The 71,420-nt window shown below is 45.7% G+C and overlaps 4 protein-coding genes and 1 long non-coding RNA gene across 5 annotated transcripts in view; 4 read left to right on the top strand and 1 right to left on the bottom strand.

Moving 5' to 3' along the window:
* Nucleotides 1–609, top strand: part of LOC136473979 (uncharacterized) — an 808-nt gene extending 199 nt beyond the window's left edge. The window contains exon 1 of the mRNA XM_066471596.1: nucleotides 1–609. This exon is cut by the window's left edge and continues 199 nt beyond it. Within this exon, the coding sequence (XP_066327693.1) occupies nucleotides 1–276 (276 nt within the window). The 3' untranslated portion in view covers nucleotides 277–609.
* Nucleotides 610–49,000: 48,391 nt separating this feature from the next.
* On the top strand, nucleotides 49,001–50,001 carry LOC136470169 (uncharacterized). The gene is made up of 2 exons (XM_066468107.1): nucleotides 49,001–49,790; nucleotides 49,973–50,001. The coding sequence occupies exons 1-2, from the start codon at nucleotides 49,001–49,003 to the stop codon at nucleotides 49,999–50,001; spliced, it is 819 nt and encodes a 272-aa protein (XP_066324204.1).
* LOC136473978 (uncharacterized) lies at nucleotides 49,921–51,480 on the top strand. The gene is made up of 3 exons (XM_066471595.1): nucleotides 49,921–50,432; nucleotides 50,546–50,664; nucleotides 50,758–51,480. The coding sequence occupies exons 1-3, from the start codon at nucleotides 50,060–50,062 to the stop codon at nucleotides 50,908–50,910; spliced, it is 645 nt and encodes a 214-aa protein (XP_066327692.1). The 5' UTR covers nucleotides 49,921–50,059; the 3' UTR covers nucleotides 50,911–51,480.
* Nucleotides 51,481–52,550: 1,070 nt separating this feature from the next.
* On the bottom strand, nucleotides 52,551–55,843 carry LOC136473976 (probable nucleoside diphosphate kinase 5). Its single transcript, XM_066471594.1, has 5 exons — nucleotides 55,658–55,843; nucleotides 54,950–55,174; nucleotides 53,412–53,519; nucleotides 53,183–53,292; nucleotides 52,551–53,100 (listed from the first exon to the last, which is right to left on the bottom strand). The coding sequence occupies exons 1-5, from the start codon at nucleotides 55,735–55,737 to the stop codon at nucleotides 53,075–53,077; spliced, it is 549 nt and encodes a 182-aa protein (XP_066327691.1). The 5' UTR covers nucleotides 55,738–55,843; the 3' UTR covers nucleotides 52,551–53,074.
* On the top strand, nucleotides 55,713–56,868 carry LOC136473977 (uncharacterized). Its single transcript, XR_010762819.1, has 3 exons — nucleotides 55,713–55,783; nucleotides 55,983–56,307; nucleotides 56,538–56,868. It is a non-coding gene; the product is annotated as an uncharacterized lncRNA (long non-coding RNA).
* Nucleotides 56,869–71,420: the final 14,552 nt, after the last annotated feature.

Raw genomic sequence — 71,420 nt, 5'->3', positions numbered from 1 at the left:
GGCCGCCGTCGCCGCCGGAGGCTCCCGGTCGCCCGGCTCGGCGGCAACTTCAGGGCCGGGCGCGGGCGGGGAATCCTGCGCAGGCTCCGGCTGCACTGGCTCACGGCGCGTTGGCTGCGGCGCGCGGCCCGCAGGCTGGCAGCGATCTACCTGGCGGCGCTCGCGGGCCCGCCGGCTCCGACCGGCACGTCGTCGTCGTCGACCTGCCCGCCGTGGATCGGCCTGGAGCCATGCTTCGCCACGCCGTTCGTGGTCAGCACCAGGCCGTGCTGGTGACGTGCCGCGCCGCGCCGTCGCCGGCCGCCGTGGATGGTTTTCAGGCTGCGCCGCGGAGTGCAGGTGCAGCAGCTGACCATCGATCCACGGCAAGGTAACCGTCCTACAGAGGAGACACCAACGGACATGATGAAGCTTTGCTGCAACAACAACAACAACCAGTCATGACTGGAGACGTACTGGAGCACCTGGTCCAGAATCCAGATGCGCGCATAGATCGAATTGGACTCATCGTTTTCTTCTTCTTCTTTTTTCCCGTCTCCTGATCTTGTTCTTGTTCTTGTTCTTGCTTGTTTTGTTAAGCAAACAAGTAGTAGTAATCTCTTGATCATCTGGAATTTCGTTACTGACCTCACCCGGCGGCGATACAATCTGTGGGACGGATTGATTGAATTTGAATATATATAGCTTATATAACCAAATAAACTAAAATATCAATTCATCAGTCAAGAGGAGAGAAATCAACCGGTGATGAATAGTACTTACTACGTAGCATAACGTACGAAGCGTGCAAACAAGAAACAGGCAGCCAGAGCGAGCAAAACCGAATTATCCTGAAGTGACGTGCGTCAAATTGAAAGACATCGTGACGTCAAAAGTAGTACTACACACAAAGAAACCACTCATCGTTCACCTCACTACCTGACAGGGTGTTTAGTGGGGTGAATTTTAGATTTTGGGCTATCATAGTATTTTTGTTTTTATTTGACAATTAGTGTTCAATCATGATCTAATTAGGCTCAAAACATTCGTCTTGCGATTTCCAACCAAACTGTGCAATTAGTTTTTTTCGCCTACATTTAATGCTTCATACACGTATCGCAAAATTCGATGTGATGAGTACTGTAGCACTTTTTTGGAATTTGACCTAACAACTAAACACGAGCTGAGCTCAATACTCTCAATCAATCAGAAGGAAAAGATGGCGTACAATTAATAGGTTTTTTTATTGATACCATTATAATTCTTCGACTTTGGAGCAGTACTATTTGTCTATTTAAAGTCATACCATTACAACGGTGAGTCCTTCGGAGGAACGCCACGAAATACGCTCGTTGATGTCTTGGGCCCAGCTGCAGGCGTATGCGCTACCTCTGTATTTTCGTATGGACGCCCATGCCGTCGGGTCAAGTGGATAAGGCCCACTCATAGGCGCTCTTCCTCTCGTCCTCTTCTCACTCACACTTAGTCCCAAACCCTAACCCCGAGGCGGCGACCAGGCCGACTGCGGCGACTCCAATTTGGGCGGCATAGACGGCGGCGATCACAAGCACCCAAGCCAAAGGTGCGTTGCGATGCACCCCGCTGACCGCAATGGGTGATCTGCAGCCGCGCGTCCCGGTGGAGATGGCGGATGATGAGGGCGGGTATGGATCTTCTACCTCCTCTTGTTCCCTTTATCGCGTATGAGCTCGCCGGCATTACATTTGCTTGGGATGCATACTATATTGCTAGTGTTTGACTAGATTTGGGGATTTTTTGCTAGGGTTTCGTTGTTCTCACTAGAGATTAAATTGGAAGGATTCTGTACGAGAGACAGTACTGGTAGGAAAGCATACACAAAGGGACGTGTAATTAAGTAGGATGTTGAAGTAGGTTCATTTTCCTTCAATTTGTTGTTGACAAGCCTGCACAATGAATTTCAATAGTCCAGTAGTCAATCTCCTACTGTATGGTTCTTTGACAAAAGGATGGGTGAAGATATGAGGCTAGAAAATGATTTCCAGATGCATGATGTGTTTAAAATGTATAAGGATCGGATGCACTGCGAAGTTGTTGTAGGGGTTTTTGACAGTTGTCTTAGAGAGGCTAATGAGTTTGCTGCTTTTAGAACCAATTTGTGTGATTCCACCAGATTTGCCACCAGGGAATGGGGATTCCATTAGCCCTGATGACAACCATTAAGCCCAACCTAATGATAATCCTCCTGGAGATGCAGAATATCCATTAAAGCCTGAACTTGAGCCTGACAGGGAACCTGACATGTTTAACAATGATGAGGAGTACGTTGGTGTTGATGATGAGGGGATGTATATGCCTGTTCCTGATGCACAGGCAGCTTACAACGCATATCCATCTAACAACCATACTACTGCCTCTGCTAATGTTGATGATTTTGTTCATGATGCTGATGAATTTGATGGATCAAAGTGATTGTCAGTGATGATGACATTACCGAAGTTACCCCTTTTGGACCAATGGAACAACCAAAAATGCCATACAGTGGACCTACAAAATCACAAATGTTCTTGCAGGGAGTGGCAAGTCACTGGGAAGCCATGCAGACATTGAAAGCTCTAGTTTGATTTTGGTGAATTGATGAAACCCTAAGTGCTAACCTAGTTTATCAAGTGATCATGAGATAGGTAGCACATTCCAAGTGGTGAAGCAAATAAAGATCATGACATGATAATGGTGATGCCATGGTGATGATCAAGTGCTTGGACTTGAAAAGAAGAAAGAGAAAAACAAAAAGCTCAAGGCAAAGGTATAAGTGGTAGGAGCTATTTTGTTTTAGTGATCAAGACACTTAGTGAGTGTGATCATATTTAGGTTTGATAGCTATACTATTAAGAGGGGTGAAACTCGTATTGAAACGAGGCTATCAAAGTGCTACTAGATGCTCTAAATCTTTGCATATGCATTTAGGATCTAGTGGAGAAATAACACCCTTGAAAATGTTTGTAAAAAATATGCTAACATACATGCACAAAGGTGATACACATTGTGTTTAGCACTTGGGAGCAAGGGTAATTAACTTCATCGGTGAAGTGTCCGCTCGTAGAGTGCGGACAGTCCGACGTGCCACCAGCACACTATATAGAAAAGACAGGATTTCACACAGTGCACCAGATGCTGGCCTCAACTGGATCGGTGCGTCCGGTCAGTGGAAGCTATAAAGATGCTGGCGTCGGTCTTCGACTGGATGCTGGGTCACTTCATGACCGGATGCTGATAGGGTGCATCTAGTCTTGCTGATGTGACAGTGCACAGAGAAGACAGTGAGTGACCGGACGCTGGGCGAGTTTGGTCAGGCGTGACCAGACGTGTTCAGTCGCAAATTTCCACCTCTGGAAGCTTACTGGAAGTGATCGGACGCTAGGGTCATGTATCCGGTCGTAAGTGGAACATTATTGGAAATGACCGAACACTGGTGTTGTTCGTCCGATCACTTCGAGAAGCGCGTCCGATCATCACTTGATCGTTGGGATTGAACACTCAGTATTTGAAGAGAGGGATGACATGGTAGCCATCCATTGACCGGACACTGGCAGGGTGCGTCCGGTCGATCTGACCAGAGCATCTGGTCACCCCGTGTTGTGCCCAGTAAAGGGGTACAATGGCTCTATTTCATGGGGACTTCTATTTAAGCCCCATGGCTGGTTCTAGCTCACTCTCTTGGCCATTTGCATTGACATAGCAACCTTGTGAGCTTAGCCAAAGCCCTCCCACTCATCTCCATCATAGATTCAACATCTTTGTAAGATTGGAAGTGAATCCAAGTGCATTGCTTGAGTGTTTGCATCTAGAGGCACTTGGTGTTCGTGTTTCGCTGTGGGGTTCGCTTGTTACTCTTGGTGGTTGCCGCCACCTAGATGGCTTGGAGCAGCGAGGATCGTCGAGCGGAGGTTGGTGATTGTCTCCGGCTCCGATCGTAGTGATTGTGAGGGGTTCTTAACTTTTCCCCGGCGGAGAGCCAAAAGGTATTCTAGTGAATTGCTCGTGGCTTGTATGATCCTCATCTTATATTGGTTTTGCGGCACCCTATTGAGGGTTTGACGTGTGATGTCAATTAGCGCGTGAACCTCTAAGTGAGTGAATCGCCACAACGAGGACTAGCTTGCCGGCAAGCAAGTGAACCTCAGTAAAAAATCATTGTGTCATTATTTGATTCCGAGGTGATTGGTCTTCATTGATATTCATTCTTGTGATTGATTGGTTCACTCCTCGACTCGGCGGTATAACCATCTTGCTCACTCTCTCTATATTACCGCAAACTAGTTGTCAAGCTCTTTAGTGTAGCTAGTTGTGAGAGCTTATTAGTTTGGTTAGTGTGGCTCTTTAGTTAGCCTTTGAGAGCACACTAACTTAGTGTAGTGACATAGCTATTGTGTGGATAGAAACTATATAAACTAGAATTATGGTAGGTGACTTGCAATTTTAGTAGGCTAGCGCGACACTTGCTTTGCCTCATAATTATCTAACCGGTTTGCTAAGTGTTGTTGTAAAAATTTTTAATAGGCTATTCACCCTCCTCTAGCCATTAGGACCTTTCAGACATGCTTTGGCATGGATCCGTTCCAATAGGGGGATCAAAATAGAAGATTATGTCCATGAATACTACTCAGTGGACAAGTTCAAGAAAGCTTATGAGGCTAGAGTTGAACCTATATCTGATAGGTCATAGTGGCCTGAAGTGAATCTTGGGTTCAAAGTGCACCCACCATTATTGGGTAGAGGACCAGGGAGGCCAAAGGTGCAAAGGGTTAGAGGCTGCCTAGAAAAAAGGGCCACTAAGAAAAAGGTGAGATGCAAAAGATGTGGTGAACTTGGTCATTTTGCAAAGAGTTGCAAAGATGCAGTGGTTGGTGAAGAGGGTGAAAGAGGTGCAAGCAGGAACAAAAGGTGACAATTTTGGTTTTTTCACTAAATGCATTAAGTTGAACCATCAGCTAACTCAAACCCACTAACAAGAATTTCCATGCTTGTAGGAAGAAGAGCACAGAAGATGATGTTGGTCCCTCACAGGTGAAGAAGAAGAAGAAGAAGAAGAAGACTACCACAACTAAAAAGAAGACACATGTCAAGAAGAAACTGAAAAAGGCACAAGCAAACCCACCTCCCACTGTTGTGACCAACATCAGAAAGATTGTGTTTGAAGGACTGTCTACTTGATAGTTTTATGTTGTAATGGTCTGAGTTGCTTTTGGGCAAAAAACTTGTAATGTGGGGTGCTGCTTTTGGGCACAAAAACTTGTACGTGTCTTTGATCATTTTGGGCACAAGAACTTGTAATAGTCTGTGCTGCTGATGGCCTCAAAACACTCTATAGTGATTGCTAAGAGCCTGGGTAATATTTCTATTAAGAGATGCACTAGTCTGATGGCATCAAGACACTATGAACTAGGAGAATACCCCGCACGTTGCTACGACGATTTCAGATAATTTAAAAAGAAATTAGACTATTTATATTTGTAGTTATATGAATGAAACTATCTTAAATTAATTTTGGTGAATGGTTTGACACATCGATGTGGACAACTAAATGCATGTTAGTGGATGAAGAGATAACTATCATAATTACATGTGCTATAGTTGGCTATAATTGCAAGTTCTAGTGGATTGTTAATGTGGATAGCTTGCATGTTGAGAGAAATCTTTAGTGGGATTTAGCTTTATAAGAGTATATGATTGCTTTTGTGAAGTGGTCTATCATGACCTGGGAACTAGTATGTCAAGTTATTTAATATTTCTATGAAATATTCCGTGAAATGGTTTTGTGCATTTTCTGTGAATTGCTTCTATGCATTTTCTATGAATTGTTCTTGTGAAATGCTTCCTGTGCAGTTTATGTGAATTGCTTAGTTTGGACAAACATGCTGCTAAAACTTGTAATTTTCTGTGAAATGGTAAGTTTGGATAAAAATGTTGCTGAAACTTATTCATGTATTTGCATAGAAACATAGCTCCAATTACAGACCAAAAGCAACCATAACTCATCAACCCTTACATGAGAGTGCCCTAAAACTAACCAAACTCTAAGCTAACACTAGATGACACAGCTACATTACATGACTTCATTTGTTCCACACTAGAGACACCAGGACAGCAACAAGTATTGCCAAGATCACAAGAACAACAGCTGCATTGTCCACCATAATTGGATTCTTTCCCTTCCTAACCTCATCCTTCAGTTCTTTCATTTCCAGTCTTCATGTTGCCAATCTCCACTTTGATGTCTCCAAGCTATAGGTTCAAATCAAGTGCTACCATCTTCAACTCACCACTAGGCTGCTGGAGCCCTTGAACAGCATAGCAGCAGGCTGCTGGACGACTTAAACACCACCAAATGGATTTTGCCCAGAACCAAAAGTACTCTCCAAAAGATTTGGATGATTATCACGCAAGTACAACTCATATGCATCCTCAAACCAGAATTTACCACATCTGTTTGGGCACTTGTAGTAGAAGTTGTCGTGTTTGCTCTTGCACTTGACGACCGACACCAGGCACTGGGGGCAGTCGATGAGAGGGAGAGTCCTCCCCGGCTGTGAAGAGCTCGAAGCTGTGGTGGCCATGGGTAAGTGGAGGAGGTGGTTGCAGGGGGGCACCACGGCGGCGCCAGCAGCAACACCTAACCCTAGCGGATAGAAACAGAGGAGGAAGAAAGGGAGCGCGGCGAGAAGGATGAGAGGGAGAGCGCCTACGAGTGGGCCTTATCCACTTGACCCGAGGGCATGCGTGTCCATACAAAAATACGGAGCCATCATATACGTCTACAGCTTGGCCCAAGACATCCCCGAGCATATTCCGTGGCGTTCGTTCGAAGAACGCAGAGTTGTAATGGTATGGCTCCAAATAGACGAATAGTAATGGTACTTCTCCAAAGTCCGAGAATTATAATGATACCAATCCAAAAAAAACCCTTCTTTTTATTCTCCATCTGAGTTCATGTTCAAAAGCAAATAATAACACCGTACCTACTAAGGTCGTGTTTGGCACTGGCTCAGGCTCTCTGCATTGCAGCACTGCTTGTCCCTGTAGCAAGGAGCCAGCTGGCTCTTTCTCCCGCAAAAAGCAATGCCCAAGTAGGAGAAGCCGGAGGAGCCTGCAATTGGGTGCTCGGCGGCTTCGCCACAGTGCTGCTATAGTGGTTGGAGTCAAAGCCGCCGGAGCTCCACCAAAGAAGCCCTAACTCTATACTTGCTATACTTTATTATTGCTCGTACATTTATATAGCACACATTTTTAGGATATAAGCAAGAGTTTCATTCTTTTTAGAGCATCTCTAGTAGTTTAAAAAAAGGTAGATCAATGAGTTTTTTAAATTGCAAAAAAAATTGGGAGCATAATTGCTAGGTTTCTCCCACCATTTCTAAAATCTGCTCCTAAAAAACTCAAAAGTAGATCCCATGTGAACGTTTGTTGTTGGCAACTCAGTCTTCTTCGCGTGTAGATCACGCTCGCCGCCCGTAGCCTTGGTGCGACCACCCTAGCCATGCCGCCGCAGCCCGACCACACATAGGCACGCCCCAGCCATCCAGCCACAGCTGGTCGGTAGCCTTACCGAACCAGCCATAGCCAGCAACGGCCATAGCTCGCCAAACGACGGTGCCCAAGCGACCAATGGTAGCTAGGGCCTAGGGGTGGAAGAGGTTAGGACAAAGAAACATCGAGAGGAGGAAACATCGGGAGAAGTAGCCTCCCCCTCCCTCCACTCATATGCGTATCAATCGATTTTTTTCCAAACGTCGAAACATTAGGAGCTGGGATATGGAGTTGTTAGAGAGAGCTTTTGTTCAATATAAAAAACTACTAGAGATATTCTTAAGATGATATATGAGTGCTAGAATTTTATTCTTTTTTTCTGAACTGACGGAGTACTAGTAATAGTAAGTTAACAATGAGGCACTTCTTCAAAACATCGACTAGATTCAACTAAACAGTAAGTTAATGATGAGGCACTTCAAGCGTCGACCAGATTCAACTCCAGTGTCCAGTCTAGTCCACGGGACGACCTAACCGCAAATTACCTTGTGGACCAGTAGTAGCTAGGAACATCGATCATGAATGAGCATTTAAATATCTCAATGAAAGAATTCCTTTGTTCCTTGAAAGCAAAATGAATAATATCGCAAATCCCGAAGGTTGGAGCAGAGCTGCATCGATCGCCTCATTCACCCATCCATGGGATTGACTCCACTCCAAAGCATAGGCTAGCTCGATCCAGCACCCACAGACCACAGCGTGTGGCTGTCACCTTAGACTGTCTTCAATAAGTAATTCATATGGACATCCAAATCCAAAATGAGTAGCAATAGATCCAAAATCAGCCTCCAACAGAGTACCTATATGGAAGACCTATTTTGGATCGTCTAAGAGGCATAACCGTATCCTTTCTCCTGAAAACCCATTTGTAGAAATGATTCTCTTTTTGGTCATGTTATTGGAGAAGATGCCGAATATATATTAAACCATTTGCCTGTAGTACTACCCAAAGGATGAATGGGTCCTTATTATGATCTAGCTAGCCTAGATAGGTAACTAGAATCAGAATGATAGAATGGGAGTAGCAAGCACGGGATTGGGAGGGGAAGACACGGCCGGAGTCCGTAGAGCTGTCCGGATTAGTTGGGGAACGGTTACAGAATTCCAGTTCGATGATTGAGACGACGCGTGGCTTCCAGCTTATAAGCACGCTGTCCGGCACAACTAGGCCGACGGCCCAACACACCTACTATTCACGACCATAGCCCAATACAAAGAGAGGCCCAACGCTGTTAATATATGCTGTTGGGCAGTTGTGTTATTTCCAACCCACACCCTGCCCTGATATCTAATGACTCCATCTTGTAGAGAATACCCCTTCTGATTATCAGGACTGATTGCTAGTTTAGTTAGCAATTGCTTAGCAGTAGGGTCATCATCATAGCCTTCTTTTAATATCTGAATCCAAGTAGGGACACATTCTGAAATAGCATGAAGCTCTTGACACTAGTCATACCTAGACAGGGCATCTGTAGCTACATTAGATGTTCCAGTCTTGTACTGAATGGTGTACTGTAGGTCCATCAATTTGAGCAATGCTTTGAGTTGAAGCCTGGTAGACACCCTTTGATTTGTCAAGTATTGCAAGCTCTTGTGATCAGTCTTGATGATGAAGTGTTGGTGCTGCAGATATGATCTCCATTTCTCAATTGCAAGCAAAATGGCCAAGCATTCCTTCTCATATACAGATAAGGCTTGATTCCTAGGCCCCAATGGTTTGCTGAGGTATGCTATAGGGTGACTGTCCTGCATCAAAACAGCTCCTATGCCAATGTCACTAGCATCAGTCTCCACCAGAAATTGCTTCTCAAAATTGGGCACAGCTAATACTGGGGCTTCTATGAGGCATTTCTTGAGTAGTTGGAATGCGAATTCCACATTTGGTGTCCATAAGAATGGAGTATCCTTCCTCAATAAGGGGGTGTTTGGTTCCTCCTCCAAAACTTTAGTCGCTGTCTCATCGGATGTTTGGAGACATGCATGGAATATTAAATATAGACTAATTACGAAACTAATTGCATAGTTTGCGACTAATTCGCGAGGCGAATCTTTTAAGCCTAATTAGTCCATGATTTGACAACACGGTGCTACAGTAAACATGTGCTAATGACGGAAAAAATAGGCTTAATAAATTCGTCTCGTGGAGTACTGATAGATTCTGTAATTTGTTTTTTTATTAGTATCCGAACACCTCATACGACACCCTCATATGACACCTCCTAAATTTTAGTCATCGGATCCAAACACCTACTAAGTCAGTCAGTGGCTTAGTAATCATGGCATAATGTTGGATAAATTTCCTATAATACCTTGTCAAACCCAAAAATCCTCTGAGTTGCTTGATGTTTGTTGGTGATGGCCACTGCTGAACAGCTTGGATCTTAGAGGGGTCTGTAGCTACTCCTTTATCTAAGATGACATGCCCCAAATAATCCATTGCTTTGGAAGCAAATGAGCATTTAGACTTCTTGATCAATAAATGATGATGCTGAAGAATCTCAAAGACCTACTGAGAATAGCTACATGTTGTTCCAATGTTTCAGAGTATATCAATATATCATCCATGAATACTAATACACCCTTTCTCAGTAGAGCAGCAAAGATTGAATTCATGAAACTCTGAAATGTAGCTGGAGCATTGGTAAGCCCAAATGGCATTACCAAAAATTCAAAGAGGCCATTATGGGTTCTAATGGCAGTCTTGTACTCCTCTCCTACTGCCATGCAAATCTGGTGATACCTAGACCTAAAATCTAGTTTTGTGAACCATTTTGCACATGCCAATTCATCCAATAATTCATCCACCACTGGCATTGGGTGTTTATTCTTCACATTAATAGCATTGAGGTGTCTATAGTCCACATAGAAACGCCATTGACCATCCTTTTTTCTCACAAGGAGCACTGGAGAGGCAAAAGAGCTATCACTTGGTCTGATCACTCCTTGTTCCAACATTTGTTTCAATTGAGCTTCAATCTCAGTCTTTTGCACTGGAGAGTATCTGTATGGCCTTACTTTTACTGGTTGAGAACCAGGAACCAATGGAATTTTATGATCAGCACTTCTTCTTGGTGGCAAGGTCTTAGGCTCATCAAACAAATGCTCATACTGATGTAGCAGAGAAGTAATAGGTTTTGGAATCTGAGATGTACTATCATCTGAATCCACAGTGTAAATGGATGGGATATGCAGACTCAAGTCAGGAACAGACATCTAAATATAATGAGACATTGCTCCTCTTCTCAATAGTCCTGACAGCTTAGCTTGAGAGATAGGCAAGCAAGTAGCAGTGTCATCCACAACTCCTTGCAAGGGAATATTCTGGCCATTCACAGTCAAGCTCATCTTCTTTGATTCATAGTCCACCTAGATTGGGCTATGCTCTTCTAACCAATCTTCTCCCAGAATTAAGTCAGAACACCTTAATGGCAGCACCTTGGCATCAGAAATGAAAGTTTGCCCTTGAATGAACCATTTCAGATTGGGAATTCTCTTATTGCATATCATCTAGCTGCCATCTGCAGCTCTGAATGCAGTAGCTGCACACTGAACTGTGGTCAACTTGAGTTGGCTAACCAAGTTGTCACAAAGGTTCTAATACTGCCAGAATCCACAAGAATCAATACTGATTGTTTCCCAATTTTAGCCAATAATTCCAGTGTCTGCCTAGGGGCTTGATTGTGTGCTGGCTCAGTTTGCACAGTCAATACTTCTTGTTCATCATCAGGTATGTCAACTAGGTCGCCATGGACTTCAACGTCTCCTTCAACTCCTCCACGGAAGCCGCCATTTCCAACTGGAATTTGGGTGGATTGCGTTTCTTCGGTGCCAGGATTTGGGAAAAAAATTTCTCCCCAAATCAACCGAGCTCCGATTACCAATCGTTATGATCTGGCTAGCTTAGATAGGCAACTGGAATCAGAATCATAGAATGGGAATAGCAAGCAAAAGATTAGGAGGGGAAGAACACGATCGCAGTCCGTGGGAGCTGTCCGGATTAGTTGGGGAACGGTTACAGAATTCCAGTTCGATGATTGAGACGACGCGCGGCTTCCAACTTATAAGCACGCTGGTCTGGCACAACTGGGCCGACGGCCCAACACACCTACTACTCACGCCCATAGCCCAATATAAAGAGAGGCCCAACGACTAGTTCAAAACCGTCTTGTATTTTAGGCGTTGTTGTTGGGATAATCTAGAAAATCGTGGATCCCTCAACATGCTACCGGCACGGGTTTCAACCTCCAGAATCCAGGTATGGTAGCTAACTGCAATGACAAGGCACCACCTCTGCGTTTCGCGGCGTTCATCGGCGGACGGCAGCTCGAGAGCCGTGCATGCGCATGGGCTTTGTGAACTGTGACCATACTCGTATATGGCCATGCATGCCTGATCCTTATACGATTCCACGTGTCTATCATGCTCATCTGATCTAGCCTATCTGCATTATTGTGCCCACGACCAAGAGCATGCTGCATTCCAACTTATCAGCCTGGCTTAAGAGCCATGGTATAGTTTTTTTCTCTCACAGCAAAACAGTAGAAATCATCTGCAGAAATGCTCCGTCTACGTATCTAGGAGACTAGGACGCAGCAGGAGCTAGCGGCAACATGCATGCTGGGGCCTCGAAGTGCCGATTCCGGGCGCCGGCGTGGCGGCGTCCCAACTCAATCCTGCCCCCGGCCGCCAAAGACTTGGGTCTCGCTCTGTAGTGTTGCCTGTACGTAGGTGCTACCTGCTCTGACTCCAATCATGGACCAAAGCCGCGCTACCGAACCTTCCTTTTCAGTCTTGCAGGCTGCATGTGTGCCATTTTAATGCCTGAATGCCACACCTGACAGCGTCGTTTCACCAAAGCACGCATGCATGTGCTGCTTGCGTGATTTTGTGACAAGAATTTGCTAACTCCTAATTTAAATTGGGCCGCTTGCGTGATTCTGCGACAAGCATTTGCTAATTCCTCTCTGAAAGCACACAATTCATAGTCAGAACATGCGTGTTTACAGGCACAATAAATTCCCGACAACTCGTCTTCGCAACCTCTCCTCGGCAAATGGGGACATCGGCCATGTTTGGCAGCGTTATCTGCGGCTCCGGCGGCTCTGTGCTACAACACACGGTAATTAATTAAACTAGCAGGTAACCCCGCGCTTTGCGCGGGTAATAGTGGAGAAAAAAGGTTTGTATTGCGTCTTGGAAAAAAAACAGGGTCGTACTGTTTATTAATGGGTAAAGTACTGTTCATAGTAACCCGCCACAGTTCATTAAAACCCGGTACTGTTCACAAAAAAATCGTTGCTGCTCACCACAAAACCATCGTTGTTGCTGCTCATAAAACCCGGTACTGTTCACAGAAAATGTGTTACTGTTCACCGAAAAAAAACCATCGCTCGTTGGCTGTGCCGGTAACAGTGATATGTGAGAGCGACGGAAGTTGCCGGCTTGCACGCTTTTTATACTATAGTATAGATTAGTGCACAGGAATTTGTTAGATGAAGCTTGCTAGTCCGACGACAACAAAAACTTCCGGCTTCGGTGGGAAACAGCTACCTGTCAGTGCCACGAACGTAAGGTTGCTTTGCTCTGCATGAAAGCTGGAGTATACTAAATCTACAACTAAGACCTCATTTGACAGGGCTCTTAGAGCAGCTTTGGCTCCAATTCTTACTGAAGCCCAACCACACGGCGATAGCAAGAAAAATGGCTTCACATGTGAAGCACTCAGGAGCCGGAGTCCTTTTCAACTCTGTTTCCTAGGATGAGAGGTCCAACGAATGGTTTTGCTCGCATTGCAGGAAGATTAGAAGAAGCATGACGAACATTAGAAACAGAGTTGATACTCTCCCACGTTGTCCGATGAGCCGGACAATATTGCCACTGGCCACTGCGCACCAAAGTAAATGAAACTGCATGATGAATTAAACAGACCACAAGCAAATGTATCTCCTTGCCAAAATAATAAAAAAGAAGAAGCAAATTTGTCAGCTTGCACTCACTAAGCTTAATTTCTTGGAGATTGGAAGTGATAACTACAACGTTGGCGTCCACGACGCACAAACTTTGGATAACTATGTCGGAACAAATTCCTGATCCTAAGCATCCGGCTCTTGGACAAATTGGCAGTTCTCTTCTCCCCATTTCATGGATTCTACTGTTTCTCAACTTGCATTCTTGAAGGACTGCCAAGTGACAGTTTCTGGTAAACAAGACTGTCCAGCATCAATTGCAAAGAGCTACTTGTGTGCTGTGCCAGTGCAATCAAATAGAAGTTTCGTTACACAGAATTACTTGGAGAGTATCGCTTAAGTAAGTAGAAGCTTAGGAATGCTAGACCACTAGGCGGCTAGGCCTCAGCCATCCTTAGCAATCACAATCTGCAGATCAGTCTCTGAGAACTCTGTATATGAAGCCACACTAGCTAGGTTGTCATCATGTGGTGTCAAGCCCTCAACTGATGCACCCAAGGATTCATCAACTAAGAGTTCAAACACACATCAAAATTCAGTTTGCTGACTTGACTGATACCAGTCTAGCATCTAAAGCTCATCATGTTCCACAGTTACTGCATTATAAAAAATTAAGGTCAGAAAATTTTATGGCACGATCTTTACACTTCCGTTGAAACAAGTACTGAAGGAACCAACCAGAATCAGCTTCTCCAAAGAAAAATGAGATCTCTCTGGCTGCAGATTCTGGTGAATCCGAACCATGCATGCAATTTTTCTCTGAGTCCAGCCCACACATTGCTCTAATGCTGAAATGACAAAGAATACTGTTGGTGACCACAAAAAAGAAAAACGAATATAGTAATACAATAAAAAAAATGTATACAAGCCCATAACTGGTCAAAGGAAAAAATCTATAGTTTTTAACCTGTCTGGATGAGAGGTTTTGGCCTTTCTTGCATCAGTCGGTCCAATCAAAGCTCTCCATTGCGCAATGGCATCATGTCTTTCCAGAACCGTAGCGAGAACTGGACCACTAAAGATGAACACAAACATAAAAAGTCATGTTACAAACTGTTAATGTCAATGTTAGCCTCGAAGTGCCTAATGCAAATGTACAAGTTAAACTGAACAGAATTTGCAATCCCGGGAATAAAAGGGTCAATGAAGATTCAGATATAACGTGCTGACTAGTCAACTGTGGCTAAGTTTAAAACACCTCACTTCAATATCACAGACATATTGAGCCAACAGCGCATTGCGAAGTGTGTGGATCAGATTCAGAATCCATCAGGCATGTGCTGGTTGACTGCACGATCGCTGAAGCTTTCTGGACTCAGATTAGTGCTGACACAGGTATCAAACTCCTGCTGTTATATCCTGAAACCTGGGCACACGACCTGACTGAGGGGAGGGCTGGTTCAGAGCGAAGCCAAGCAACGATTATAATTGGTATGTACTCGCTTTGGATGTAGCGGAACAAGAGAAGACACGGGTGAGCAACTACCACCAATCCGTGCAGCGGTTCAGTGGGCAATTGACCTAGCATTTGATCTCGGTCAGGTTCAGGTTCAGCAGACACCGAAGCTCGTTGAAGTTGCTGAAATGAGATGGGAGAAGCCGCCATCGGGATGGGTTGAATGTAACACTGATGGAGCCTTGTATGAACAACAAGGGCTTTACAACACTGGTCAAAGTGTACATCAAAGTGAGCGGTGACCGCGCTCACTGCCTGTGGCAGTTTACAACACTGGTCAAAGTGCACATCAAAACATATATGATATATCCTCAACAGTTGGGCTGTAATTGGCTGGCCGCTGGTTTCAGCTATCTGCGGATGCAGGCAGCAGGGCATGGGCATGAGCATGACCGCTGAAAATGAAATGGAATGAATTCAGGGGACAAATTCACAATCTGTTGGAGAACGGATTCAGCTAGTGTCTGCATCAACCCTTTTTTTTTTTAAAAAAAAACTTGTGCATCCCTTTGGCGAGTGTTTGTTTGCTACAGTACTTATTTCCACTGGCCCCGCTCCGGTATGCGGTATCTGTAATTTTTTTTTCATTATTAGTACGTTTCGGAGCCTCTCGTTAATTTCTTGGCCTGTTCCCATAGTGAACAATTTGGACGTTGAATTGAACAGAGTAAATAGGTACGGCGCGGTAAAAGAGAGGGCGAGATTGTAGTACTTCCTTTCTCCAGGCAGGGGCGAAGCCAGCTCTAAAATTAGGGTGGTGTACTGCTAAGAAAATATACATAATTGGGTAGAAATACATGGTGAAAGTTAGTCTAGTTAGTGGTAATTTTTTTTCTTTCCGTGGTGCATTGGCACCAGGCAAGCTCAACATAGCTTCGCCCCTGTCTCCGGGGCAACTTTGCTCTAGCTAGAAGCTAGTGCGCGTTTGTAATAAGCAAATTAGGTCAAGAACAGCAGGTTTGTTTTTCCCCGCCTTCGGTCCATCTTTCACCTACCAACCACACTCCTGCCGTACCGCGGTGCAGTGAAGTGTCTGAATTTCACGCCAAGCCCCAAGCCCCCAAGCATTGCGCGGACGTCACACATCCTCATGCTCTGCTCATCTGTTTGGATTCCAGTTTCAGCAGCTGGGTTGCACTTGCACGCAACGAGGCCTGCCGCCTGCTTAAGGCTAGACAAAAAAAAAAAACTCAAAGCTCGTTAGCTCACTTAGCTCGTGGCTGGCTCGACTTGGCTCGGCTTGGCTCGTTATGATAATGAGCCGAGCCAAGCCAAGATTTTAGCTCGTTAGCTATAATGAGCCAACTCGAGCCAGCTCGTGAGCCGCTCGCGAGCTAAACGAGCCAAGGTTCTAAGAAAAAAGTATTATTTAAGGTTGTTAGATGCATGAATACTATAGTATTTTATTATACTTATATATATATTAGCACATATTAATTATTTTATTCGATTTAAGGTTGTTAGATGCATTTGTTTTGTATTATTATTATTCTTAAACTTTAGATAAATACAAATATTATATTTTATGTAATTTTTTATACCTGGCTCGCAAGCTTAACAAGGCAGCTCGAGGTTTTAAAGAGCCGAACCGAGCCGAGCTAGCTCGTTATCTTAACGAGCCAGAACGAGCCGAGCCAAAACGAGCCGAGCCGGCTTGTTATCTAGCCTTACGCCTGCTATGTCTATGTGCTACCCCTATCCATCTGTAATGTCTATCCACCCATACCTATACTGTCGAGGACATCGGCAGCGAAACCGTCCAAACGAAGTCTATCATAGTTCATAGATAGTGCGGGAGTCAAACACAGGAGCTGCCCGCAGCCCGCAGCGGGGAGGCGTATCATCATTGCCATCCTCATCAGCAGTGGATGGATGCCAATCAGCCTGTTCGTTTGATGGTTTCAGCCAGGCTTATTCAATCAGCCAACAGTATTTTTCTCTCACAACAAATCAGCATCAGCCAGCCCAAACCAGCTCAGAAACCAACCAGCGAACACGTCGAATATTGCCATCCTCATCAGCAGTCATGCACCCTGCAATGCAACTCTGCACACGGAAGCCGAAACGCTTGCCTGCATGACGCGCGAAAGCTAGCCACCATTAACCGAAGCAGCAAATTTGGCTGCTTTCTGAGTAGTTGACTCTCGATCCGGGGTGGGGGGTAGCCGGATATATAGATGTGCGTGTGCCTCGTCAGTTCGAGTAAAACGTATGTTCCTTTTTATGCATCATGCAGTACTTCATGCGTCAATGTTAAAAAAATGTTAAGGGGGCGTTTGGTTCCACGGACTAAATTTTAGTTCCTGTCACATCGGATGTTTGAACATTAATTTGGAGTGTTAAATATAGACTAATTACAAAACTAACTGCACAGATTGAGACTAATTTACGAGACGAATCTATTAAGCCTAATTAGTTCATGATTTGACAATTTGGTGCTACAGTAAATATGTGCTAATGATAAATTAATTAGGCTTAATAGATTCATCTCGTAAATTAATCTCCGTCTGTATAATTAGTTTTATAATTAACTCATGATTAATTCTTCTAATTAGCATCTGAACATCCACCGTGACAAAGACTAAACTTTACTCTCGGCAACCAAACTACCCCTAAGTAGGGTAAACTCAGCTTTCAGTCGCTAGTGCCTACAGCCTAGTGGTTCGTCGATGTTAAGGTTCACGAGTTGGGCAGGGCACCCAAGTCCCAAGCGAGCAGGTAACCGAAGGCATCCACACGTACAGCATGCATCCATGCCAGTGCATACCGTATTTCGAGGCTCTGTTTGCCTGCCAAAAATAATACAAAAGAGAATATAATGCTAGCTTCTGCCAAATACAATATATATAGTTTAGGTCAATTTTGCTGCGAGACACTGTCTCTATACTCGCTAAGTTGTTTTTGCCGTAGCCCGTAGGGCATCTCGCCTAATAAGTGAACAAAAAGTCTGTACACGATGACATGCCCAACCGGTGATTACTAAGCCTAAGCGTGTGTTTGATAGTTTTTGCACTAGCTTTACAAAACAATTTTTTAAACTTCTCCTATCAAACAAGTTGTAATAAAAAAGTGTGAAAGCTGGAAATATTAGCTTCTTTCAGCTTTCTCTCTGCTATCTTTCTTAAGAAGCCGTTTTGTCAAATGTTTTCTAAAAATAGCTTTACCTTCACTGGTGAAGCTGCTTTATAAAAATTAAATACCAAGCATTTAATTTGGTAGACTATAACCATTGTCACCAATAATAGTCGTGGGATCTACTTTATTTTACAAAAAAATTATCCACATCTAACAATATGAAACATACATAATATCATCTAAAGTTTGCTTATAAATTACCCACGCCTGCCCTTCTAAAAGATAACTAAAAATAAACCTCTAAGTTATGATCAAAATTACGAACATCTACTATATTATGAAAGGTAATTAAAATAACCTCGTAATTTTTATCTACCATTACCAAAGATAATGCAAAGTAACACGTAAATTAGCCACATCTACCATTATGAAAAATAATATAAATAGTCAATTTAATTTATATCAAAATTACCAAAATCTACTTTTATAAAAAGATAAACTAAAAAATCCCTTGAATCTACATACAAATGCTAATACAAGCTATTATGAATAAAGTTATACACTAGAAAAAATATTGCATATCCATTAGATATCCACAATCTACATATAAATGTAGGCGACGTGCCGGTCAACATGTGTCTGTACTGTGATTAGATAGAACATTATCTTAAAATAAAGTTATACATTATGAATATCTATATCTCTTATAAAGATAAACCCTACTAGCAATTTATCTTATCATGCAAAGTATCTACATCAGCATCCACTAGCACATTCAACTATCTCGTCATACAAAGTCTATATCAGCATCCACTAACACTCCAACTAACACATACTATTATTCCTTCATTCAAGCTATTCACATTAGCAAACCACATCATTTACTAACATATATTTAGTTGTCCATATCAGAATATTGAAAATCATTCACTAACATGTATTATGATATTTATTCAATCATATTAGTAAATATAAGTAGTATAATTTCATCAGCGATTTCCGAAGCAAAGCGCGGGGCATTCTTTTAGTTTTTATAATAAATCATGTCATGCCACTCTCACGTTGACAATTAATACAAACAAATTAGATATATCCATAAAAATTGCTTTCGTATATAGTCGTTGCCATAAAACCCGTCACCATGCTAGGCCATGCAAGTTTCCTGGCGCCACAGCCCACAGGTATAATAAGTGCGTTTGGAGGTTTCCACCATCCGGTCGGCGGCCCCATATATCACTCTCTCTCTCTCGCAACGCCACAGCCTGACGAGCCAAAGACAGAGACGATAGACGAGGAGGAACGGGAACGGGCAGAGGGAGACAGCGGCCGGCCAGACCCAGACCGCCAGAAGGGGATGCCGGGCGCGCCATGCAACGTCGAGCCGGCGGGCCGCCGGTTGCGCTGGCGCCGGCTCGGCCGCAGTCGCCGCCGGAGGCTCCCGGTCGCCCGGCTCGGCGGCAACTGCAGGGCCGGGCGTGGGCGGGGAATCCTGCGCAGGCTCCGGCTGCGCTGGCTCACGGCGCGTTGGCTGCGCCGCGCGGCCCGCAGGCTGGCAGCGATCTACCTGGCGGCGCTCGCGGGCCCGCCGGCTCCGACCGGCACGTCGTCGTCGTCGACCTGCCCGCCGTGGATCGGCCTGGAGCCATGCTTCGCCACGCCGTTCGTGGTCAGCACCAGGCCGTGCTGGTGACGTGCCGCGCCGCGCCGTCGCCGGCCGCCGTGGATGGTTGTCAGGCTGCGCCGCGGAGTGCAGGTGCAGCAGGTGACCATCGATCCACGGCAAGGTAACCGTCCTACAGAGGAGACACCAACGGACATGATGAAGCTTTGCTGCAACAACAACAACAACCAGCCATGACTGGAGACGTACTGGAGCACCTGGTCCAGAATCCAGATGCGTGCATAGATCGAATTGGACTGATCATTTTCTTCTTCTTCTTTTTTCCCGTCTCCTGATCTTGTTCTTGTTCTTGCTTGTTTTGTTAAGCAAACAAGTAGTAGTAATCTCTTGATCATCTGGAATTTCGTTACTGACCTCACCCGGCGGCGATACAATCTGTGGGACGGATTGATTGAATTTGAATATATATAGCTTATATAACCAAATAAACTAAAATATCAATTCATCAGTCAAGAGGAGAGAAATCAACCGGTGATGAATAGTACTTACTACATAGCATAACGTACGAAGCGAGCAAACAAGAAACAGGACAGCCAGAGCGAGCAAAACCGAATTATCCTGAAGTGACGTGCGTCAAATTGAAAGACATCGTGACGTCAAAAGTAGTACTACACACAAAGAAACCACTCGTCGTTCACCTCACTACCTGAGCTGAATAGTCTCACTCAAACAGAAGAAAAAGATGGCGTACAATTAATAGGGTTTTTTTTATTCATACCGTTATAATTCTCCGACTTATTTATCTATTTAAAGTTGTACCATTACATAGAGGAACGCCACGGACTACGCTAGGAGACGTCGGGGGTCCAACTGCATGCGTATACGCTGGCTCTGTATAGGTAGGAAAGCATACACAAAGGACGTGTAATTAAGTAGGATATTGAAGTAGGTTCATTTTCCTTCGATTTGCTGTTGACAAGCCTGCGCAATAAATTTCAATGGTCCAGTAGCCGGTCTCCTAGTGTATGGTTCTTTGACAAAATGATGCGTGAAGATGTGAGGCTAGAAAATGATTTCCAGATGCATGATATGTTTGAAATGTATAAGGATCAGATGCACTGTGAAGTTGTCGTAGAGGTTTTTGACAGTTGTCTTAGAGAGGCTGATGAGTTTGCTGCTTTTAGAATCAATTTGTGTGATTCCACCAGATTTGCCACCAGGGAATGGGGATTCCATTAGCCCCGATGACAACCATTCAGCCCAGCCTACTGATAATCCTCGTGGAGATGTAGAATATCCATTAGAGCCTGAACTTGAGCCTGACAGGGAACTTGACATGTTTAACAATGATGAGGAGTACGTTGGTGTTGATGATGAGGGACTGTATATGCCTGTTCCTGATGCACATGCAGCTTACAATGTAGATCCATCTAACAACCATACTACTGTCTCTGCTAATGTTGATGATTCTGTTCATGATGCTGATGAATTTGATGGATTAAAGTGATTGTCAGTGATGATGACATTGCCGAAGTTACCCTTTTGGACCAATGGAACAACCAGAAATGCCATATAGTGGACCTGTAAAATCACAAATGTTCTTGCAGGGAGTGGCAAGTCACTGGGAAGCCCTGCAGACATGCTTTGGCATAGATCAGTTCCAATAGGGGGATCAAAATAGAAGATTATGTCCATGAATACTACTCAGTGGATAAGTTCAAGAAAGCTTATGAGGCCAGAGTTGAACCTATACCTGATAGGTCCTAGTGGCCTGAAGTGAATCTTGGGTTCAAAGTGCACCCACCATTATTGGGCAGAGGACTAGGGAGGCCAAAGGTGCAAAGGGTTAGAGGCTGCCTGGAAAAAAGGGCCACCAAGAAAAAGGTGAGATGCAAAAGATGTGGTGAACTTGGCCATTTTGCAAAGAGTTGCAAAGATGCAGAGGTCGGTGAAGAGGGTGAAAGAGGTGCAAGCAGGAACAAAAGGTGACAATTTTGGTTTTTTCACTAAATGCATTAAGTTGAACCATTAGCTAACTCAAACCCACTAACAAGAATTTCCATGCTTCCAGGAAGAAGAGCACAGAAGATGATGTTGGTACCTCACAGGTGAAGAAACAGAAGAAGAAGAAGAAGAAGAAGAAGACTACCACAACTAAGAAGAAAACACCTGTCAAGAAGAAACTGAAAAAGGCACAAGCAAACCCACCTCCCACTGTTGTGACCAGCATCGGAAAGATTGTGTTTGAAGGACTGTCTACTTGACAGTGTTATGTTGTAATGGTCTGAGTTGCTTTTGGACAAAAAAAACTTGTAATGTGGGGTGCTGCTTTTGGGCACAAAAACTTGTACGTGTCTCTGATCATTTTGGGCACAAGAACTTGTAATAGTCTGTGCTGTTGATGGCCTCAAAACACTCTGTAGTGATTGCTAAGGGCCTGGGTAATATTTCTATTAAGAGATGCACTAGTCTAAAGACACTATGAACTAGGAGAATACCCCGCGCGTTGCTGCGAGGATTCTAGATAATTTAAAAAGAAATTAGACTATTTATATTTGTAGTTATATGAATGAAACTATCTTAAATTAATTTTGGTGAATGGTTTAACACATCGATGTGGACAGCTAAATGCATGTTAGTGGATGAAGAGATAACTATCATAATTACATGTGCTATAGTTGGTTATAATTGCAAGTTCTAGTGGATTATTGATGTGAATAGCTTGCATGTTGAGAGAAATCTCTAGCGGGGTTTAGCTTTATAAGAGTATATGATTGCTTATATGAACTGGTCTATCATGACCTGGGAACTAGTATGTCAAGTTATGTAATATTTCTGTGAAATATTCTGTGAAATGGTTTTGTGCATTTTTTGTGAATTGCTTCTATGCATTTTCTGTGAATTATTCTTGTCAAATGCTTCCTGTGCAGTTTATGTGAATTGCTCAGTTTGGACAAACATGCTGCTAAAACTTGTAATTTTCTGTGAAATGGTAAGTTTGGACAAAAATGCTGCTGAAACTTGTTCATGTATTGCATAGAAACATAGCTCCAATTACAGACCAATAGCAACCATAACTCATCAATCCTTACATGAGAGTGCACTAAAACTAACAAACTCTAAGCTAACACTAGATGACACAGCTACATTACATGACTTCATTTGTTCCACACTAGAGACACTAGGACAGCAACAAGTATTGCCAAGATCACAAGAACAACAGCTGCATTGTCCACCACAATTGGATTCTTTCCCTTCCTAACCTCATCCTTAAGTTCTTTCATTTTAGTCTTCAGGTTGCCAATCTCCACTTTGATGTCTCCAAGCTGTAAGTTCAAATCAAGTGCTACCATCTTCAACTCACCACTAGGCTGCTGGAGCCCTTGAACAGCAGTAGCAGTAGGCTTCTGGACGACTTGAACACCACCAAATGGACTGTGCCCAGAACCAAAAGTACTCTCCAAAAGATTTGGATGATTATCATGCAAGTACAGCTCATATGCATCCTCAAACCAGAATTTACCACATCTGTTTGGGTACTTGTAGTAGAAGTTGTCATGTTTGCTCTTGCACTTGACGACCGACACCAGGCACTGGGGGCAGTCGATGAGAGGGAGAGTCCTCCCCGGCTATGAAGAGCTCGAAGCCGTGGTGGCCATAAGCAAGCGGAGGAGGTGGTTGCAAGGGGGCACCATGGCGGCGCCGGCGGTGACACCTAACCCTAGTGGACGGAAATAGAGGAGGAAGAAAGGGAGCGTGACGAGAAGGATGAGAGGGAACGCCTACGAGTGGGCCTTATCCACTTGACCCGAGGGCATGCGCGTCCATATAAAAATACGAAGCCAGCGTATACGCCTGCAGCTGGGCCCAAGACGTCCTCGAGCGTATTCCGTGGCATTCGTCCGAAGAACACAGAGTTGTAATGGTATGGCTGCAAATAGACAAATAGTAATGGTACTTCTCCAAAGTCCGAGAATTATAATGGTACCAATCAAAAAAACCCTTCTTTTTATTCTCCATCTGAGTTCATTGTTCGAAAGCAAATAATAACACCGTACCTATTAAGGCCGTGTTTGGCATCGGCTCAGGTTCTCTGCGCTGCGGCACTGCTCATCCCTGTAGCAAGGAGCCGTCTGGCTCTTTCTCCCGCAAAAAGCAACGCCCAAGTAGGAGAAGCCGGAGGAGCCTACAATTGGGTGCTCGGCGGCTCCGCCACAGTGCTGCTATAGTGGTTCGAGTCGAAGCAGCCAGGCCTCTACCAAAGAAGCCCTAACTCTATAGTTGCTATACTTTATTATTGCTCGTACATTTATATAGCACACATTTTTAGGATATAAGCAAGAGTTACATTCTTTTTAGAGCATCTCTAGTAGTTTAAAAAAAAGGCAGATCAATGAGTTTTTTAAATCGCTAAAAAATTGGGAGCATAATTGCTAGGTTTCTCCCACCATTTCTAAAATCTTGGTCCTAAAAAACTCAAAAATAGATCCCATGTGAACGTTTGTTGTTGGCAACTCAGTCTTCTTCGCGTGTAGATCACGCTCGCCGCTCGTAGCCTTGGTGCGACCGCCCTAGCCATGCCGCCGCAGCCCCGACCACACATAGGCATGCCCCAGCCATCCAGCCACAACTGGCTGGTAGCCTTACTGAACCAGCCATAGCCAGCGACGGCCATAGCTCGCCAAGCGGCGGTGGCCAAGCGACCAATGGTAGCTAGGGCCTAGGGGTGGAAGAGGTTAGGACAAAGAAACATCGAGAGGAGGAAACATCGGGAGAAGTAGCCTCCCCCTCCCTCCACTCATATTGTCTCATGCGTATCAATCGATTTTTCCAAATGTTAAAACATTAGGAGCTGGGATATGGAGTTGTTAGGGAGAGCTTTTGTTCAATATAAAAAAACTACTAGAGATATTCTTAAGATGATATACGAGTGCTAGAATTTTATTCTTTTTTTCTGAACTGACGGAGTACTAGTAATAGTAAGTTAACAATGAGGCACTTCTTCAAAACATCGACTAGATTCAACTAAACAGTAAGTTAATGATGAGGCACTTCAAGCGTCGACCAGATTCAACTCCAGTGTCCAGTCTGTCCACGGGACGGCCTAACCGCAAATTACCTTGTGGACCAGTAGTAGCTAGGGATTTTTTAACACTTTTTGTAAACTAATTTTAAATCTAACACTATTTTTTTCAAAACCAACAATTTTGGCCGCGCCTATTTCCTTGGCGCGGTGAAACGCCTGTGCCGTGCCATGCAAGGTGGCGTGGTGAGAGGGATGACGTGGCGACAACCGGGGCGTTGACCGGTGATGTGGCAGGGTCTGCCGCGCCACCGATCTTGGCGCGGCAGTGACGCGCCCTGATCGATGGTGCGGCTGAGCCGGCTAAAGGCCCTCGGCCCAGTCCTACCTACCTACCGCGCCCGACTGCGTGCTGCGCCTACCCACCGCGCGTGCCCGTCACCTCACCTACCCAGCGCGCCTGCCGCCGGCAGTGCCAACCCGTCGCGCCTGCCACCGGCCGTGGCTGCACGCCGCTCACCGCGCCACGAACGCCGAAACGCCATGGCCGCTGGCCGCCCGCCGTGTCCGCATGCTGGCGCGTCATCCCCTCCGGCCACGCACGGCGGCTATCCGTCGCGCCCACCACCACCCTCACTGCCGCACGCGCCGCCCTCACTGCAGTGCCCACGATTGTCGCCGCCATCCTCACTGCCGCGCTGTACACCGCTCCCAACTGTCGCACACCCTTCTCTCTATCCCGTGTCCACCCGCCGCCGCCACCGAGGCCAGTGCCCGTGCCTCCCAGCCCGGTCTAGCGCGCCGCCGCTGCGAGGATGAGCACCGCTGCCCCGAGGTACTCCCCTAATATATTTGTTGATTGAATCGACATTGTTATTATAGTAAGTTAGTATAATTAGTAAAGTATAGTTAGTATAGTTAGTAAAGTTAGTTAGTTTAGTTAGTATAGGCAATATAGTAAGTTAGTATAGATAATAAAGTTAGTTAGTTTAGTTAGTACAGTCAGTGAGTCCAGTTATACATTAGTTGTTGTAGTTAGCCTTGTATAGATGCTAATATTAGATTAGTTAGTATTGTTGTAGTTAGAGTATGTATTAATATTACTATGGACATTACGTACGGCAATTCCGATGAATTGATGAAGTTTCTTGAAATGCTTTTGTAGATGGATTGTTGTGTTAGAGTTTTTTATGGAGGAAGTGTTAGGAGAGAAGATGGTATGTTTGAGGATATGGAAGAAGAATTAGAATGGTTTGATGAACCTCCTAGCTTCAATGACCTTTGTGTTCGTTTGAATGCAAAGTTTGGCGGTGATTTCACACTGAAGGGGAGGTTTGATACTGGGAAGACTAGGACACACTATGTCCTCATGCCCTTGCGCGACCCTACTCACTGGTCCCGCTACACTAGGGTGCTCCAAGGTTTCGTTGTGCTCATGGCTGAGGTGGTGGTGGAGAATGGGTACAGGATGCAGGGTGTCTAGGATGGGCCGTCCATTGACGGTGTTGGAGGCAATGAGCAAGAATTGGGGGTCGAAGGGGAAGCAGCTTAGGGTAACATAGATTTGGATGGTCAGTTGACGAAGGAGCAATTTCATTCAAGTCAAGTAGGCTATATAAGCAATGATTTTGATGTGAACGAGTTCAAACTAGAAGAGGAGGAGCAGGAGGAGGACAGGATCAGTGATGTAGTTAGTAGTGATTCGGATGATTTAGATGGTGAACAGGGAGATAGACATGCTATACCCACACCGGTTGATGTCATGCCAGTACCTATTCATGGTATGCCATTACCAGTACCAACTGAGGTTTTGCATGCTATCCAGGCTCAGGGTAGACTAGTCATAGATTTGCTAGCAGATGATATCCCCTATGATTCATGGAGTAGAATTAGCGAAGCGCGGCAGTATTATCCACTACCACCTTACACAGCAACTGAGCTTGAGCAACTAAGGTCAATGAACGTACCTTTCAGGGGCGTTCTGAACTATAGGGATGTTAGCATGACGGATATGGTAGTTTGTGACATCGGTCTCCAGATGTGTAGGAAATCATTGTATGACCATGAGAAAGAAACCCTTAGGAAGGGAATGATATTCAATACAATGTCAGAGATGAAGCTCTTCCTTTAGGACTATGCTGTGTATCACCATAGGCCGTACAACATCACTCATTCAGACCAGAAGTTGAGGTACCACGTGATATGTAAAAACAGTTGTATGTGGAGGTTAAATGCACGAAAGAGATAGAGTGATGGCAAGTGGAGGATAAGTAAAGTTGTTGAACCCCGCACTTGCCTAACAAATAAGGGGAAGGAAAATCATCAGCAGCTCACTGCACGTTACCTTGCCCGTCATATATTAGGGCTCATTGATGACAATAATGACATTTCGGTGTCTTCTTTACAATAGTCCATATCTAGATTCATTAAGTATGATGTGAAGTATGGAAAGGCTTGGCGTGCTAAGCAAATTGCCCTAGCAATTCATTGGGGTAGTTGGGAGGAAGCGCCGCATCTTATGTGCAATGCATTACTACAACCCTGGCTTGAAATGGTTTGTGGACATCGGAGGGATGTGTTTTTGGGACCCGTTGAGGCATGTCCTCTATCGTGTGTTCTGGCCATTCGCGTAAATAGAACATGCATTCTAGTTTTGTCGGCCAATCGTACTTGTTGATGGCACTTTCCCGACAGGAAAGTATAGGGGCACCTTCATGATGGCTGCTGCTGTTGATCCTGAGGACCAGATAGTACCCATGGGATTTGCTTTGGCAGAGGGAGAGAACAATAAATCATGGTCATGGTTCATGCGGCTTCTACGTGTACAAGTGCTTGGCCTATCTCGCACTATATGTTTGATCTCGGACCATCACCTAGGGCTTCTTAATGCTGTAGCTGAGCATATAGATGGGTTTCCGCCTCTAGTGCATAGATGGTGCATGAGACACTTTGTCGCTAATTTCTAGCAGCGTCAGAGGAAGTAGGAGGTATGTGACAAGGTAAAGGCTCTATGTTGTGTACGTACAGAGCACCAGTTCAAGGAGACAAAGAGAGAACTAGACAAGGTGGTAAATAAAGTGGAAAAGGCCTGGTTAGAGGCGTAGATGGAATAGAAGGCTCAGTGGGCGTTAGCATATGATGAGGGGGTTTTAGGTATGGAATCATGACCACTAACTCCTTAGAGTCCTTCAACCGTGTATTCATCGGAGTTTGATCGTTGCCTGTGTCTAGAATTGTTGAGTTCTCCTTTCATAAGTGCAACGAATATTTTATCAAGAGGTGGGAACTTGCGTAGAGGAATATAGCTAATTAGGGGCATTTTGGAAAGGCTGGAGTAGAACATTTGAAGAAGGCCGAGGAATTGGCCAAGCAGCACACCGCCGAGCCGTATGGACCCCACCGCCATATCTTTAGTGTACGGGGCAAGGATGGCACAAGCTTGGGCAGCGAACATTATGGTGGACGAAACTACCGAGTTGATCATTTGAAGAAGGTAGAGTATAGTTGCAATGTCCCTCATATCATGCTTGCCCCTTGCTCTCATATGATCACGGCCTACAGGGTTCGCGGGTACAACTATGAGGATCTGCCATATATGTCACCCTTGTATCTCTGTTCGAACACCATTAGTATTTAGGAAATGAGCTTCGAGCCATACCTTGACCCGACACAGTGGTCACCCTATAATGGTTATGCCTATGTGCTGCATCTGGATCTAATGAATTTAGGGAAGGGTAGGAGGAAGAAGAAGCGACTCAAGGGGGACATGGACGCTATGAGGGGGTACAGCGAAGACATGTACGGAGGGGAAGACTTCAATGAGACCCGTGGTAGGAATCTTTGCTCCGTTTGCAAAGACCCTGGTCACAAGGCTAACAGGCATAGAAGACTAGGGCAGCAGGTCCATACATAGAAGTTCAAATTTTGCAATGCTACATAATGTTAATTTAAATATTGTTAATTTGAATACTCTAACTCTTTGTTTATCAATTTGTAACAGGATGGCCCCTCCCACACAGCACTAGTTGTACCCCTTTCTTGAGGTGGAGTACGACGACTTGCACCGAGCACACTTCTTGACTGACACCGATGTAGAGGTGCCCTTGCCTCCTTTGAAGGCCCCACATCGATGTTAGCTAGACTCCCACTGTGTTGCCTACAAATTCAAAGAGACAGAGGCGTCCGAGGGATCCTTACACTCCTAGGACTTAGTTGGTTATGTCGAACTTATGTCGAACAAATATTGTCGTCCGAAACTTGCAGACTCATGAACCAATGAAAATGTTATGTCGCAACTTGTCAACTTGCGCACGGACTCCAATTATTTGCTTCATATTCATTTCAATGCATTGCGACATCACTTGTAGTTGTTTACAGCACCGACAGCAGCTCCCATTCATTTGGAATTAAGGCTGGTCGGCTTCTGTCTGCGTCTAGGTCCTACCACGCCATGGGCCTTGGCGCGTCAGTGCCGCACCATGGGCTATGGCATGGTAGAACCTGGGCTTAGGGTTGCGTGCCAAATGAGAACATCGATCTACCAAACGTGCCGCGCCATGGGCCTTGTTATTTTACATTGATCTGATGCTAATAACATAAATTACATGCTACTATTTTAAAATACATGAGAAACATGCAAGATATATATGCCAGCCAACTGTATTCAAAATAATTTTAGTCGATTTTGTTTGTTTTAGAAATTCTCAACGCATTCGCTATTATTAAAAAAAACTTGGATGCATCGGAGAGCGACAACCGGATGGTTCAGAGGGTGACAAAAGGATGGGATCACTTAAGATCGACCATGGGTAATCCAAGTACATGATATATGGGTACAACACATCAATAGTTCAAAAGGAAAACAAGACAACACAATAAAAGTTCTAGTACATAGCTACATTGATCATTAATAAAGCATGGAACTAACAGACGGCGTAATAAAAAACCCTCGGTCAGAAACATACTGAGTAAGCAACTCATCGTCCGAGTACCATTCCTCTATCACAACCCTGTTTGTTGCTGTGGCTAGGGTCACATGCATTGCCCTGATCTACCTTTTGCCTGTAGTAAGCGACCTCTGCTTCATCTGCGGCCTGAGACAAGAATGCGTTCTCTTCCTCCTCGTTCATGTGGCTAGGCTCACCTGTATTGCTCTGACTTGCATGTCACCTGTAGTAAGTGGCCTCTGCTTCATCTGTGGCCTCTGCAGCCTGAGTGAAGAACGCGCCGTCATCCTCCTTCGCCTACAAGCTCGCCTCTGCTAGAGCAATGAGCTCGCTCAGTCTGCTAGTGTCGTCCTCAGCCTCCTCCACCTGCAAGCCCGCCTCTGCTAGAGCGATGAGCTCGCTGAGTCTGCCAGTGTCATCCTTGGCCTCCTCCGCCTATAAGCCCGCCTCTGCTAGAGCGATGAGCTCGCTCAGTCTGGCAGTGTCGTCCTCATCCTCGTCCCCCTCATCATACAACACAATCGATGATTGAACGGTGCGACCAACTCGCGTTCTGTGCTCATCTAACTTCTTTTCCTCATACCTTGCATGAGCCACCCCTCCGTCATGGTCCTCACTGCATCCAATCCCTTCATGTATAAAATGCAATCAGTTAGCAATGCGATTATATTACATTTAAAATCAGGCAATGAAAAAAATGGCTTTCAAGCACTCACTGGCACATAATGCAACAATATGCTTGTTCAAGACCTGCATCTGTACTCTTGTCTCCTCCCTTGCCTCCTCGCTTGCTCTCTCCTCCTCTAACACCCTCTGTCTCTCCAATCCCTATTTGTCAAGCCCAACATCGATCGGGTTACGAATACTGCGCTGTCTAGCAAACTCATGCATCTTGTCTTTGTGATGTTTAACGAATAGGTTAACGTAGTTAGGTCTATATCCCCTCTTCTATGCAATTACTTGCCTCCCCTTTAGTTCATTCAAGAACTTAGCTTGACCATCATAACATTCCCACCTGCGTTTCCTAGTGCTCTGTTCAAACGAAAAATTATATCATATGTCTTAACAAAAGAAATAAAATATGATTTCATGTTTACCACAAGAATAACCAACCTCATCATAGTCAACAATATGGCCACAATAATGGCCTATTCCAAGCTCCGAAGGGACTAGGCCATAGTTGGATTTAACACCACATTCGCACATGACATGAGGTGCTTTGTAAATTACCCTTTCTTTCTTCTTTTCCTTAATGTTTGGCGGTTCTTCCGGCCATTAGATCTTAGGACCATACAACCACTCCTTGAAACGACACTTTGCCATTGAAAACACCTAAATAAGGTGACATTAGTACATGAACACATATAGCTCAACATTTCAACACATACACTTTGCACTTACTTCATGCTTGTTTGGACACACAAACTCCAACGTATTCTTAGGGTTTATCACAACTCGATCTCCATAATCGCACAAAGGAGGTTCCTCGAGTTGTCTAACTACGACTAAGTGCTTCTCCTTAGCCATCATTGGAGGGGGTTAGGGGGAGGTGGAACCCACCGCTCGAAGTGCTCTCGTGGATGTCGCCCTCCCCACCAATCATCGAAAAGGAGGTACCTAGGGTCAAACTTGTTTGCATCATCGATCTGCTGAAAGAAAAAGCACCTCTCATGGGCCTACACAACAAAATTCCAACAAAATATTAGTAACCTAGTAATACAAATGAAGAAATAAATAAATAGAAACAATTACTTACATTAAAATGACTGCATGTGTAGAAGCAACGAGCCGCTGTATCCGGATGTCTCGATTGAAACATGTCGGCGGACGACCACAATCACAGTTAGGGATAGGGAGGTCAGGAGGGACGGGGGCATCTTTGCTAGACTCATTGGGGTACAATTCTCTAGGACGACCCTGTTTTTGCCACAACTGCTCCCGAAACATGTCTTCCATCTAATAAAACGGTTCAAATTAAACATCAATCAAAACAACGCAAATTAATGTAAAATATAATCATTTGCATTGCAACTCAAATAATATAACAAACACTTATAGCAACAAAAATATACATGGTAAACATACTTCTAACTAAATAATTAACCTTAACATTGACAAAATCAAACTAATATCTTCCTCCAAACCATAGCCCATAGTTCCCAAACATAATTTTCCTCCTAACCTTAACCCCCATTCATAATATTTCAATCCACCATTCAAACAAAAATAAAAAGTGTGTCATTACCTTGAACGAGGCCAAGGAGGGAGGGAGGCGACCAGAGAATGGAAGGGAAGGGAGGGAGGGAGGAGTCAACAGAGGGCCAGGTGCCAATAGCACTTGGGAGTGGTGGGCAAGCAGGCGGGCAGGTGGGCAGGTGGGCAGGCGCGGCAGCCAGGTGGCCAGGCACGGCAGGCGGGACTGGGCCACGAGCTTTTAACCGGCTCTGCCGCGCCACCGATCAGGGCACATCACTGCCGCGCCAAGATCGGTGGTACGGTAGACCCTGCCACGTCATTGGTCAGCGCCCTGGTCATTGCCACGTCATCCCTCTCGCCGCGCCACTATGCATGGCGCGGCACAGATATTTCACCGCACCACGGAAATAGGCGCGGCCAAAAGTGTTAGTTTTGAAAAAAATAAAATAGTGTTAGATTTAAAATTAGTTTAAAAAAGTGTTAAAAATAAAAAAAATTCTAGCTAGGAACATCGATCGTGAATGAGCATTTAAATATCTCAATGAAAGAAATCCTTTGTTCCTTGAAAGCAAAACGAATAATATAGCAAATCTCAAAGGATGGAGGAGAGCTGCATCAATCTCCACATTCACCCATCCATGGGATTGACTCCACTCCAAAGCATGTGCTAGCTCGATCCAACACCCACTGAAAGGATCTAACAATGCCTAGAGGGGGGCATGAATATGTGTATCTCAAAATTAACTACAAATGCTAAGTTCAAATTTGTCAGACAATGTCGGAAGTCCCAGTGTTTGGGTCGGTGTTGATAGAATATTGTCGGCAGTCTACCGAGGGGTATCCCACGATGGTAGATTTGTCGGTGGGGGTGCACGTAATCAGGAACCAGATGGTGACACAAGGCGCAGAGACAACGATTTAGATAGGTTCAGGCCGTCTGATCGACGTAATACCCTGTCCTGTGTCTTTGGTGTATTGTATTGATCTGTATATAGATCCGATCTCATAGATCCTATCCGCTAGGGGACCCCTACCTCTCCTTATATACTCTGGAGGAGGTAGGGTTACAAGTAAAGTAGCCTATTTGGTACTATACAATGTCTTGCGGTGCACGTCGAGCAGCGCCGTGCATGCCTTGATCTTGTGGGCTGGGCCACCTCTGATGGTGCGGCCCATGTCTTGGGGGCCATACCCCCACAGCTAGTCCCCGAGCCTGATAGTAGGTGACGCAGTCACGTGGTGCTAGGGTCATAAAGTAGAAGACCAGCTGAGCAGGCAGCCAGTCCCCGGGCATAGCCTCGAGATGAGAACAAGCACATTCACCATAAGGTGAAGTGTGCCCACTTAGTCCTCGAGCCTGCTAGAAGATGAAGAATGAATCTTGTAGCAGGGTCAAAGAAGTCTAAAAGCTTGCCGACGTCGTCTGACATGTGCGTATCAAGACCCCAGACGTACTGCCCAAGATTAGCACCCTAATCCGAACAGCATGGAGTAGCTTGATAGCACACTAACGAGACGTAGCAAGATCTGAGCACCGAGGAGTCCCCGGTGTCACTGACGATGACCGAGCACCAAGGAGCGAGGAGTCCCCGGCGTCGCTGGCGATGACCGAACACCGAGGAGCAAGGAGTCCCCAGTGTCATTGGTGATGACCGAGCACCGAGGAGAGAGGAGTCCCTAGCATCGCTGGCGATGTTCGAGCATAAGGAGCTAGGGGTCCCCAGCGTCACTGGTGATGTCCGAGCACCAAGGAGCGAGGAGTCCCCGGCGTCGCTGGCGATGACCGAGCAATGAGGAGCAAGGAGTCCCTGGCGTCGCTGGCGATGATCGAGCGCCGAGGAGTCCCCAGCGTAGGCAGCGATGTCTGAGCACTGAGGAGCGAGGGGTCCTCGGCGTCGCTGGCGATGTCCTAGCACTGAGGAGCGAGGAGTCCCTGGCGTCACTGGCGATGACCGAGCAACGAGGAGTGAGGAGTCCCTGGTGTCGCTGGCGATGACCGAGCATCGAGGAGTCCCTAGCGTAGGCGGCGATGTTCGAGCGCTGAGGAGCGAGGGGTCCTCGGCGTCGCTGGCGATGTCCGAGCACCGAGGAGCGAGGAGTCCCCGGCGTCGCTAGTGATGATCGAGCAACAAGGAGCGAGGAGTCCTCGGCGTCGCTGGCGATGACCGAGCGCCGAGGAGTCCCTAGTGTAGGCAACGATGTCCGAGCACCGAGGAGTGAGGAGTCCCTGGCATCGCTGGTGATGACCGAGCACCAAGGAGCGAGGGGTCCCCGACGTCGCTGGCAATGACCGAGCACCGAGGAGCGAGGAGTCCCCGGCATCGCTGGCGATGTCCGAGCACCGAGGAGCGAGGAGTCCTCGGTGTAGGCGGTGAGATCCGAGCACTGAGGAGTGAGGAGTCCCCGGTGTCGCTGGCGATGATCGAGCACCGAGGAGCGAGGGGTCCCTCGCATTGCTGGCGATGTCCGAGCACTAAGGGGTGAGGAGTCCCCAGCATAGGCGGCGATGTCCGAGCATCAAGGAGCGAGGAGTCCCTGGCGTCGCTGGCGATGATCGAGCACCGAGGAGCGAGGAGTCCCCGGCGTCGCTGGCGATGTCCAAGCACCGAGGAGCAAGGAGTCCCCGGTGTAGGCGGCGAGGTCCGAGCACCGAGGAGTCCCCGGCGTAGGTGGTGATGTACAAGCACCGAGGAGTCCTCGGCGTAGGCGAGGTCTGAGCACCGAGGAGTCCCTGGCATAGGTGGCAATGTCCGAGCACCGAGGAGTCCTTGGCATAGGCGGCGAGGTCCGAGCATCGAGGAGTACCCGGCGTAGGCGGTGAGGTCTGAGCATCGACGTAGCTGACGATGTCCATGCGGTGAAGTGTGCCCACTTAGTCCTCGAGCACAAAGAATCCGAGCGCTGAGGAGTAACAGGCGTAGCTAGCGATTGAAGCACGAGTAATGAACAGTCTGGTCAACTGGTCAGTGGTGAAGTGAACATTGAGTAGAAATGACCAGCGAACAGTCTGATCAACTGGTCGGCGATGGAGTCCATGAACCAAGCGGTCCGACCAGTTGATCGGTGGAGAAGTCCGAGCATTAGGTGATCCGATCACCTGGACGATGATCCTGCAATACAAACATGTAGAGCGGGTAGTACATGATGCACAAATAAATAAACTTTGGAGAAAAATCAGCAATGGTGATGAAACAGCATATGCAGTTCGGTGATTAGTTAGCGTGAAAATATATTTATGTTTAATATAAACCACCCGAACAGTTAGTGTGTAGCTGAGTCTCTAGCCTTAGCTAGCCCGTTAACCATAACGCGGAGCGCGGAGCTCGTACACGTGTAGGAGGAACAGGCATGACCAAGGAGTCGCTGCCAACCACCCATAACGTAGAGGGCAGACGCTCGTGCACGTGTAGGGAGGAGTCGAAGATAGGGCCATCTCTAGAGGCATCCGAGCATCAACGTGACTGTTCGAGGGTTTGAAAAATCATTTTGAGAGCAAATATGGAGAAAACAGTTTGGAGAAACATCACGGCGATATACGGAGGTTGGAGAATATTTAGGAAAATATGAAAGCATGACTTAGCTTTGGATGGAGCGTCTGGTTAGCGACGTATGGTGTTATCTGGTCGGTGTTGACGGCGAACACCTGGCGGGCAGTGAGTTGTTCGTAAAGGCGACCTCGAAGGTGGTTTCGAGATCGGATCTGCTGTCGCAGGGGCTGGTGTAGCAGCGATGAATCATCATCGTGGACCGGCATGGATCTCCATGAGATTGATGACGAGAACGCACTGTTGATTTGAGGTCCATCCAGCTCGCCATGGATCAAGCGCACACCCCTACCTGGCGCGCCAACTATCGACAGAATATCATTAGCAGTCCACCGAGGGGTATCCCATGATGGTAGATTTGTCGGTGGGGGTACGCGTAATCAGGAACCGGATGGTGACACAAGGCGTAGAGACAGCGATTTAGATAGGTTCGGGCCATATAATCGATGTAATACCCTACGTCTAGTGTCTTTGGTGTATTGTGTTGATCTGTATGTAGATTTGATCTGATAGATCCTATCTGCTAGGGGACCCCTACCTCTCCTTATATACTCTGGAGGAGGTAGGGTTACAAGTAAAATAGCCTATTTGGTACTATACAATGTCTTATGGTGCACGCCGAGCAGCGTCGTGCACGCCTTGATCTTGTGGGCTGGGCCACCTCTGATGGTGCGGCCCATGTCTTGGGGGCCATACCCCCATAGTTGGAACTCCCGACATCATCAGAAGTTCTGGCACAAACGTCAGCAGTCCCGACACCTACGTGAACTACAAAGGCAGTGCCAAATTTAACTTTGCGGATAAATAATCTTACAACCTCACTTCCTTGTGGTTTGGTGAAGAGGTTGGGTCACTCCCTTGATGCCATAATGCCTCCAAACCGTAGATCGAGTCCAAACCCTAAAATGAAGTTTAAGAGAGAGAGTGACAAACAAATATAAGTAATCTCTAGCAATCACAACAACAAGCACACGGGACACAAGGATTTATCCCGAGGTTCGGCAACCCCACAAAGGAGCTCCTATGTCCTCGTTGTTGAGGTGACCACAAAGGTCGGAGTCTATTCCACCTCCTTGCCTCTCTCAAAGTGACCACAAAGGTCACTTGACCTTTCCACTAAGAAATCAAAGGGTAATACAAACTTCCCAAGGCTCTTCCACAAGATGGAAGCTCTTGGGCAATACCTAGCCGGCTAGGGGCAAAGCCCCAAGAGTAATAGATGCAAAACCAACCGGCTTGGATGAAGAAATCAAGTGCTCAAGCTTGACAAAGTGATTCTCTCACTTAATTCACTCTCCTTTCACTCAAAACTCTAAGGGAATTGAAGATTGGAGCAAAGGAGGGAGGAGAGGGGTGCCTTTCTTGCTTGGGAGCTATTGGGATGAAGTTGGGTCATCTAGGAATGAGTCTGTAATGGTTAGAAGTGAGGAGAGGGCTATTTAAACTCTTAGTAGAAATCTAACGGTTCAGATCTATGTTAGAAGTTCCAACACAGATCTCAGGACTTCCGACGTTAACAGAAAACACTGTTCACACAGGGTCGAAAGTTCGCATGAGGAAGTCAATGTCGGAACTCCCGACAAACATCGGGACTCCCGACATACGTCGGGACTTCCGATGTGCATAGTCAATCAACCAGCAAAGCCCCAGGTGTCGGGACTCCCGACAAGGGCTAGGACTTCTAACTAGCGTAGACAGCCGGCCAGTAGAGCCACAGGTGTCGGGACTCTCAGCTTGGGTCGGGACTTCCGACTGTCGGGAGTTCCGACTCATGTTGGGACTTTCGACATCCATAGTCACTGCACAGGCTAAGTGACTGGGAGTCAGAACTTCTGGCATGAGTCGTGACAAGCCTCATCATATAAAGCCAATGGATCATGGGGAGGCACAAACGGCGGTGGACGAGAAGACACAATGCCCGCGTGCTGTTCCAACCGATAGAGTCTCTCTTGCATATCGTGCTCACATTGAGCACTAGCACAACACTGTCCAAACATGTATGTCATGAGGAACTTGAACTTGTTTGGCTTCTTACTAGAGGAGGAAGAAGAGAGGGGCTCGACACTAGAAGAGCGAGCAGCAGCAGCAGGTGGTGAGGCACCACGACGAGAGCGAGAACCCGAAACACCTTTGCCTTTGGCTTTGGCTACATCACCCTTCATCTTCAGTTCTCTTGCAGCAGAGATGGATGTCTTGTTGGAGATCTTTAGGAGATTGTGCTAAGTGTCTATGGGGAACTAGATGCCGGACCCTTGCTCAATCACTTGCATAATGTATGGTGCATAGGGAAGATGCTTCACCAGATCCTTAGTAGCATCATGTATCTTGTTCCAAATGTATCTGCTAATGGAAAATTTCTAAAAATTATCTCCAAATTGCTGAAGCACCTTCTGAGAATCATCACGAAGGAAGGTGGAGTCACCTCGCTTCGGATACAAGATCTGTCTTAGAATGTTATTGAGGACATAGTAATAGGGCTTCAGATATACTATCTGTCCATTAGCTGTTTGTCCATCAAGATACATATGTTGGTACTCCTCCAAAGCGACATCCTCATACTCAGTCAATTCAGGTGCACTGCGGTTAGCCTGACTCAAACCAAGAAGGCGAGAGAAAGTAATGAAATCCACTTTATAATGCTTGGCTTTAGTGGTCCAATAGATAAAGTCAATAGCACCAGTAGGGTCTCGCTCATGATGATAGGAAGCATAAAACTGACAGATAAGCTCATTGTTCCAATGCTTCCTAAACTCTAGCCAGTAGGACAACCCCATTGAGCGTATATCACAAACCATCTGCTCTAGCTCGGGCTCCTTGAACTTACCAAGAGAGTATGCATCAATGTACTTCATCTGAAGGACTGGTGGCTCCCTCTTCTTCAAAAACTTCAGATAGATGATGGAATCATAAAAGTCATAATGGAATGGGTGCCAGAAGCGATACTCATGCTGGAGATCCTTCTCGTCCTCAGCATAAAGGTTTCTTCCCCTCATGGACCTAATGTCCCTAACCTGGTGATGGTAGTCAACTGGTAGAGGAGTCCAACCACCAGCAGGATTAGGAGCCATGGTGGGCTCCTGCATGATTGGCGAAATGCCTGAGAAGGGAACGAGCTCAGTGATGAAGCCCAAGCCGTGAGTCAGGGTGCGAATCAGTGGAGCAGCAATGGTGTGGCCGACATGCTCAAGAGCTTCTTCTTTGGCATCAATAATCAAAACATCCCCAACATAGGCCAGAGCAGGAGGAGGAGCGGTAGCAGATGATCCTTGATCGTCACGGCGATGGGCAGCACGAGAACCACTAGCAGCAGCACGGGGACCACTAGTACCAGCACAGGAATATGCCGTTTTGGTGCAGCCAGACGGCTTGGGGACAGTGGCATGGTCCTGATTCTTCTTGGACCTCTTCTCCTTGTGATGCGATGGACTACCACCATCCATGACTGTGGAAAACACGAAGGGAAACTAAGAAACAAGACAACCAGAAGTGAACGAACATCGAGAAGTGAAGAAACATGAATGGAGTGTTCACCATTGGGTCGAGAGTCTCGACCGGTGCTCGGAGTTCCGACAGCTGGTAGTTCCGGCCGGCGTTGGGAGTTCTAATGGTCGGAACCTCCGATGGTCGCTAGGACTTCCGAGGCACATGGTGATCATCCCATTCATGGGGCTTCAAATCGCGACACACATTCATACAAGGAAGACAGAGGAGTAGAGAGGGAGAAAGAATAGAGGCAAATCACAAGATACATTGCATTAGGGTTAGGGCGCCATGGTAGTACCTTGAATCAAGGAAAGAGGATAGAGAAAGATGAAATCCATAGACCATGAATGAATTGACGAGCCCTAGCACCACCATGAACAAAATCCCCACCACCGAGCTGAGGAAGAAGATTGAAGCACGTGTGGTGGAAGGGGGCAGAGAGGATGGAAGTGCTGGCAGGACTCCCAGCAGCGCAACCGGAAGGGAGGGGACCGAAACTCCTAGCGGCCTAGAGCAGGCCAGAGCCATGGGCGGGCGGGCAGGGTGCAACGTGGCGGTGTGAGGAGGAGCGAGGGCGACGCGAGGAGGCGCATGGGTGGAGGGCGGCATGAGGAGAAGGAGGGCGATGGGAGTGTGGGGATGGAGAGAAAGTAACCACAGTAAATGGACCGGGCTGGGTATAAATGATGCGATCAAATGACCCGGCTTGGTCAAAACCCAGATCTGCGTCAGGACTCCCGGCGCTGGGGCCAAAACTTCCGGCAGGGGTCCCAGTGCGAGCCATGACTTTCGGTCGTTGGGAGTTCCAACCTACATTGGGACTTCTGACATAGGGAAACTGAAAAACACCTCAACTTGAACTCACTATACCATGTGGGGCAAAAATATGATGGACACTAACATTTTCACAAGTGACTAGATTTCATTCAATCAACACAAAGCAATAGTCACTCATGAAAATCATAAAATAGATTTTGAAAGTGTCACACAATATTTTCTTAATTCTTTTCTCCTAACTAGATCAAACAAAGTGTGTGTGCAAGACATCAAACCATGTTATGAGAATCAATGATATTTAGTTCACTTCTCAAAGCACAAAATCTTGACTCATCTAGGGGCTTTGTGAAGATATCGGCTAGTTGTTTTTTCGGTGCTCACATGGTGAATGGCGATATCTCCTTTGGCTTCGTGGTCTCTCAAAAAATGATGCTGGATATCTATGTGCTTTGTTTAAGAGTGGTTTATAGGGTTGTTTGCCAACTTAATGGCACTCTCGTTGTCACATAAAAGTGGAATCTTAGTTAACTCACATCCAAAGTCCTTTAAGGTTTGCTTCATCCAAAGTAGTTGGGCACAGCATGCACCGACCGCCACATACTTGGCTTTCGGTGGTGGACAAAGAAACAGGAATTTTGCTTCTTAGAGCTCCAAGACACCAAGGATCGACCAATAAATTGGCAAGTCCTAGTAGTACTCTTTTGGGTTACTTTGCAACCAGCATAATCCGAATCGAAATAGCCAAGTAACTCAAAAGTGGAGCCCTTAGGATACCACAAGCCAAGATTAGGAGTGTGCACTAAATACCAAAAAATTCTCTTAACGGCCATCAAATGACATTCTTTCGGATTAGCTTGAAATCTTACACACATGCACACGCTAAGCATAATATTGGGCCTAGATGCACAAAGGTAAAGAAGGGATCCAATCATGGAGCGATATACCTTTTGATCGATGTCCTTTCCTCCTTAATCAAGATCAAGATGTCCATTGGTTGGTATGGGTGTCTTGATGGGCTTGGCCTTGTCCAAGTTAAACTTTTTCAACATGTTGTTGGTGTACTTGGTTTGACTTATGAACGTGCCATCCTTGAGTTGCTTGATTTAAAATCCAAGGAAGAACTTCAACTCTCCCATCATGGCATCTCAAACCTATTTGTCATAATCCTACTAAATTCTTCACAAAAGGCCACATTAGTACTACCAAATATTATGTCATCGACATATATTTGGCAAACAAAGATATCATTATTGACTTTGCGAGTAAACAAAGTAGCATCGGCCTTTCCTATCTCAAAACCTTGTTTGAGTAGGAAATCCTTCAAGCAATCATACCAAGCTCTAAGGGCTTGTTTGAGCCCATAGAGTGCCTTGTCGAGCATGTAGACGTGGTTTGGATACTTGGGGTCTTCAAAGCCCGATGGTTGCTCTACATACACCAACTAGGATAGGGGGCCGTTGAGAAATGCACTCTTCACATCCATTTAATATAGCTTGAAATCATGATGAGCGGCATAGGCAAGTAGAATGTGAATTGATTCTAGCCTAGCCACCGGTGCATAGGTCTCCCCAAAATCCAAGCCTTCGATTTGAGTGAATCCTTGAGCCACCAACCTTGCCTTGTTCCTTGTTACCACGCCATGCTCATCTTGCTTGTTGCGGAAGATCCACTTGGTTCCAATCACATTTTGCTTGGGCCTTTCCACCAAGGACCAGACTTCATTCCAAGTGAAGTTGTTCAACTCCTCTTGCATGGCTATCATCCAATCCAGATCATCAAGTGCCTCTTCCACCCTACGAGGTTCCAAAGGAGAAACAAACGAGTAATGTTCATAAAAACTTGCTAAATGGGAATGTGTAATTACCCCTCATTGAATGCTCCCCAATATATTATCAATGGGATGATCCTATTGAATGGATTGATGCACTCTAGGATGTGGCACTTGAGTTGATCATTGGATGGGCCATCATCATCATCATCATGGTCATGATCGATTGGAGGATCACAATCATGAGCTTGTGGAGGATTGACTTCACATCTTTCTTCATTATTGAGTTGAGGTTGAGCTTGCTCATTGTTGACACCATCTTCATGAGAATGACCTTGTGCTTCATTTGATCTCCCATCTTGATTATTTCTTGTTGCGGAAGCTTCACCATGTTCATTGGATGAAACATGATGAATGGTTAGATCAAGATCATCATGCACAACATGGTCTTCATCTTCATCTTCGACGGGCTTTACTTGACCAAAGGCAAGCTTCTTGATTGCTTTGTGTGTAGCTTCTTCATTACCTACAATCTCAACATTGACTTGCTCCTTTTAAGAGCCGTTGGTTTTATCAAAAGTCATGTCTACCGCGATTTCAATCAAACCGGTGGTTTTATTGAAAACACGATATCCATGTTCATTAGTACCATAACCAAACATGAAACCTTCATCAACCTTTGGTGCAAACTTAGAGCTTTTGGATTTCTTATTAAGTATTAAACACTTAGATCCAAAAACTCTAAAGTAGTGCACCTTAGGCTTTTTACCGGTTAGAAGTTCGTAGGTGGTCTTTTCTCTTTTCTTGTGAAGATATAAGCGGTCGATGGCATGGCATGCCATGTTGACCGCTTCCACCCAATAGTTGGTTGGAGTCTTGTATTTATCCAACATTGCTCTTGCGGCTTCTATGAGCGTTCGGTTCTTCCTTTCCACAACACCATTTTGTTGTGGAGTGTGTGGAACCGAAAACTCATGCTTGATTCCTTCTTCATCAAGAAACTCTTCAATGTTGGTGTTCTTGAACTCTGTCCCATTGTCACTTCTAACTCTCTTCATTTTGACATCAAACTCATTTTGGGCTCTTCTTGCAAACTTCTTAAAGATACCTTGGACTTCACTCTTTTCACGCAAAAAGAATACCCAAGTGAAACGAGAATAATCATCAACAATAACGAAACCATATTTGTTACCACCAATGCTTATATAAGCAATGGGTCTAAATATGTCCATGTGAAGCAACTCCAATGGCCTTTTGGTTGTCACAACATTCTTGACGGGATGTTTAGCTCCAACTTGTTTTCCCGCTTGGCATGCGCTACAAATCCTATCTTTCTCAAAAGAAACATTTATTAGTCCAAGGATGTGTTCACCTTTTTAAAGTTTGGCCAAGTTCCTCATCCCAACATGGGCAAGTCGGCGATGCCATAACCAACTCATGCTAGATTTTGCCATTAAACAAGTCTCAGGATTTACTCTATTTGATGTGAAATCAACTAGATAGAGTTTCCCTTTTAAATGACCCATAAATGTAATAGAGTAATCCTCCCTTCTATAGACTTCCACACCCTTATTCATAAAGAGATAATTGTAACCCATCTCACAAAGTTGTGAGACAGACAACAAATTGTATCTCGACGAATTCACAAGTAAAACATTTGAAATGGAATTATCATTTGATATAGCAATTTTACCCAAACCGAGAACTTCTCCTTTTCCATTGTCACCAAACACAATATTCCCACTTTGATCATGACTTGGTTGGAATGACATGAACATGTTCTTCTCTCCGGTCATATGATTGGTGCATCCACTATCCATCACCCAACTTGTTCCACCGGAGGAATATTCCTACAAAGACAAATTAAGCTTTTGTTTTAGGTACCCAAAAAGATTTGGGTCCTAGGGGGTTAGTCACATAAAACTTGAGCACCCAAACACTTCTCATGATTTCCTTTCTCTTTTAGGCACCAACATACTTAACCACAATCTTGCTATCCTTGCCCCAACAACACATATAGTCACTAGCATAGCACCATGGAAGTGGTGCTTGTGGCTTGGGGTCCTCGGATTGCTTCATCTTGATTGTCTTATCTTGTCACTTGTAGGTCAGATCTTTGGAATGCAGACCTTGTTGTTGGCCTTGCATATAAGCTCATCAAGAGCAACGCCCTTGTTGAACTTCACACAAGGCACACCATTGATCATGTTCCTTCCATTGATCTTTCCATCATACCTATTGTAGCCAATGCCTTCCTTGATTGATGGGTGCTTTGATGAATTGTATATAGTCTTGTTGGATTGCTCTTGACACTTGCACCCATTCTTCAAGATCATCTTCAACCTATGAACCTCCTTGTCTTTCTTCTCTAACTCAACAAGGTTAGTTGTATATGCATTCACATCAATTTTATAGCATCTTTCACAACCATTGCTAGTGGAGACATTAGAGTCTTCGGTTGCCTTAAGAGAAGTTGAAGTGCTAGCTCAAAGAGTACTATAGTTTAGCTCAAGATTTTGGTATTTTTCTTCCAAGCATGTGAGGCTTTCTTGAGCTATACTCTTCTCATTCTTGAGGCTAGCTACTTGATCATTAACCGAGGAATGTTTCTTAGTCAATTTCCCAATTGAGTCATTGGCTAAAGACAATTCTACGGTTAACTTCTCAACATTCATCTTTTCCTCGGCGATAGATACATCAAGTGCAAGGTTTCTCTCTCTCTCTCTCTTGAGTGATTATATCTCCTTGCAACTCTAAGCATCTATCCCTCTTCTCTAATTTCTTCATTAGCATTTTTATTTTAGTGAAGGCCTTTTTACCAAATTTCTTTATCATGGTTGCTTCAATTTCTTCTATGTTCTTATCACAACTATCATACTCATCACTAGAGGGATCGGGTGTAACATGTACCTTCTCGCCTTTTGCCATGAGGCAAGTTGGAGTGTAGTAGTTGTTGTCGATGAGGTTGGAGAAGAGCTTCAGTGGTGAAGATAGGTTGGGGAAGAGTTTTGGTGGTGAAGTTAAGTCGGGGAAGATCATGGTCGGTGAAGAAGAGTGGTGGATGGCGATGTTTGCGGCTCCCTTCTTCTTCTTCTCATCATCACTTGAGTCACTATCATTTGACTTCCATTCTTCCCCAAGATGAGCTTCACCTCTCTTCTTGCCTTTGTTCTTCTTGTCTTCATCCTTGTCATGCTTGTGCTTCTTCTTCTCATTAGGACAATCAGCTATGAAGTGACCGGTTTGACCACATCCATAGCAAAAATCTCTTTTTGAACCTTCTCTTTCCATCACCATAGGTCTTGTGGTTGCTCTTCTTCTTCATAAACTTTCTAAGATTTCTAATCACAAATGCAACCTCCGCATTGAAATCTTCTTCTTCACTTGAGAAATCATCCTTCACTTTCTTCTTCTTCTCTTGACTTAAACCTTGACCTTCATGTTGTTGAGTTGCTTTAAGGGCTGCACTCTTATTGTATCCCATTGCATTAGGATTTTGATTGTGAGCATTGATTGCATCTTCATCTAGACACTCATGATGCTTGAGTTTTGAAAGAACTTCTTAGGGTGTCATCTCATCATAACCGGGCCTTTCCATGATTATGGACGCTAGCATGTTGTTCTTGGCTCTATAGGTTCTCAACATCTTTCTAGCAACCTTGTTGTCATCCCATTCGATGCTTCCAAGAGCTCGTATGCGGTTGACCAATGCCATGAGTCTATCAAACATGGATTGTGTTGTTTCATTTTGCAAGAACACAAATCTTTCCAATTCACCATGAAGTAACTCAATGTTGCCTTTTCTCACACTTTTATCTCCTTCAAATAACACTTTCAAAGTATCCCAAATTTCCACTAAGAAATCAAAGGGTAATACAAATTTTCCAAGGCTCTTCCATAAGATGGAAGCTCTTGGGCAATGCCTAGCTGGCTAGGGGCAAAGCCCCAAGAGTAATAGACGCAAAACCAACCGGCTTAATGAAGAAATCAAGTGCTCAAGCTTGCCAAAGTGATTCTCTCACTTAATCCACTCTTCTTTCACTCAAAACTCTAAGGGAATCGAAGATTGGAGCAAAGAAGGGAGGAGAGGGGTGCCTTTCTTGCTTGGGAGCTGTTGGGATGAAGTTGGGTCAGCTGTGAATGAGTCCGTAACGGTTAAACGTGAAGAAAGGGCTATTTACACTCTTAGTAGAAATCTAACCGTTTAGATCTACGACGGAAGTTCTGACACAGATCTTGGGACTTCCGATGTTAACAGAAAACACTATTCACGCAGGGTTGAAAGTCCGCACAAGGAAGTCAATGTCGGAACTCCCGACAAACGTCGGGACTTCCAACGGTCGGGACTCCCGACGTACGTCGAGACTTCTGACATGCGCAATCAGTCAACCAGCAAAGCCCCAGGTGTCAGGACTCTCGACAAGGGCCGGGACTTCCGACTGGCGCAGACAGCCGGCCAGCAGAGCCATAGGTGTCAGGACTCCCGGCTTGGGTCGGGACTTCTGACTGTCGGGAGTTTCGACTCACGTCGGGACTTCCAATGTCCACAGTCACCGCGTAGGCTAAGTGACTAGGAGTCAGAACTTCCAGCATGAGTCGTGACTTCCGATGGTCGGGAGTTCCAGCTTACGTTGGGACTTCCGACACCGATAGTCATAGAAAAATATTTTACGTGCTCGTGGAGTGCTAGAGTGTATCTCTTTTGATTTTATTTTTATGCTTGAGCACTCTATCTTTCTCAGACCAACTAAGTTTGCATCCCTCTTTATAGTGCGGCGGATCCTAAACTCAAAAACAAAAATAAAACCTTTGGAGAGCGTTTTATGTTCATCCGCCTTTACAACTTTAAGAATTGAGGGATACTATTTCATCTTTATCAACTCTTTGAATCTTTCATGGGACTAATAGCTGTGACATATCTCATTAAGATCACATTAGTCCATAATTTGGATGTCATCAATACACCCAAAACCCACATTGGGGGCAAATGCACTTTCACCCACAAACCACAGTGTGTGGCTGTCGTTAGACTGTCTCCAACAAGTGACACATATGGACATCCAAACCTAAAATGAATAGCAAGAGACCCAAAATCAGCCTCCAACAGAGTACCTATACAGGAGACCTATTTTGGGTTGCCTAAGAGGCACAACCCAAATATGAGCATCATCTCTCCTGAAAACCCATTTGTAGAAAGGATTTTCTTTTGGGTCCTGTTGTAGGAGAAGATATCGAATATGTATTGAACCATTTGCCTATAGCACTAACCAAAGAACGAATGGGTCTTTGTTATGATCTGGCTAGCCTAGATAGGTACCTGGAATCATAATCATAGAATGGGAACAGCAAGCACGGGATTGGGAGGGGAAGAACACGGTCGGAGTCCGTGGGAGCTGTCCGGATTAGTTGGGAACGGTTATAGAATTCCAGTTCGATGATTGAGTTGAGACGACGCGCGGCTTCCAACTTATAAGCACGCTGGTCTGGCACAACTGTGCCGACGGCCCAACACACCTACTACTCACGCCCATAGTCCAATACAAAGAGAGACCCAACGGCTAGTTCATAACAGTTTTGTATTTTGGGTATTGTTGTTGGAGATAGGCCTTAGCACCACGCATAATCTGTGAAATCACGGATCCCCTCAACATGCTACCGGCATGGGTTTTAAGCTCCAGAATCCAGGTACGGTAACTAACTGCAATGACGAGGCACCACCTCTGTGTTTCACGGCGTTCATCAGCGGACGGCAGCTCGAGAGCCGTGCATGCACATGGGCTTTATGAACTGTGATCATACTCGTATATGGCCATGCATGCCTGATCCTTATACGATTCCATGTGTCTATCATGCTCATCTGATCTAGCCTATCTGCATTATTGCGCCCATGACCAAGAGCATTCTGCATCCCAACTTATCAGCCCGGCTTATAGACCATGGTACAGTATTTCTCCCTCACAACAAACCAGTATTAGCCCATCTACATCTCTAGGAGACTACTAGGACGCGAGCTAGCGGCAACATGCATGCTGGGGCCTCGAAGTGCCGATTTCGGCCGCCGGCGTGGCGGCGTCCCATCTCAATCCTGCCCCCAACCGCCAAAGACTTGGGTCTTGCTCTGTAGTATTCAATGTTTTAAAGGCGTCGCCTAGGCGACGACTAGGCGTCCAGGCGACGAAAATGTCTGGGCATCGGGGGTCGCCTAGCCAGGAACCATATGGCGTCCGCCTCAGCGTCTAAGGCGTTCGCCTTTCGCGTTAGGCGTCTAGGGCGTCACCAACCGGCCTGAGGTGGTCGCCATACTCATGAGCAGCCACGCACGAAAAAGGGAAGGGACCCAAGGTGGGAAATCGCTCCCGTGTGGGACTTCTCCCGCCTTTCGTCGTTTCCTGCGCGCGTGCGTAGAGGAAATTGCGCGGGAATAGAGAGGGATTGTGAGAGATAGGGGATTGAGAAGAGAGAGGGAGAGGCAGACCCTGCTATAGTTTCTTCCCCACTCACGGCCAGGTCCCGCTCGTCCTCTCGCGTGCGTCTGCTTGGAAGTCTGCTCAGAGCCACGAGTCCTCCCGCGCACGTCCACTTGCCCGTCTTCCGCTTCCTCTATGCGGACCCATGCGTCCGTCCGCATGAACCAGAAGGGCCCGAATGACCAGCTTCTTCTGCGGACCTAGGATGGCTTCACCGGTGCCTAGCTCCGCTCAACCTTCATGCCAGCCCTCCATTGGACTAGGTATCCCTCGCCTCCTCTCTCTCTCTCTCTCTGTTTCTCTTAAAAAGGTTCAAAGCTTGCATGTGGCATGTGCTGCTGTCCCCTACTTTGTTTGCTTTTAGAAAGGCTGAAGCTTGCATGCGGCTGTCCCCTACTCAGAGTAGATAGCACATGGGTATAGTCGTTGCTTTGTCTACTTGTGCTTTGATTTATAGATGCTAAATGGAGTAGTACATTAGTTGTTGTTGCTATGTTTTATATGCTAATTGCACTGCCTTTTATGCTAATTTGATTTGTTTATTAGGCTGGAGGGTGCTCTTGCTCTGTGCTCTATTTTAGTTGCTGCTGCTCTGTTTGTGCTCTATGCTAGACTGCTAGTAGATAATTAAATTGGTAGTTTACTGATTCCTACACTTTGCCATTCTCTAAAGTCTGAACTCTGAACTCATTTGGTTTATAAAAATTATACAGCAGGAACCATGTCAAGTCCACCATCAATCGTCAGCGGATATGATCCCAAGAATAATCCAGCCCGGAAGCCGCAAAGGTCAAAAGATCCAGTGTGGAGGTTTGGCTATTGGCCGAACCTACAAAACAAAGATGAGGTGGCATGCACCTTATGTGGCGGCTCAGTTCATGGAGGGATTAAAAGGTTGAAGCAACATTTGGCAGGAGGTTATGGAGATGCAAAACTATGTTCAGGTGTCAACACTGAAGTTAGGAGGGAGATGGCAGCTTACTTGGATGCAAACAAGAGGAAAAGACCATTGGTTCTAGATGATGAGGTGGTGGAGGTGGCAGCAAATGAGGCTCCTGCAAATGAGGCTGCTGCTACGGTACAGCCTAGTTCAGGGACAGCAGCAAAAAAGAGGCAAGCATCCTTATAATTCATGGCTGTTGGCAACAAGACTAAACCAGAGGGAAAGGCAAACAAATCTGTAGTTGAGATGCTTCGAAAAACACCAGAAGAGATAGTAGATGAGAGACTTTCAGGGTCTTATCAGCCCACAATTGTGTCCAGTACAAAAACCAAGGAAGAGAAGCATTATGTGGATACACAATGGGCCTTGTTCTTCTATGAATGTGGCATACCTTTTAATGCAGCAGTAGCAAGGCAATTTCATATTGCAGTTGAGGCCACAACACAATATGGTTCAGGGTACAAGCCTCCAACACCATATCAACTTGGGGACCCATTACTTCAAGAAGCAGTGAAGTCAACAAGTACCATGAGAGAGGAGCATGAGAGAGCATGGAAACATTATGGCTGCATACTCATGTCTGATGGATGGTCTGATAGGAGGGGACGCCACTTAATTAACTTCCTTGTAAACAGCCCAGAGGGGACTTACTTCTTGGAGTCCATTGATGCATCAAGTGAAGTACATGATGCATACATGCTTGCTGGTTTGCTAGAGAAGAAGGTTGAGGAGATTGGGAAGGACAAGGTTGTTCAAGTTGTCACAGATAATGGTGCTAACTTCAAGGCTGTAGGCAAGATTCTCATGGACAGGATTCCTACAATATTTTGGAGTCCATGTGCTGCGCATTGCTTGGATCTCATGTTAGAAGATATAGGGAACTTGTCGGAATTCAAGAAACCTATTACACGTGCAAGGCGTGTGACAACTTTCATCTATAGACATGGGAGGATCCTTAGTGCCATGAGGGAGAAAACAGGTGGGGCTGACCTTGTGAGGCCAGCAGCCACATGTTTTGCAATGACTTTTTTTACTTTGAAGAGCTTGTACAAGCACAAGGATGCTTTGAAGTCTTTAATGGTTAGCAAAGCATGGACTGGGAACAAATTGGCAAAAACTAAGGCTGGTCTAGATGTGCATGACATTGTGCTCTCTACACAGTTTTGGAATTCAGTGGAAGATTGCCTTAGAGCTTCAGCCCCACTCCTTATTGTGCTTAGGGTGGTTGATGGAGATGAGAAGCCAGCAATGCCAGATGTTCAAGCTCTAATGAACCATGCAAAGGAGAGGATCAATCAAAGCTTTGCTATCCAATCCAAGAAATCTTTGCTCAAGAAGATTATGGGAATAATTGAGCGACGTTGGGAGAAACAAATGGATCATCCATTATATGGGGCTGCACTATACTTGAACCCAGGGAAGCTACATCCTCTCGTAAAAAAGGATGATGATGCAACTGTTGGACAGCTAAGAGGTTGCTTTCTTGATGTGCTTTCAAGAATGGTGGAGGATGAGGAAACTAGAAGCAAGATCAATGCTCAAGCCATGGATTATGAATATCTTAGAGGAGATGCTTTTTCAAATAAGATGGCCATTCAAAACCTTGAGTCAATGAGTCCTCGTAAGTGTTTCATTTCCATTTTAATTTCAGCAAGTGTACATCACATCAATTCGATTCCGGCTAGCATTTTTTGGTCCTAGCTCCTAACATATTGTTTCATTTGTTTGCTCTAGTTGATTGGTGGCGTTCCTATGGTGGCCGTGCTATTGAGCTACAAAGGTTTGCAAGGTGTGTGGTTAGTCTTTGTGCTTCATCATCTGGCTGTGAGCGAAATTGGAGCAAATTTGAATCTGTGAGTATTTCCTCATTTGCTTGCTGCCCTTACCAATATTTCAGCAAGCAGTTTATTCATTTTTTGGTTGCAATTGTGTTTCTGGTTTTGTAGATCCACACAAAGAAAAGGAACCGATTGTTGCATAAGAGGCTGAATTCTATTGTCTTTGTTTCCTACAACCGGAAGATGAAATCTAGGTTCCAAAAGTTACGCCAGAACAAGGGAAAAAACTTTGATCCTTTGGTTATTGAGGACTTTGATTGAAACAATGAGTGGGCTGACTCATTGCATGTACCCCCTCAAGGTACTCGTGGGTGTGAGTGTGACCTTACTTGGAACCTTGTTGATGAAGCTGTTGGAGCATCACAATCACTTCAAGGCCGGAACTTTCCAAGAGCAGCCCACAGGCGTGCAAGAAATTTTGCACCTATGGTGGATGAAGCTGAGTTGGGTTCAGATAATGAAGAAAATCCAGATCCATTTGATGATGCAGATGTGACAGATTGTGAGGATGATCCAAATGATGCCAATGAAATTGGAGAAGACAATGAGGCAGCCAACGTTGCTGGAGAGTTTGATGATGGCTATTGAGACTTGAGAGATTAGAGATTAAAGATTTCCTCTTTTGTAAGCTAATATATGTGCTGCACTAGCAGCACTACTAATTAAGTATGTGCTGCACTAGCAGCACTACTAATTAAGTTATATATGCCATTAGAGACTAGTTTATGGCTACTAAGAGATGAAACATTTCATATTTGCTACTTGCTACTTTATGTGGTGCCCTAGAACTCTAATAGCACTACATATTATGCTTATAATTGGCTATATTAAGGTTGGATTGTCATCTGAATTTTTATTGGTGTTATATATTAAATTGTCTATATGGCGACTGAAAGGGGGTCGCTCGTCTCGCCTCGCCTCGCCTTACCGCCTTTAAAACATTGGTAGTGATGCCTATACGTAGGTGCTACCTGCTCTGACTCCAATCATGGACCAAAGCCGCGCTACCGAACCTTCCTTTTCAGTCTTGCAGGCTGCATGTGTGCCATTTTAATGCCTGAATGCCACACCTGACAGCGTCGTTTCACCAAAGCACGCATGCATGTGCTGCTTGCGTGATTTTGTGACAAGAATTTGCTAATTCCTCATTTAAATTGGGCCGCTTGCGTGATTCTGCGACAAGCATTTGCTAATTCCTCTCTGAAAGCGCACAATTCATAGTCAGAACATGCGTGTTTACAGGCACAATAAATTCCCGACAACTCGTCTTCGCAACCTCTCGGCAAATGGGGACATCGGCCATGTTTGGCAGCGTTATCTGTGGCTCCGGTGGCTCTGTGCTACAACACACGGTAATTAATTAAATTAGTGCACAAGAATTTGTTAGATGAAGCTTGCTAGTCCGACGACAACAAAAACTTCCGGCTTCGGTGGGAAACAGCTACCTGTCAGTGCCACGAACGTAAGGTCGCTTTGCTCTGCATGAAAGCTAGAGTATACTAAATCTACAACTAAGACCTCATTTGACAGGGCTCTTAGAGCACCTTTGGCTCCGATTCTTACTGAAGCCCAACCACACGGTGATAGCAAGAAAAATGGCTTCACATGTGAAGCACTCAGGAACCGGAGTCCTTTTAAACTCTGTTTCCTAGGATGAGAGGTCCAACAAATGGTTTTGCTCGCATTGCAGGAAGATTAAAAGAAGCATGACGAACATTAGAAATAGAGTTGATACTCTCCCACGTTGTCCGATGAGCCGGACAATATTGCCACTGGCCACTGCGCACCAAAGTAAATGAAACTGCATGATGAATTAAACAGACCACAAGCAAATTTATCTCCTTGCCAAAATAATAAAAAAAAAAGAAGCAAATTTGTCAGCTTGCACTCACTAAGCTTAATTTCTTGGAGATTGGAAGTGATAACTACAACGTTGGCGTCCACGACTCACAAACTTTGGATAACTATGTCAGAACAAATTCCTGATCCTAAGCATTCGGCTCTTGGACAAATTGGCAGTTCTCTTCTCCCCATTTCATGGATTCTACTGTTTCTCAACTTGCATTCTTGAAGGACTGCCAAGTGACAGTTTCTGGTAAACAAGACTGTCCATCATCAATTGCAAAGAGCTACTTGTGTGCTGTGCCAGTGCAATCAAATATAGGTTTCGTTACACAGAATTACTTGGAGAGTATCGCTTAAGTAAGTAGAAGCTTAGGAATGCTAGACCACTAGGCGGCTAGGCCTCAGCCATCCTTAGCAATCACAATCTGCAGATCAGTCTCTGAGAACTCTGTATATGAAGCCACACTAGCTAGGTTGTCATCATGTCGTGTCAAGCCCTCAACTGATGCACCTAAGGATTCATCAACTAAGAGTTCAAACACACATCAAAATTCAGTTTGCTGACTTGACTGATACCAGTCTAAAACTCATCATGTTCCACAGTTACTGCATTATAAAAAATTAAGGTCAGAAAATTTTATGGCACGATCTTTACACTTCCGTTGAAACAAGTAGTGAAGGAACCAACCAGAATCAGCTTCTCCAAAGAAAAATGAGATCTCTCTGGCTGCAGATTCTGGTGAATCCGAACCGTGCACGCAATTTTTCTCTGAGTCCAGCCCACACATTGCTCTAATGCTGAAATGACAAAGAATACTGTTGGTGACCACAAAAAAGAAAAATGAATACAGTAATGCAATAAAAAAAATGTATACAAGCCCATAACTGGTCAAAGGAAAAAATCTATAGTTTTTAACCTGTCTGGATGAGAGGTTTTGGCCTTTCTTGCATCAGTTGGTCCAATCAAAGCTCTCCATTGCGCAATGGCATCATGTCTTTCCAGAACCATAGCGAGAACTGGACCACTAAAGATGAACACAAACATAAAAAGTCATGTTACAAACTGTTAATGTCAATGTTAGCCTCGAAGTGCCTAATGCAAATGTACAAGTTAAACTGAACAGAATTTGCAATCCCGGGAATAAAAGGGTCAATGAAGATTCAGATATAGCGTGCTGACTAGTCAACTGTGGCTAAGTTTAAAACACCTCACTTCAATATCGCAGACATATTGAGCCAACAGCGCATTGCGAAGTGTGTGGATCAGATTCAGAATCCATCAGGCATGTGCTGGTTGACTGCACGATCGCTGAAGCTTTCTGGACTCAGATTAGTGCTGATACAGGTATCAAACTCCTGCTGTTACATCCTGAAACCTGGGCACACGACCTGACTGAGGGGAGGGCTGGTTCAGAGCGAAGCCAAGCAACGATTATAATTGGTATGTACTCGCTTTGGATGTAGTGGAACAAGAGAAGACACGGTGAGCAACCGCCACCAATCCGTGCAGCGGTTCAGTGGGCAATTGACCTAGCATTTGATCTCGGTCAGGTTCAGGTTCAGCAGACACCGAAGCTCGTTGAAGTTGCTCAAATGAGATGGGAGAAGCCGCCATCGGGATGGGTTAAATGTAACACTGATGGAGCCTTCTATGAACAACAAGGGCAAGGAGCAACAGGTGCTGTGCTACGCAATGACACTGGAGACTTTCTTAGAGGCGGCGCGAAGTGGTACAACCACTGCCTGGATGCTCTAAGCATGGAGGCGTTGGCATGCCGGGATGGCCTAGCATTGGCGCTTCAGACAGGGATTCAGAAGGTTTGGCTTGAAACCGACTGTCAGGAAATAGTGAAACTATGGCAAGCTGGTGTGAATCAAAGATCCAGTGTGGTCTCGACCATCAAGGAGATTAGGGAGCTGAGCACTCTTTTCCAAGATTTTAAATTTTCTTTCGTTTGTCGATCTTGTAATAAGCTAGCTCATGCTTTAGCCAAAAAGGTCACAGGCGACACGCGAGTTGGGTGGTGGTCCTATGCCCCAGCTAGTGTTTCGAACCTGCTGTCCTCAGATTGTAACTTTGCTCCCCCATGATGAATGAATCTCCTTGATCAAAAAAAAATAGCAATTCCCTGTTAACCTAAAGATTGCAGCTTCGCCACATAAGTATTAATGGAATAATGGCACATACAAATAGAATAACAATTAGCTTGACGTGTTCATATCTCAGAAATTGCTATTGATTTTTAAAGCGATAGCTACCAAAGATCAATTTAGCTAAAGGTTTGGTGCCAAGAGGTGTACAAATCAGCATCCTGCCACCTACATTAAGAACAACTGAAGACAACACAAGCAACAGAGTACAGGTTCTAGACGACTGGAGGCTGCAGCATAGACTAAATGAAGCATTATATGCAAGAAACATAAGAGGCATGAGTCTTTCAAGCAACAATAATACCTTGTTATATACTTGACGAGGCTGTCAAAGAAGCTTCTCTGGGAATGCTCCGCATAGAAGAGAGATGCCCTCTCAGCATCAAGCTGGACCTCGGTCTCTTTGACGATATGAAATCCAGAATCCAAGATGGCCGCTTTGATTTTTTCGGTGTACTTACCTGACAAACCATCCGGCTTGATCATGGCAAGGGTTCTCTCCCTCTCGACAGCCCCACATCTGCAGCACCTGAATTGATAACATTCCAAAATCCAACATCACTTCACTTGCAAGCCTATGCATCAGAGTCTCAGCTTACACAAGTCTTGCAGCCTTGTAGGCTTGTTCAGCCACAGCATACAACGCACCCCAAAAAGCGGCCCTCAAATAAGATCTACTTTGATTGATCTAGAATTATGAATTATGTACGTCAACTCGATTGAAGAATCACTGTGCATAGTTAGGTCCACGGGCAAATAGGCATGCTTGTTGTTGATTATGACCAAAGGGCCCAAATTAAGGATTGGCAGGCCGAAACCTTGCTCAGATGTTCCGAAGCAAGCATCCTAGTCTAGCAAATCTAACATTTCTTGGGCAAAGAAAGGTCGAGAAGCATCCTAGTTCTGCAGGCTGGACTGCACTGGAAGCAATAGCAGGGAGCCCAAAAGTCCAAAGTTCAGCAGCGCAGCTGCGCACGAGTGCTGGTAGAAAGAAACAAAACAAGCGGCTCACCCGTAGAGAAAGAGGAGGAGGAGTGGAGGTAGGCAGAGCCTGACGAGGGCGCCTGATGCTGGCGTGGTGGCTCCGGCCATCCGCGGCGGCGCGGGGGAGACAGGGAGCCGGCGGTGCGCTTCCCCGGTCTGAAGCCTTGCTCTGCTCAAGTGTTCTGGTTCAGCCGAGCTTTTTGAAAATAGACCATGGGAAGTGGACTTCGGTGATAGGCCATCCGCAACGGAACTTCTCTAGCTTGGAAGCGCGACCCACCTGCGATGCCGTCGGGACTCTCAGAAACGAAATTTTGTGACTCATTTGCCCCTGCCCTTTGTTCCTTTCACAGGCGCATGCTCGGACGGAACGGGCTCGCACAAAACGGATCGAGCACTTCTTCTTCGACTTCGAGCGGCTTCTTCTCCGCCCCCACGGCAGCGCCGCAGCCCACCCACGGCGAGCCCCTCTCACCCACGCGTGAGCCCCTCCACGGCCAGCTCTCCCACGCCCGCCTGCCTCCCCACGCCCGGCCGCCTCCCCACGCCCCAACGCCCAGCGTCGCCCGCTCGCCATGGCCGGCCCTAGCTCGCCTTGGCCGCACGAATGCAGCGCCTCCACGCCGGCCATGGAGTACAGCACGGCAGCGACGCCCCCAAGGCCAGCCATGGAGAACAGTAAGTACACAATACCGCGAAGCTGAAGAATTTCAAACAATGAACTCCCTCTTGATGATTGCAAGGAATGTAAGATCCGGTTTCTCAAGGCCTGTACAGCGAAGACGGAGAAGAACTATGGCCGTCAGTTCTACGTTTGTCCAACTCTAACGAGGAGAACAGTTAGCTGCAAATTTTGTATGATTTGTTCATTGAGTCGAATTGATTGGGTTTCGTTTATTTGGCGACAGAGGGAAGGTGCTGGTTGTCCATTTTGAGAGTGGGAAGAAGGATATGAGCAATACTTGGTTGCCAATAAATTGGTGCCTCCAGATTATCAACGTTGCCGCAGCAAGTCTGAATTGTCGAAAACAAGTTGAACTGTGGAGAATCAAGCCAGGAAGAACAAGTTAAGCAGCTTAGGGAGATAGTAATGCTGCTGAAATGTTTGCTTCTTGTTTGTGGACTTGTGTTAGTTAGCATTGTGTATGCAATTGTCGAGAGTAGGGGAATCTTGTGTACTTGTTATCAAAATGTATCAGTTGTGCCAATGAATCAATGAAAATAACATGTTATGTTCTTAATTGACATAAAGTACTTTCTTCTGAAATGGCACCATGTGAATAAGCAACATGATTTCAAACAAAAAAAGAGTGGAGATTCACCAGGTTACTGTACTAGAACTTCCACAATTTGTATACCTCGATTAAATGGCATATAAGTTAAAATTATTTTTTTCGCAAGCATGCCTTCGTTCATGCTTTTAAAATTGGAAAGCAATAAATGCTTAAAGAGAATATAAGAAAATTATGCACAGTTTCAAAATCACTGAAACAAGTTGGTGCTACAGTAGAGAATGAAGAATGATCAAATACCAACAAAGAAACCATCTGCATAGTCCACAGCTAACTGTATTTCACCTAGGTTCACAAACACATACAAGACCCAGTAAGCTGGCACAGGTTCAAATGACACAGGTTCTCAGACTCATACAAGACACATGTTAACAAACAGATGGTTCAGATGACATGGGTTCTCAGATTTTTTTCATTTTTCTTGGGACCAACTTCTTCGATGTTGATCTCTTCTTTCTTGGTGTTCCTTGAGTGATGCTGGGTGACCCATCAGTAGGATGGCCATCTGTGCCTTCTCCCATCAAGAATGCCAAGCGGCTGAAAAGAAACGATCAAAATTAAGTAACTGAACATTGCAATTTTCAGGATGTATAGATGGTTGTCATTAGTGTCTTTACCCTCTTGTTAGCCTAATTGGGTTCTCTTGCAGGATGATTTCCTTGGTCGGTTTGGTGGGGCTGGTTACTGCAATTGAATTTTCTATAATAAATGGGACTATTGAAAGGTCCTTGTGTGGTTTTGGTAATTGAGTGACAACCCTAGGTGGGCTAATTGTGTTTATGTGAGATACACAGACGATTAGTCTATAAGTACATGTGTGTGAGCAACATATGCCGTGAAGGTGAAAATGGTTTGGAGATGTTGCAAAGCTCACACATGTGATGATGAATGATGTTATTGCACATGAGACATGACATTGAGTCATGTGATCAAGGTGGAGAAGATCAAGACAAGACTTGGCTTGATGGACCGGTTGCAAGCGTGAATGGTAAGTCGGAGGCTTTGGAGCGATGAACTGAGTGGCGTTGAAGCTTGAGCAAGACTTGGCATTGATGGATGAAGGCAACAATGAAAAGTAAGTGAAGTCAAGATCGATAAACCAATATGATCACGTGATATGAAGTGGATCATATCATTGTTGATCATGTTGGTGTATATGTTGCATCGACATTGGAGGAGATGGAATGGAATGCGCAAGACAAAGGTATAACCTAGGGCATTTCATTTCACCGGTCATAGGTGTATAGAGAAGTTGATAACCGTGTTTAGGATAGATGGCCGTACTATCAAGAGGGGCAAACTTATTTGCATATCGGTCATCTAGTGTCACTTGAGTGATCTAACTTTGTATCATCGCTAGGATCGAGTGGCGTGGCAAGTTGAGTGACTAATCCTTTGGAAAATGTTTGTGAAAAACTAACACACATACACATGGTGGTGCACACTTGGTGGTGTTGGCACATTTGCAAAGGAGAAGAAGTTAGAGTTGTTGTGAATCAACTTAGAGAAGAGAAAAATGTTTTTCGGTGTACTCCAAACTATAGGATGGTCCTTGGATTGGAATACTGTTTTGATCCATTATGATTTAGATCAAGTATGCATATGGGATGTGTAGCCCTTTGAGTAAGCTTTCCAAAATGTCCAAGATCATCAAAATCGGAGTTTGGAGCTAAGAGTTATAGACGTTTTAGCGCTAAAAGGTCTATGACCGGACTCTGCGACCTACGCGTCCGGTCAGCACCTGCGAGTCCGGTCACAGCATCTGGTCAGTGTTTTTAGCGTGTCTAGAAGCGACCGGACGCACGAAGAGTCTGATCAGTGATGACCGGATGCGTCCGGTCGTTGAAAAACGTCTCTGGAACCTCTCTGTAAGTGACTGGACGCTGGGAGATCGCGTCCGGTCGTTATGACCTGCGTGTCCGGTCAGTGCGCGCTTTGCCCAGTGAAGGGGTAACGGCTATTTTAGCCCTTGGAGCTTTAAAATGAGTGTGTGGCTGGCCTTGGGCTGGTTGCTGAGCACCCTCACGCCTATGTGGCTTGTGTAGGAGTGCTTGGATGCCCTCTAACTCACTTATACTTGCAAGAGTGCGAATCGATTGCGAGTGAGTGTGATTCTAGTGCGTTGCATTGTGAGATTGCATCGAGTGGCACTAGGTGATCGAGTTGCAAGCCAGTGGTGCTTGTTACTCTTGGAGGTTGCCACCTCTTAGACGGCTTGGTGGTGGTCTCTGTCGAAGCCCGTAAGAAGCTTGTGCAGTGCTCCAGAGTAGAGCTTTCTGAGGGGCATTGTGCTTGTCCTGCGTGAAAGCATCTAGGCCCCTAAGTGGATTTCGGTGATTAATATCAATACAAGATTACTATGACTAACGTGTGTTTTGCAGAGGCAATTAAGTTAGGTCATGGTAATGGAGATCGATTGGGCAATCGAGGTTGTCATGCCCCTACGATGGAAATCGTTTCAGTTTTCAAAGGATGGACGCCAAGGTTAAGGATAACTAGTTCTAAGTGTCAATTGAAGTTGGAGAGACACTTAGAGTAGTTTAGGACTTTGTTTTTCCTTTGGCCGTACTATTAAGGGGGGTATGAACGGGTAGCTTGACCTAGTTGAGTCTAGTGAGTTATGTGTGGTGCACACTTGTTAAAACTAGCTCTAGGTAGCTCCTATGAATGCCTAAGATCCTTTGGAGCAAACTTCATTCACATATGATCGAGAGTTGGAAGTGAATGGAGGGTCAAATACTGACCGGACGCTGGCTCCGGTGCGACCGGACGCTGGCTGCAGGGTCTGGTCAGTTCATTTGACTGAGGAGAACAAGTCTGGAGTGACCGGACACTGGAAGGTCATGTGACCGGACGCTGAGAGCCAGCGTCCGGTCGACTCCAGTAAGGGTCTAGACTTGAGAAAGTGTGACCGGACGCGTCCGGTCAGTGGTGACCGGACCCTGAGTATCCAGCGTCCGGTCATTTACAGTAAGCATCCAAGAGCGACCGGACGCGTCCGGTCGGTACTGACCGGACCCTGACAGCGTCCGGTCATCACGTGAAAACTGTTGCGCGGGTTGAACTGACCAGAGTGTCTGGTCAAAACGATCGGAGCGTCCGGTTACCCCGCAGAAGCTCATAACGGTTCGTTTTTCAGGCTGCCTTATAAATAGAAGCTCCACTCATGAGTGGAGTCACTTTTGCTCATTCCAACAGCTGAGAAACAAGTTTGTGAGTGCCAAGAAGAGCAAGGTCCTAGTGAGGTGTTTGTGATTTGAGAATCCAAGAGTGAAACCTCATTAGTGAATCAAGAGTAGACAAGTGTGCATCCATCTTCTCATTAGGCTTCACGTGGTCAAGTGAGAGTTCGTGCTTGTTACTCTTGGTGATCGCCATCACCTAGATGGCTTGGTGGTGATTGGGAGCTTGGTGATCACCCGGCGGAGCTTGTGGGTGACCCAACTCAAGTTGTGAGCGGCTTTGGGTGATTCGCTGCGACGGAGTGTCGAAGAATCAACCCATAGAGAGCACTTGATCCTTGCGCGGATCAAGGGGGAGCTACACCCTTGCGCGGGTGCTCCAACGAGGACTAGTGGGGAGTGGCGACTCTCCAATACCTCGGCAAAACATCGCCGCGTTCCTTCCTCTCTCCATTTACTTTGAGCATTTACTTTAAGTATTTACTTTGAGAAATTCAATACTTGTCTTTACATTCATAGAATTGCTATGCTAGAGTAAGTTTGAAACATAGGTTGCAAGTCCTTTGTGCGTTGATTTGATAGAGACTCTTTTCTAGGCACAAGGGGTTAATTGGGCTATCCGTAGGATTTGATTATTGCAAGAAAATTTAGAATTAGCCCAATTCACCCCCCTCTTGGGCATCTTGATCCTTTTAATTTGTATCAAAGCCTCATGCTCACGTTTTTAAGCCTAACCGCTTAGAGCAAGATGTCTCACAGGGATGGACCTCCTCCTACCTTCGAGGGGGATGATTTTTCATATTGGAAAATTCGCATGGAGGCGTACTTAGAAGCTCTAGACATTGGAATTCTTAGAGCCACCTCTCAAGGGTTCCCAACACCTAAGAATGCCGCACAACTTCAAGGCGATGAAGTAAATTATGAAAAATAGAATGCAAAGGCTCGCAACACCATCTTTAGAGGCCTTTGCAAAGATGTGTTCAATCGTGTAAGGAACCACAAAGACGCCCATGCACTATGGTCGAACGTTTGTGCGCTCCATGAGGGAACCAAGAGTGAGCGTGAGGAACGCTATCATCTTGTAATTAAAAAGCTAAATTCTTTTGAGATGTTTCCCAAAGAAAATGCTAATGAGATGTATTCTCATTTAAATGTTCTTGTAGAGGAAGTCAATGGGCTTGGACTTACTCAAATGTCACCATCCGACGTTGTGAGAAAAATCTTGAGTGTCCTCCCCATTGACAAATATGGGCACATTGTGACCGTGCTACATCAAGGTGATCTTTCCGCCGCTACACCGACATAAATCTTAGGAAAGATCAATGCTCATGAGATGTACATGCACATCACACCTCAAGATGGCTCGTCCTCTACAAAGAAGAAAGAGAAGGACTTAGCATTCAAAGCTAGCCAAGATAAGGGCAAAGCAAGACTTGAGTATGAGAGCTCAAGCGATGAAGATGATGAAGAAAGTCTTGCTCTCATGGTGAAGAAGACTGCCAAGATGCTAAAGAAGCTAAACAAGAGTGGCATCAAGTTTGACGGCAAGAAGAAGTTCTTCACTAGCTCAAGAAGAAAGCCAATCTCCGAGATGGATTGCTACAATTGTGGCGAACTTGGCCATCTAGCTCATCAATGCACAAAGCCCAAGAAAGACAAGTTTAAGAACAAGGGCAAGAAAGATGATTCAAGCGATGAAGATGAAAAGAAAAAGAACAAGCCATACAAGAAGAGAGATGGCAAAAAGAGAGACTTCTACAAGAAGAAGAAGAGTGACAAGGCCTATATTGTCGGTGATTGGCTCACGGACATTGATTCATCAAGTGGATCATCCAATGATGAGAGTGACAATGAGAAGGTGGCCACCATTGCTATTGATCTTGCATCCTCACCGCCACCATCGCCATCATCCTCTACACACCTATGCCTTATGACCAAGGGTGAACGCAAGGTAACCAAGAGTGATGATAGTAGTGATGATGAGCAAGCTAGTGATGATGATAGTGATAGCGATGATGATTCACCTACATATGATGATCTTGTCAAAATATTAAGAAAATACACTAAGATCATTAGAAAGAGTAGAGCTACAAATGAAAAACTTGATGCTAAAAATAATTCACTCTTAGCTAAGTGTGATACATTAGAAAAGGCTAATGATGAGCTCAAAGAAACAAATGATTCTATATCATCCAAACTCAAGGAGCTCAAATCTTCTAAGAAAGAGCTTAAAGATAAACATGATAAACTTGAGTGGGTGCACAATGAGCTTATCATTAGTCACAACAAGCTAAAAGATGAATATACAACTCTAAAGATCAATTATGATACCCTTGTTATTGCACAAGAATTCTTACCAAATGAGCCACATGTTGCTACTAACCATGTTGTTAAGATTGATATAGCTACCTCATGTGATGATTTAATTGATGAGAGCATTGAGCATGGATCTAGTAGCAAAGGTAAGCAAGTGGTTGAGTGCAATGACTATGATGAGTATGTCAAGCTCAAGAGTGGCCATGAGAAGCTCATGAAAGATCTTGAAGAGATGAAAAGTCACAACACCATTGTGCTAGAAACTCTTGATCATGACAAAGAGTTGATCCTTGAGAATGAGAAGCTCAAAGAAGAAAACAAGAAACTCAAGAAAGAGAAGAACAATGACATTCTCATGGAAGAAAACAAGAAGCTCAAGATGGAGAAAGAGCATCTCAAGGTGGGATTGAGCAAGTTTGCTAGAGGCAAGCATCTCCAAAGTGAGCTACTCATGAATACCATCATGAAGATGGATAGAAGTGGCATTGGATATATGGCAAGTGTAGAGAAGAAGAAGGCTCAAGCTCAACACCAACAATCAAAGCCAAAGCTAAAGCCAAAGAGATGTTTTGAGTATGGACAAGAAGGCCACTTTGCTCATGAGTGTCAAACTCCACCACCACAACTCTTGCCCAAGCATGCTAGACCCTTTGCTTTCAATGCTCACTACATGCTTAGAAAAGATTCTAGTGGAAAGATGAAAGTTATGTTCTTAGGACCCCCCCCAATAAGAGTAGGCCTAAGAAGATTTGGGTGGCTAAGTCACTTGTTGAGAAGGTGAAGGACCCTCAACAAGTTTGGATCCCTAAAGCTTGAATCTCTTGTGTGTAGGTGAACTACAAGATCGGTGGAAGTCATTGGGTTATTGATAGTGGTTGCACTCATATGACCGGTGATCCTCGTATGTTCACCTCACTAGATGAAGAGGTAGATGGACAAGAGAAAATAACATTTGGAGATAATTCAAAGGGCAAGGTTAAAGGATTGGGCAAAGTGGCAATATCAAATGATCATTCCATCTCCAATGTGCTCTATGTTGCCTCATTGAGTTTCAACTTGCTATCCGTTGGGCAATTGTGTGATCTTGGCTTCCAATGCTTATTCACCGAGAAGGAGGTTGTTGTGTCCAAAGTAGATGACAAACAAGTGATATTCAATAGATTTAGATACAACAACTTATATCTAGTTGACTTCACCTCCGAAGATGCAAACTTGAAGACTTGCCTATTCACCAAAACAACACTTGGGTGGCTATGGCATAGAAGACTTGCTCATGTTGGGATGAGCTCACTCAAGAAGCTTATGAAGAATGATTTGGTGAGAGGGTTGAAGGATGTGAAGTTTGAGAAGGACAAGCTTTGTAGTGCATGTCAAGCCGGCAAGCAAGTTGCAAACACTCATCCAACCAAAGCTTTCATGTTAACCACAAGAGTGCTAGAACTCCTACACATGGATTTATTTGGATCAACAACATATAAGAGTTTGGGAGGAAATCTCTATTGTCTTGTGATTATGGATGACTATTCAAGGTATACATGGGTGTTCTTCCTTCATGACAAATCCAAAGTTGCATCTTGTTTCAAGAAGTTTGCCAAGAGAGCTCAAAATGAATTTGAAGTGAAGCTCAAGAAGATAAGAAGTGACAATGGCAAAGAGTTTGACAACACAAACATAGAAGCTTATTGTGATGAAGTTGGAATCAAATATGAGGTCTCCGCAACCTATACTCCTCAACAAAATGGTGTAGTTGAGAGGAAGAACCGGACTTTGATCACTCTTGCAAGGACAATGCTAGATGAGTACAACACCCCCGAAGCTCTATGGGCAAAAGCAATCAACACTGCATGTTATGCATCCAACCGCCTATTTCTTTAAAAGTTCCTTGTCAAGACACCGTATGAGTTGCTCAATGGGAAGAAGCCGGACGTCTCCTTCTTTAGGGTGTTTGGTTGCAAGTGCTACATCTACAAGAAGCGGCAACACCTAGGGAAGTTTCAAAGACGTTGTGATATAGGTTTTCTTGTTGGTTACTCATTGAAGTCTAAAGCATATAGAGTATTTAATCATGCCACTGGCTTAGTTGAAGAAACATATGATGTGGAATTTGATGAATCTAACGGCTCCCAAGGAGCACATGAGAATCTTGATGATGTAGGTGATGAACCATTGAGGGAGGCTATGAAGAACATTCCCGTGGGAGACATCAAGCCAAAAGATGATGAAGATGATGTACAAGTCATTAACCAACCTTCTTCATCAAATGTACCACAAGATGGTGAAAAAGATGGGAGAGTGGAAAATGAAGATACTCATATCTCTCATGAGCAAATGGTGGTACAAGCACAAGATGTTGATGCTCCACAACCTCCTCCTCAAGTGGTCAATAGAAGAAACACACCTCTCCTACAAGATCATCCATAAGATCTCATCATAGGGAGTCTATCAAAAGGTGTAATGACTCGATCTCAAAAACTTACTTCATTTATTGCTCATCACTCTTTTGTCTCTTGCTATGAGCCTACCAAGGTAGAAGAAGCTCTTAAAGATCCGGATTGGATCAATGCCATGCATGAAGAGTTGAACAACTTCACTTGCAATGAAGTTTGGACTCTTGAAGAGCGACCAAAAGGTGCAAGAGTCATTGGAACGAAGTGGGTGTTCTGCAACAAGCAAGATAATCAAGGTGTTGTTGTGAGAAACAAGGCAAGACTAGTTGCAAAGGGGTTCTCTCAAGTTGAAGGTTTGGATTTTGGAGAGACCTTTGCACCGGTTGCAAGATTAGAAGCCATCCACCCTAGATATCCTAATCATGTTTATAGGTTGTCCAAGGCACTATATGGGCTTAAGCAAGCCCTAAGAGCTTGGTATGAGCGCCTTTGGCACTTCCTTATTGAGAAGGGCTTCACCATTGGGAAGGTCGACACCACACTATTCACCAAGAAGCTTGATGGGCATATCTTCATTTGTCAAGTATATGTTGATGATATCATCTTTGGATCTTATTCAAGTTGGGACTTGATTGGGAACAGGCAGCGCGAAGGAAGTTTGAAGTTTTGCTGGAAAAGGTGCACCGGACGCTGCACCGGATACTGCTGTCCAGCGTCCGGTCAGTTCATAGGAGGTGAACTGCTGGTGAAGGAGTGACCGGACGCTGCGTCTGTGCGTCCGGTCAGGAAGGGTTCAGCGTCCGGTCGATCGATGGAAGACCAAGTTGTACTGACCGGACGATGCCTGCGTTCAATCATGGACCACCGGACGCGTCCGGTCCCGATTTCAGAGGATTTGGACCTCTCTGGAATCGACCGGACGCTGGGTGGTAGCGTCTGGTCGCTACCACCGGAGCATCCGGTCAGTGGATCTCGCGTGGCTTTAGGACTCCTTTCTCTGTTTCCTTTTCTGTCACATTTGGGGGACTACTTAACCGTACCACCACAATTTTTTTTCAGATCCCATCATGACCTTGCCTCCGAGCCCTAGCCTGCGCCGTCGCCAACTTGCCGCCGTAGCCAAGCGCGCCGCCGTGCTCCTGCCTCGCCGCGCCACCGCGACCCTACGCCGGCCACCTTACGCCCACGCCGCTGTGCTCCAGCCGTGCCGTCCCACTGCGCCCGAGCCTTCCCGCGTGCCCCCATGCCGGCATGGCCCGCACCTCCCTTGCCCGCGCTCGCTCGGCCCCCTCGCCAGCCGCGCGCCACCAGAGCTCACCGCGCCGTCGTGACTCCCCGTGCGCCACCGTGCCTCTGGTCTTCTAGGGTCATCAAGAATCATCGTGCCCTAGTCCTACCTCCTCCATCGTTGGTAAGACCAAATTTTTCAATCTTGATCTGTTGTGACCTAGATCGAATTGCAGTCACTGATTCCCCATTGCATTCAGGCTGTTTGACCTAACCCTAGCCGGTTCCGAGTTCCCCGCGCGACAACTTATCTTTTCTCGATTCGTGGATCGTCAGGTAGAAAGCCATTCGATTCAAGTTCGCATCTACATTGCTTTCTCTATTAGGGTTTCGCATCTATTAGACATATTGTATTTATCTGTATATCCATCTATTCTATCATGCAGTGAGTCAGTTCTGTTGTGGCTCTTCTGGCAGTTGGCAGTCAACTCAGAGCCAAGCTCGCGAGTAAGGATCGAGGCCAAGCCTCGAGAGGTTCAGTTTGTCTGTTGATCTTCATCAATGTTAGTTCATCATCTTGTCAGTTCAGATGGCTCGCACCAAGAATGTTGGTGGTGGCCCAGGTGATGATGATCGGAGGCCCCCGCCTCGCCAGCCAGCCAGATCAAAGGGCAAGTCAACCAAGTAGGTGACATCTAAGAAGCGAAAGTACCCCCGACGCAGAGACAGTGAGAGCAGTAGCTGTTGCAGAGGCCGCCGAGCGTGCCAAGAGAGGTGGTGCCCGCAGCGGAGTTGTCATTGCAGATTAGCCGGTTTCACTAGCACTGAGAGCTGCGATTGAGGATGTTGAGCGTCGTCACGGTAGTCCAGCTAGGACTGCCACGTTTGTAGGACGATGGGTTGCCATTGAGGAGGTTCCGTCAGCACAGCAGCAGCCCCCACCAGTAGAGCCTCAGCAGACCAAGGAGGCTAAGGAGACAGAGCCGGCACCCCAGCTTCGCCGCTCTAGACGGACCCGTGTACCAGTCTCGCCGAGGCCGCCAACACAGCAGAGGGGATCACATCCTCCACCTAGACCACAGGGTCTGCCTCCAGTGGTTCACCTCGACTTGAGGGCTGCCACCGCCACAGGTTCAGCAGTTGCGTTTTGTTGAGTTTGAGGTTTGGTTTCCTCCGAGGAGGGATGAGAGAGCAGCTGAGGGGTTCTACATGTCACTGCAGGAGGATTTCTACAATGCTTATCTCAACAGTGGGGCAGTGTTCAGATCTCAGAGAGTCTATCAGATAGAGTCTATTATGGTAGCAGCCGGAGAGAGCATTCGGCCATACTTATCGTATTTGCCAGGACTAACAGATTTGATTGGACGGACGGGCATATATGTACCATCTTGGGTCTGTCAGTTTTATGCTTCGCTCTACATCGATCCACATCACAGATTCATTCACTTTGCCTTCAAAGGCAAAGACTACAGAGTGACAAGTGGCAGAGCCAGAGAGATACTGAGGCTACAGGAGCAGCTCGTCAAGATGCATGAGGTCTGTTATGGACAGCAGGAGCCTCCTAGGCGTCCTCATGGAGGGTTGGTGTTCCGTACAGATTTAGTGTGACATTGCTTCAAGGAGCCATTTGGAGAGGGGTCGAGCAGGAACCCCAGTGACTTGACTCCTACAATGAGGGTACTAGAGGCCATCATCAGGAGGACACTGCTTTCTAGGTTGGGATACAGGGAGGGCCTGACTCGCTTATAGCTCTGGCTTCTCAATGCCATCATGCAGCAGACAGTATTTGATATCTGAGATCTCCTGCTTTCAGAGATGGAGGACACAATAGCTGAGGGATTCAAGGATCGCAGGCAGCTTCCCTATGCTCACTAGATCACGTTCCTCATTCGCAGAGTTGTGCTTGATAAGCCCCCTGGTATGATGGATGAGTATACAGGTGCCACCACAGAGTTCCTAGCTTACAACCTGTCACAGAGGATCAGACACGCCACACCTCAGGCACCCAGACAGCCTAGCCATTGTACCAACATGCCAGAGTCTGTGGCTCAGTAGGATGAGATCATCAGAGGGATTGCAGCCACTGAGGAGGAGGAGCTAGAGGCACAGCAGGAGGTGAGCGAGTATAGTGACAGCTCTAATGACGACTAGTAGCCTATACCTCAGATGCCTCCACGCAGACACGATGCAGAGGCCGGTAGCTCCAGTTCTGCTCCACCTGCTCCACAGACAGACCCTGCTCTCATTGCTATTCTTAAGCAGATGCAGTAGGATCAGACACGACAGGCACAGGAGACAACTGCCAACTTCGCACAGTTTCAGGCTCGTCAAGACGAGTTTCAGCGGCAACAGTAGCTCCTTCAGCACCAGCAGTTACTTATGTAGCAGCAGCTCATGGGATTCATGCAGCATGTAGTGACAACCATTGGGGTCCCACTACCACAGCCTTCACCCTAGCTTGCACAACCTCCTACCACTTCGACGACTCCAGCAGTACAGCCCAGTGGGCTCTAGAGTCAGGGACAGCCTCCAGCTCAGTTTGCTTCACCTCTTGTACAGGTGTCCCAGTGGTTAGCCTCACCCGTGGTAGCCTTGCAGTTCACTCCACTTCAGACGGGCTTCACACCAGAGCAGTCTTCCTCGCTATTCATGCCTGAGACGTCAGTCTCCAGGAGTCTTGGAGCATCCTTTAGTGAGTTGACCGGCATGCCTACTCCGCCTCATATGCACAACGCCGGTCCATCTACAGCAGCTCCTGTTGCAGTGACTACTCAGAGGCTCCCCTTGTCTGTTGCCTCGTCAGATCCTACGACAGACATACTAGCAGCTTCACAGGCAGCACCAGTCCCAGCTCAGACCCAGACCACTTTAGCGACACTTCCTGCCACAGAGGGTCAGTCAGTTCAGAGCTCAGGGTCAGATGATGATGGTGCCCAGTTCTAGCTTGCCCCACGTACTTCAGCGCCCGACTCATCCACTATAGCCCCGCCGACCGACCCTTAGGTTTTGGTGTTTGACGCCAAAGGGGGAGAGGGAGTTCGAGTATGTAGTCTCAGGGGGAGCTACATTTAGGGGGAGCTAGTTATATAGTATTAGCTTATTATATACATTTGGAGTTTTATTTGTGTGATACACTATTACTTATGCATTCGTGTGTTTACTTTCATGCATACTATTATATATATGTGATAGTGCTATCTACGTGATTATGATATTTGATATGTGTGATTTCCACTTTGCATTATCTCTATGTCATATCACTTGTGTTATGCTCATTTGCTTTTGCTTCCGCGTTTATACTTCGAAGCAAATGAGATTTGTTACTTGTACTCATGCTTAATTCATATCCTTTGAGTACACTGTGTTAGCATGGGTCATATAAGCTTGCCTAACTCTTTTATTCTTAACGACAAAAGCTTATATGAACCAAGCCCTTCAAAAACCTCACTCCATAACATACTCGAGGTCGTATTGTCATCAATCACTAAAAAGGGGGAGATTGAAAGCATCTAGGCCCCTAAGTGGATTTCGGTGATTAATGTCAATATAAGATTACTATGACTAACGTGTGTTTTGTAGAGGCAATTAAGTTAGATCATGGTAATGGAGATCGATTGGGCAATCGAGGTTGTCATGCCCCTACGATGGAAATCGTTTTAGTTTTCAAAGGATGGACGACAAGGTTAAGGATAACTAGTTCTAAGTGTCAATTGAAGTTGGAGAGACACTTAGAGTAGTTTAGGACTTTGTTTTTCCTTTGGCCATACTATTAAGGGGGGTATGAACGGGTAGCTTGACCTAGTTGAGTCTAGTGAGTTAGGTGTGGTGCACACTTATTAAAACTAGCTCTAGGTAGCTCCTATGAATGCCTAAGATCCTTTGGAGCAAACTTCATTCACATATGATTGAGAGTTGGAAGTGAATGGAGGGTCAAATACTGACAGGACGCTGGCTCCGGTGCGACCGGACGCTGGCCATAGGGTCCGGTCAGTTTATTTAACTGAGGAGAACAAGTCTGGAGTGACCGGACGCTGGAAGGTCGTGTGACCGGATGCTGAGGGCCAGCGTCCGGTCGACTCCAATAAGGGTCCAGACTTGAGAAAGTGCGACCGGACGTGTCCGGTTAGTGGTGACCGGACCCTGAGTATCCAGCGTCCGGTCGTTTACAGTAAGCATCCAAGAGCGACCGGATGCCTCCGGTCGGTACTGACCGGACCCTGACAGCGTCCGGTCATCACGTGAAAACTGTTGCGCGGGTTGAACTGACCGGAGCGTCCGGTCAAAACGATCAGAGCGTCTGGTCACCCCATAGAAGCTCATAATGGTTCGTTTTTCAGGCTGCCTTATAAATAGAAGCTCCACTCATGAGTGGAGTCACTTTTGCTCATTCCAACAGCTGAGAAACACGTTTGTGAGTGCCAAGAAGAGCAAGGTCCTAGTGAGGTGTTTGTGATTTGAGAATCCAAGAGTGAAACCTTATTAGTGAATCAAGAGTAGACAAGTGTGCATCCATCTTCTCATTAGGCTTCGCGTGGTCAAGTGAGAGTTCATGCTTGTTACTCTTGGTGATCGCCATCACCTAGATGGCTTGGTGGTGATTGGGAGCTTGGTGATCACCCGGCGGAGCTTGTGGGTGACCCAACTCAAGTTGTGAGCGGCTTTGGATGATTCGCCGCGACGGAGTGTCGAAGAATCAACCCATAGAGAGCACTTGATCCTTGTGCGGATCAAGGGGGAGCTACACCCTTGCGTGGGTGCTCCAACGAGGACTAGTGGGGAGTGGCGACTCTCCAATACCTCGGCAAAACATCGCCACGTTCCTTCCTCTCTCCATTTACTTTGAGCATTTACTTTAAGTATTTACTTTGAGAAATTCAATACTTGTCTTTACATTCATAGAATTGCTATGCTAGAGTAAGTTTGGAACATAGGTTGCAAGTCCTTTGTGCGTTGATTTGATAGAGACTCTTTTCTAGGCACAAGGGGTTAATTGGGCTATCTGTAGGATTTGATTATTGCAAGAAAATTTAGAATTAGCCCAATTCACCCCCCCCTCTTGGGCATCTTGATCCTTTCACTGCGGAAGCCATGAAGAGTAACTCTAGTTGAGCGTGTCATTGAGCTACCCTCACTTTCGAGGTAGGTTCTTACGGCGCCCTACGTGCGGGCTTGGTGGGTGATGCTAATTAGCTGCCGAACCACCAAGTGAGCGATCGACACAACGGGGATGTAGCGTGTTGGCAAGCACATGAACCTCGGGAGAAAATCACCGTGTCTACCTTGTTCTTTCCGTTAGTTTGCAATCCCCTTACACAAGCTTCTAATTACTTTTATATACATTGTGCTTGTGTAGTTGCTCTTGTAATTAGTTAGCTTGTGTGGCTCAC

The sequence above is a fragment of the Miscanthus floridulus genome, chromosome 8, assembly GCF_019320115.1.
Source record: "Miscanthus floridulus cultivar M001 chromosome 8, ASM1932011v1, whole genome shotgun sequence".
In the NCBI taxonomy this organism is placed as follows: Eukaryota; Viridiplantae; Streptophyta; class Magnoliopsida; order Poales; family Poaceae; genus Miscanthus; species Miscanthus floridulus.
This window is presented reverse-complemented; position numbering and strand designations above follow the sequence as displayed.

What these genes read in the sequence shown, in the direction of transcription:
- LOC136470169 (XM_066468107.1), top strand. Translation starts at nt 49,001, where the DNA reads ATGGCTGTTGGCAACAAGACTAAACCAGAGGGAAAGGCAAACAAATCT. An exon ending in TGCCATGAGGGAGAAAACAG is followed by an intron (nt 49,791 to 49,972) that starts GTGGGGCTGACC and finishes CTCTCTACACAG; the next exon opens with TTTTGGAATTCAGTGGAAGA.
- LOC136473978 (XM_066471595.1), top strand. Translation starts at nt 50,060, where the DNA reads ATGCCAGATGTTCAAGCTCTAATGAACCATGCAAAGGAGAGGATCAAT. An exon ending in CCTTGAGTCAATGAGTCCTC is followed by an intron (nt 50,433 to 50,545) that starts GTAAGTGTTTCA and finishes TGTTTGCTCTAG; the next exon opens with TTGATTGGTGGCGTTCCTAT. An exon ending in ATTGGAGCAAATTTGAATCT is followed by an intron (nt 50,665 to 50,757) that starts GTGAGTATTTCC and finishes CTGGTTTTGTAG; the next exon opens with ATCCACACAAAGAAAAGGAA.
- LOC136473976 (XM_066471594.1), bottom strand. Translation starts at nt 55,737, where the DNA reads ATGGCCGGAGCCACCACGCCAGCATCAGGCGCCCTCGTCAGGCTCTGC. An exon ending in AAAACCTCTCATCCAGACAG is followed by an intron (nt 53,293 to 53,411) that starts GTTAAAAACTAT and finishes TTGTCATTTCAG; the next exon opens with CATTAGAGCAATGTGTGGGC. An exon ending in CTTTGGAGAAGCTGATTCTG is followed by an intron (nt 53,101 to 53,182) that starts GTTGGTTCCTTC and finishes TTTATAATGCAG; the next exon opens with TAACTGTGGAACATGATGAG.